A 72,089-nucleotide genomic window follows, 5' to 3' on the forward strand; every position below is an offset into this window, starting at 1 on the left:
CACAAAAACGGCAGGCGGAAAGCTGTGAGGCGTCAATTAGTACAGAATAAAGCTTTTGTGTTCTACGTGCGCTCGGTTTAAATGCGGCCTTTAACGGTGATGGTGATTTTGTGATTTTTTTTCTTTAGTGAATGTTGTTCATTAGGAAAACATTAGCGGTGTTAATTATGGTCGTGTAATTGGGGTTGTAGTGTGGGGTGGAACTGAGAGCGATACAGTCCACTGAACACACAGCACTGCTGCAGGACAAAGCCAGAGAGAGAGAGAGAGAGAGAGAGAGAGAGAGAGAGAGAGAGAGAGAGAGAGAGGGAAAGAAAAACATTAATGTCAGCGATGGAAATGTTTGAAAGAATGTGTGAGAGAAGGATAAAAGAAAGTAAAAGAGTGTGTAAAAGCTGGGGTGTTTAAACGAGGTGTCGTGTGTGTGTGAGAGGCAGAGACACACATAACCTGCTATTAGTATTAGTGAAGTAGTCAGATACTCCGCTTTCATTTGCAGAACACAGCCTTGACTAGCAAAGCTTGTTTCAACCCTGCTGATGCTCTCTCTCTCTCTCTCTCTCTCTCTCTCTCTCTCTCTCTCAGGACGACTTTTCCTCAGTCTTTCATCCTCGTACAATCTTTCCGACTCTGAGAACTCCTAATCCTCTCACAAGCTTTCTGCCTCTCCTCTGTTTATACCCTATATCTTTTCACTCGCTCACTCTCTCTTTTTCTTCTTCACCTTTTCCCTCCTCTCGCTTTCTCTCTCTCTCTCTCTCTCTCTCTCTCTCTCTCTCTCTGAGATTGTTCTTAATCTCTTCCGCTCCCCACAGTATTGGTATCTGTCTCACTCACACAAGCTTATACAGGCACTCTCTTTCTCTCTCTGCCTGTTTTTCAGTCTATACCCGTCTCTTTCTCTTCTTATCTATCAGTTTTTCTATCTGTATCTCTCTGCCTAGCTGTCTATTTCTCTGTGTTTGTTTGTCTGTCTCTCTCTATGTCACTCTCTTGATCTTTCTATCAACCCGAACCATTGATCTCTCTCTCTCTCTCTCTCTCTCTCTCTCTCTCTGGATATTAATGCTCGACATTATCACATTAAAGCAGGATGTGTTTACACTCTATAGTAATGGCTCACACTCACATCAACACAAAAAGGTATAAAAAAAAAAAATTCAGCCTACAATCACCTCTCTGCCTCAGTGCCTCTGATATCCTGCTCTCTGCAGTCATTTAACGCATGGCTTGTTTGTTTGTTTCAGTAAAAAAAAAAACACCAACGTATTACTGTAAGGCAGGGACATCGCTGGCACTGCTTCTTGTCTTTCTGCCTTTCTGTGATCTTTGCTCAGTGACAGCAATTAAAAAATTACACAAAGCCATCACAGGAGCTGAGCGTCATCTGGACACACACACAGTCTTCCCGCCGCAAACGTGCGTGTTCTTAATTAAGGCGTCTGATTGGACAAGCGCTGCCTGCGTCAGGAGCGATCTCCACATCTCCGTCCGAATATCAAATTCAAATTCAATTTAAGGGGTAAATTAAGTTGCTGCAAAAAAATACATGAGTAATAAATAGATTCCGGGGTTTAGATCACATCAAGTCTCTGGACCTTCCGCAAATATCCCTTTAATACCAGAGACATGGACAGACTCCTTTCATTAATAATATCGGGTCATTTTCTTTTATTTCAACAAATAGCCACATTTTTCATTGTACACAGACTGAAATATATCAACAACATCGCTGTAGATGATTCTGGGGATTCTTTTTTTTTTTTTTTAGTTTTATACAATATCGACGTGTAAAGAATATAAGCCCAAATAAATTCTGATCAATCACTCGATATATTAATATATTTTAGAATATATTTCTGCAATACACAGAGATAAAGCCCGATTTTTTTAAACATACCAATTATTTATAAAGTGATTCGTTGAATTTATTTCTTTATTATAAGGTTTGTGGAAATAGTAAATACTGAATGAAGAGAATGATTGTAAATATGACAGTAATTTAGGTTGCTACGTGAACACGATCTGCTCGAGTCACGTTTATTTAAAAAAAAAAAAACAGATTGTACTTTTAGACGTTTCTGTAAAGGGGAGCGTTTCTGTTTCTTGTTGTCTAATAGTTTTGGATCAAGGCTGAGCAAAATGACGATGCATCTGTTTTCTGTACTGTTTACCCTAAACAGCAGGTCGCAGGGAGCCTGGAGCTTACAGTGTATCTCAGGAGACTTGGGGCACAAGGTGGGGAGACACACTGAAGAGGCTACAATCACACACATGCTCACACACTACGGACAATTTAAAGATGCTAAGCAGCCTTCAAGGCATGTCTTTGGACTAGGAAAGGAAACAGGAGTACACAGAGGAAACAGACACAAACACACCGCACAAACACACACACACATATGTTCATTCACATACAGTACACACGCACATAAATACACACACCCACACACATATATTCATTCACATATACACACACATACATACATACACACACCCACCCACATACATACACACATATACATTCGTTCACATACACAGAGAAACACACACATACACACACACACACACACACACACTCATACATACACACACATATTCATTCACATATACATACCCACACATACACAAACACACACACATACGCACACACACACATGCATACACATACTGTACATACACACACACATCATTGAAGGGAATCCAACCCACAACTACAGAGACAAACTTGCAAATCACTATTCCACTGTCCCCCTCTGAGATGATGTTGATGATGATGATGATGATGATGATGATGATGATGATGATGATTTTTCACAAAAGAAATCTTTAGCTGTTCCTGAGATATTGCAACAACTAACTGCACTGTTACTGTTTAAGTAGCAAGTAAACAACTAAATGTTTCCTTTTTTTTCCACTTGATTTCTTTCTCATTTTGGTGTTAAATCATTTATTTTGTGTGAAGTTGCTTCAAAATTTCATACTGCACTATATATACATGTCTGTTTGACCATATCAGGAACTGTTTTATTGTAGGTTTAGATATAACCCAGCCCTGATCTGGTGAATAATAATAATAATAATAATAATAATAATAATATGTGAAGTCATGAACAAAAAATTTACATCACAAGAAATCTGTCTCTTTCTTCCTTTCTGTCATGTATAAGACTGTGGTTCTGGATCAAAGAATGTATGTTAATTAATCTCCACAATGGCCTTTTGCAGAGCCTTGATAGTTTTGCAGCCTTTTTTCTTTTTTCTTCATCTCTAGACGAACAGAAATTGCTGAATCATGACAGAAATGATTACTTGCCCAATAATATTAACTTGTCTCTATGTCCTGTAGCACTTTCTTTCTTTTTTTTAACACAAGTAATGTAGAAGTGTGATGTGTTTATTCACCTTAACTCCTAAACGCCATTATTTTTTTTTTCGCTGACAATTTAATTTGTCACTTAAATTCAATATTTAAAAAAAAGAAAAGAAATAGAAAAAAAAGACAAGCCACGAGGGCTGGCTGACCTTCGGCCGTGAGGCTGAACAGCGGTTCGATCGACGGTCTGCTTATTCCATTCACACTACATAATAGACCAATTTGGGGAGGTCATTGTTCAGACGTGTACGTGGTGAAATCTGAGGCGCTTCCTCTGAAAAGCATCAAGAACATTGAGACCCGGCAGAAGCTTCACCTCTTCACCATCACTATTAGATCCACGTGAACTAGCACAATAGAAGGGGTGAGGACAAAACGGGGGTTTTTAATAACCCTTCCATGTTAAAGCCCCTCAGGAAGAGAAGGAAAGATGCTCTGGTGTGTTCAGCCACAAGACAGGAGGAATAAAAAAAAAAAGAGAGAGAGAGAGAGAGAGAGAGAGAGAGAGAGAGAGAGAGAGAGAGAGAGAGAGAAAGAAAAACATTAATGTCAGCGATAGATTTAGATGACAAAAAGAGCTGGAGATGTTTGACTGTATGTTTGTGCTGGAGGGTCTCTCTTCTCCTCTCCTCTCTTTTTGTCAACTCTCTTCTCTTCTATCTCTCTTTTTTTCATCCACACTCTATCAAAAGCAATTCTTCTCCCCTGCAACGCACAACAAGATAAACAGTTTGCGTTAGAACCCATTATCTCTGGCTGCCAAATAACTTCCACCTGCAGGTTCCCAACCCAGCCTGGACCCCAACACTGCTGTACACTCACTTCTTCATCCCTGCTGTTATTTATTTATTTATTTACTTATTTATTTATTTATTTATTCGTTTGTTTGTACACCCTTATTTATTAACTTAGAACTTTATTATTAGTCATACTGTTCCAATATGTGTATGTGTGTGCGTGTGTGTTTTATTATTTATGCCCCTGGTTAGAGTCCACAGTCTGGTGCTGACTCAAAAAATTAAAGCACAGCACAGATAGAGCAATAAAGAAAAAGCGCTTGCATCTGCACTGGTGGAGGGTCAACGCCGCACGTGTGTGTGTGTGTGTGTGTGTGTGTGTGTGTGTGTGTGTGTGTGTGAGTGAGTGTGTGTGTGAGTGTGTGAGTGAGTGAGTGAGTGTACCTGGAGCTTCACTTAAGAAAAAGAATCAATTCTATAACAATACATATCTACTTGCATTATTCCGTCACCGCGGTTACGTTTCTATGCTTGTTGTCATGGCAATCAAGTAAAAGTAAACAAACCTGAGGAAAATTTGTCTTTCAATTTTTGGAGTAAGTGAATTTATCCAGGCTTAGCTACTTTGTATATTTTATTGAATCAAATTTACACTGATTAAGAACACACTAGATATTTTTCTTTTTTGGGAGGTTTTTTCACATTATATTAGCATGCATTAGCCTTTCACTTTGCTAATTAGGTTAATCCTTAATTTATTTTATCCGTCAGTGTAAATAATATCTTCTCACATAAAATCAGTTAAATGCTGGTGTGGTGAATGAGCAAGAAATATAAGAAACATCCTTTGTCCATAATCCGGTGTTCTGATAGCTTCATGTATTGTTTACAAGCTAATACTCTCAGAGTAACAACATCTTATTTAACACCTCTTTCATTTATTCAGTAACTACCAATTCTATTCTTCAATCTATTTTTGTTTAGCAGCACCTCATTGGAACCAGAAATATACTCATTAGCATAATTTTGCTTAGATTTGGCTAGCTGTTTATGTTTCGCAAACCTTGTAAAATGGCAAGACTCTTACAACACTAGTTAGCAGGATTAAAAGCAAACTAAGGTTAATGAGCTAGCTAGCAAACAGTTACTTGACTGAAACATCTGGCAAATACTCTCACTGTAACTACTCTCACTGTAACCCAAAATTACAATAGCATAATTGTATTTTGAATTCGTAGCAATCTAGCTCTTATGTTTACTATTATGCTGTAAAACAAGCATCACTTATGATGCTAGCTAGCTTATTTAATAGCACATCAAGGCTAATTAGCTAGCTTTAAAGAATTTTTTTATTTAAATAGTTTTTAAAAAAATGACAGAACTGAGAAGAATAACATTAGCTATATGTCATTGTGCTCTTAGCTAATGATAACCTTCATTTGGTAATTTGTTGTATGTAAACTTTCTTTTTTTGTTAGCTTAAGTAATATCAGTATTAGGCTAACTGTCGAGTTTTAGTGAATAGTTTCCTGTGTTGTTATTAATAGCATTTTCCACTGGTTTCAGTCCGGCAAGTGACGTGAAGTAATGCTAATCATGACGGACTGTGTGTTACAACATTTGCTAATAGATAACCAGGTTTAGCCAAGAGTATTAATTTTAATTAATTAAAATAATTGTGATATGGCAAGGAAGTGGGATTAAAACCATATTAAAACCGCAAGGAGGACTATCACAATCACCACACCAGCAGAGCTGCTTCACTGAAATAAATTAGATGCAGTGCGGCAACTTGCAAGTGGACACATATTGTATGAGGTTTTTTCTGATGTTGACAAAAGTGCAAACATACTGTACACACACACACACACACACACATAAATGCAGACACAAACACACACGGTTATAAAAGCTTCAGTAATGAGAAAATGCACAAGATGTCTAAGTGCAAAAAAAAAAAAAAAACAAGCTGTGCATTCATACGTAGCCGTGTCATTGGAGAAAAGCAATACAGCAATTCCCAAACAGCGGTGCAAGTTGACTGACGGTTAGCCAACATCAGCATAGCAAAGGAGAATTACACAACAGATACATCACATTACTGATTCACTGATTCACTGATTCACTCGATGACAGTCAGGCTTTAAAATATATCCCATTCAATTCAGTCCAATGAGTCATGAATCATGAATCGTGATTCCTAATTTTTCAAACATTTTCCAAACAATTGGCACAGAATCAGATTCAGAGAGCGACTCCCTGGGGGACAAGCTGCGATCAGCGAGCTACACACAGCCCTCTCAGCGAAAAAGAGAAACAGAGCGAAAGGAAAGGACAGTAGTGGATAGGAGAGGACTTTCCTGTCCTCTGTCCTCTTCTTCTCGTTGCATCTCATTTCATCTTGCATTCTCTCCATCCCTCAGTATAAAGTCTTTGAGTCTTTAGAGTGGGTGTGAGTGATTATTTTAAGGAGGGTGTGTGCAGATGTAAGTGGGTATTTATATGTAAGTGTATATATGAGTGTGAATGAAGTTGGTTTCTACCCCCAGCTGAGGGTAGCGAGCAGCAGCAGAAGAAGAAGAAGATAAAGGGAGGCTGAAAGGGACGAGGCCTGGCCTTGAACTCTGCCCGTTTCCGAACCCAAATCGGTCACGGTCGCTTTCTCTGGGAACGGAGGGATGACGTTGAACTCGTCCACTGGATCTATCTCATCTTCGGGCTCGTTCTTTTCCTCCTCGCTCTCCTCCACCTGACACCAAAAAGAGAATGAAAACAACAAATAAATGACTGTCTTGATAGAAAAAGAGACATTGACGAGGGAAAAGGGGCGTCGGGATGACATGAATGAAGCAACCTGTCCGACACCAACCTGTGTGATGTGAGGGAGCCTGAAGACAGACAGATAGAGAGAAAAAAAGAGAGAGAGAGAAAGAGTGTTACAGAGACAGGGATTAAGAAGTAGCGATAACAGGGGAGAGTGAGAGAGTGACAGATGGGCATGAATAAATTAATACTAATAAAGTCTGATTGATGCACTGCCTCCCGCAAACACCTCTGACTAATCCTTTCACGGAGCGAGCGGCAGCGAAAGAGACGAACACGTGAAGAAGAATGGGAAAGATGGAGCGAGAGAGAGATCAAGAAAAGACAGAGAGACTTCTGGTGAAGCGAGCAAGGTTTGGCTGAAAAAGGGAGGTAGAAGTGACAGTGGAAAAGGAATTGAATCCTTTTTGTCTGGAAGCCCAGATTATATCTAAGCCCCTGCACTCTGTGTGTGCGTGCACATGCTCACACACACACACAAACACACTGAGGATGTACACGTGGTCCAGTGTGTAAACACATAGACCCAAACACACAGAGGATATACACATGGTCCTGTGTGTAAACACAGAAACACAACAAAAATGCTGCAAGTGCTCAATAAACTGCCTCAGAGGATGGATATTCAGATATATACAGGAAGGAAGGAAGGAAGGAAGGATAGATAGATAGATAGATAGATAGATAGATAGATAGATAGATAGATAGATAGATGGATGGATGGATGGATGGATGGATAATCAGCCATGCTGAATGTCATATGAAGACAAACAACACAGCATTTGCCTTGACCTCTGACCTTTTATTGAATTCTGTTTAAATGACGGTGTGAGTTTTAATCCAAATCTAATAGTAATGACCTGAGTCTGACCCGTGTAGCCATGGAGATGATACAACATCCAACAACACAACACAAATTACTACACAGACTGTTACACATAACACAACTACACAAACTGTTACACATAACACAACTACACAAATTGCTAGATATAAGATAAGACAACTACACAAACTGCAATACATAACACAACTACACAAACTGCTACATATAACACAACTACACAAACTTCTACACATAACACAACTACACAAACTGCTACACATAGCACAACTACACAAATTGCTACATATAACACAACCACAAAAACTGTTACACATAACACAACTACAAAAATTGCTACACATAGCACAACTATACAAACTGCTACACATAACACAACTACACAAACTGCTACACATAACACAACTACAAAAATTGCTACACATAGCACAACTACACAAACTGCTACACATAACACAACTACACAAACTGCTATACAACACAACTACACAAATTGCTACATATAACAACTACACAAACTGCTACACAACACAACTACACAAATTGCTACATATAACAACTACACAAACTGCTACACATAACACAACTACACAATCTGCTACACATAACACAACTACACATAACACAACTACAGAAATTGCTACATATAACACAACTACACAAACTGCTACACATAACACAACTACACAAACTGCTATACAACACAACTACACAAATTGCTACATATAACAACTACACAAACTGCTACACATAACACAACTACACAATCTGCTACACATAACACAACTACACATAACACAACTACAGAAATTGCTACATATAACACAACTACACAAACTGCTACACATAACACAACTACACAAACTGCTACACAACACAACTACACAAATTGCTATATATAACAACTACACAAACTGCTACACAACACAACTACACAAATTGCTACATATAACAACTACACAAACTGCTACCCATAACACAACTACACAATCTGCTACACATAACACAACTACACATAACACAACTACACAAATTGCTACATGTAATACAACTACAAAAACTGTTACACATAACACAACTACAAAAATTTCTACCTACAAGACAACTACACAAACTGCTACACATAACACAACTACACAAGTTGCTACATATAACACAACTACATAAACTGCTACACAACACAACTACACAATCTGCTACACATAACACAACTACACATAACACAACTACACAAATTGCTACATATAACACAACTACAAAAACTGTTACACATAACACAACTACACAAATTGCTACATATAACACAACTACATAAACTGCTACACAACACAACTACACAATCTGCTACACATAACACAACTACACATAACACAACTACACAAATTGCTACATATAACACAACTACAAAAACTGTTACACATAACACAACTACACAAGTTGCTACATATAACACAACTACATAAACTGCTACAAATAGCACAACTACCAAAACTGCTACAAGTAACAAAACTACACAAACTGTTGTGAAGTAACACAACTACACAAACTGTTACACAACATAACACAACTAATCGTGAAGGTTGTCTCCTTACTCTTTGTTCCACTCTACACTGTTTCCAGTCTTTTGAACATTGACACAGTTTTATTGAAGCAAAATATAGTGACAGGATTAAAAAAAAAAAACAGTTCACTGTCTTGTCATTTTTATTTCAATAATTAGAAGCTCTTCCTGTTCTCAGATACTAAAGCACAAAGTGTAGCAGCGTGTGTTTCTGTGTTGAAAGCTTGAGCTCTGACTCACCACATTAATGGGATTTCTACTCGACCAGACTGAATGATTTTCATGTGTCTTTGAAAAATTAGAAAAGAAGACTATCATGCGCACACACGAAAAACGTTTATCTAGTGGTTTAATCAAGGTGGACCTACACATACATACCACACACACACACACACACACACACACACAGTATAAATCAGTCAGGATTGGATATTAAAATGTGTTATTGTTCCCGCAATAAAAAAAAGACCATAAAGTGTGTGGAACTTTTCTCTCTCAAGATGTAATTCTATAAATTACTGTTTCCTGAAACATCCAGCAATTTCTGCTATTCTTGCTTAAAGAGTTTTAGACAATTTAATAATCTTCAATAAAGAAAAACATTTTTTTACCTTCCTTTACCTGCTTCAAAAATCAAATAAAAAAGTAAAAAAATGTTTATTCGACTTAAATTTATCTCCAAAAAAAACATCCAAAAATATGTTCCTACAAAAATAAATCATGGAAAATGCTAAATTATTCAATATTAATAAAAAACGAATAAATTATTAATAGAAATGTATTTTATTTTTAAGAAATAAATTAAGAGTAATCTTTCTTTTTTTCATAAGTCCTTGTGTTTTAAGCTTACGAAGGAGAAACTGTGACATAAACAGAAATGAATAGCTCAGATCTCATATCTCATAGTTTGTTAAGTGCAGCCACCTAACACACTCTTTAATTCTATATTTTGGAAATAATTCTTAAAAAAAACCCATTTAACATTTCCTTAAACCATACAGAATCATACTGAGTTAGAGCTATTTCTAAACATCTTTCCAGCTTTCATAAAAAAATCATGAATTAAAACATAAATTTGTTAAATAGAAATCAATCAATATGTCCTTAAAAACTAAAAGAAATTTAAATGAGCTTCATAAATTAATATATTAATTTCCTGCTACTAAAATACACACCATGTTTTTTTTCTTTAACTTTTTTTAAAGAATCTTTTGTTTTGTTTTTTATTTTAAGTGTATGCTACAGTAGTGTATGCTATTGAGCTTAGACTTCATATATCACGTATCTTCTGGATGAAATGGTTACAGTATCTACAGACGCCTTGTGCACTCTGATTTTATGTATAATGCCAAAATAATATAAATTTTAATCACTATTATTTTAACATAAGATAAAAAACATCTATGTTTGTTGTGTCAATTTAATTATAGCCCAAATGATTTATAGCGTATTTAACAAAACAAATAACCCTTTCTAGTTTGATCCCTCAGCAGTGAACGCTAATAAAGATGCAGGTCCATGAGCTGTGTCGTGTCCACAGACAGATGTTTGGCCTCTCTACTCACACGAGTCGGTCTGTGAATTAAAACGTTAGCTTGAGACGTGAGCAAAGAGTCGAGTGAAATGGAAACAGATTGAGATTCTGAGCCAGTAACGTTTTCACCAAGCTTTCGTCGCTCTCATGAAATGTTGGCGGTCTTCCCTTATTCCGAGCCTCAATATAATCTGAGAACATAGCAAAGAGCGCAGCAGATCAATATTGATTTAATTTCTTACAAGAGTCATTAGCTTGAGGGATGGAGGGCTTGATAATTGGACGTGGCAGCGTAGGCTGTTTGAATGTTGGGTTCTACCTACAAAGATCACATCACGGCGCTGACAAAAGTAAAAATGCGTTCCGCTCCAACTGGCTGTCCCGTTTGTGGAGCTTTATATCAATTACCCTGAGTTATAAACAGCAGCTCTGTTGAGAAGTGAAAGTAAGGTAAAGCTCAAATGGATTATTTTAGCCATCTGAGTACGTTATTCGAATGTAATGTGTTCAGCGGGTTATAGGAAGGTTTAGATGAAACGTTTACTCAATGTTCCCACTTAGATCAAGTTGAATCACTAGGAGGTTTAAAAGGAGGTTCCAGAGAAAAAAAAAGTGTACTGTGGTCATTTGTAAACATGTAAACATGTGTGTGTGTGTGTATATATATATATATATATATATATATATATATATATATATATATATAGATATATATATATAGATATAGATATCTATATCTATATATCTATATCTATATATATATATCTATATCTATATCTATATATATATAGATATAGATGTCTTTGTTCAGGTGCTCATTGAAATTATTGGTTTTTTTTTAAATGTTTAAAACATTCTCAGAACAAAAAAAGACTGAAAGCTCCAGGAAACTACATTTTTCCACAAAGATAAATAAATAAATAAACAAACAAATAAATAAATAAAAGATTTAGAACTATTCAGCTCATCTATAAGCTTACAGCTATTGCTCGAGACACTGAGTCTGTCAGCTTCATTATTTGTCTTGGTGAAGCCTACTTTCACAGAATTGTTTTTTTTTACTCACCTACAATAATTTATTACAAATCATGGTATGTTGTGAAGATTACAAACTTTTGCTCAATCCAGTGAATCAGCCAAACACCAGCCAAAAATCATACACAGTAACCTGCAATGTTCTGATAGTGGAGAGTGGAAGCATGCATACTGTAACTAGAGAGAGAGAGAGAGAGAGAGAGAGAGAGAGAGAGAGAGAGAGAGAGAGAGAGAGAGAGAGAGAGAGAGAGAGAGAGAGAGAGAGAGAGAGAGAGAGAGAGAGAGAAAGAGAGTGGTCTACTTTGAAAAGTCCATCTGATCTGTACATCTGACTGTGTAGAAGTTACCCTGAAATTCATGTAGTTGTGTTGGTGCAGTAATTTGCGTGGCTGTGTTATGTGTAGCAGATTGTGTAGATGTCTTGCTGCAGTAATTGGTGTGGTTCTATTCTGTGTAACATTGTAGTTTATAGCTATTATGTGTAGTTGCTCTGTGTATTGTATTAGATTTAACAGTTTGTGTAGTTGCTCTGTTTAGAGGTTTGTGTTGTATTAGGTTTAGCATTTTGTGTAGTTGTGTTATATTTAGCATTTTATGACGTTTTGCAATGTCTAACAGTTTGTGTAGCTGTGTTATGTGTAAAAGTCTGTGTAGTTGTAATTATGTGTAACAGTTTGTGTAGTTGTGTTATGTGTAACAGTTTGTGTAGTTATGTGTAGCAGTTTGTGTAGTTTGTTATATGTAGCATTTTGTGTAGTTGCATAAGGTGTAGCAGTTTGTGTAGTTGCATAAGGTGTAGCAGTTTAGTTGAGTTATGTGTAACATTTTATGTAGTTGTGTAATGTGTAGCAGTTTGTTTAGTTGTGCTATGTGTAGCAGTTTGTGTAGCTGTGTTATGTGTAGAACTTTGTGTAGTTGTGTAACATGTAGCAGTTTGCATAGTTGTGTAGTTGTGTTATGTGTAGCAGTTTGTGTAGTTGTGTTATGTGTAGAATTTTGTGTAGTTGTGTAATGTGTAGCAGTTTGTTTAGTTGTGCTATGTGTAGAATTTTGTGTAGTTGTGTAATGTGTAGCAGTTTGTGTAGTTGTGCTATGTGTAGCAGTTTGTGTAGTTGTGTTATGTGTAGAATTTTGTGTAGTTGTGTAATGTGTAGCAGTTTGTGTAGTTGTGTTATGTGTAGAATTTTGTGTAGTTGTGTAATGTGTAGCAGTTTGTTTAGTTGTGCTATGTGTAGAATTTTGTGTAGTTGTGTAATGTGTAGCAGTTTGTTTAGTTGTGCTATGTGTAGCAGTTTGTGTAGTTGTGCTATGTGTAGCAGTTTGTGTAGTTGTGCTATGTGTAGCAGTTTGTGTAGTTGTGTTATGTTTAGAAGTTTGTGTAGTTGTGTTATATGTAGCAGTTTGTGTAGTCATGTTATGTGTGGCAGTTTGTGTAGCTGTGTTATGTTGTACTCATCACTCTAAATTGTCCCACACAATGCAGTAATATCAATCGGATTATTTAATGAAGATCACATTTATGTAGCTAAGATGGAGCTTTCACTGTAAACCATGTTAGCGTTAATTGAAGTATGCTCTTAAATCCATACTGTATAATAATGAAGCTGCTCTTGTCACACCCTCTATTGTATAAGATATTCAATTAACGCGGTCTGGTTCACACATACAGCTCTTCCTGCTGGAGGATTTCAGAGCACTGGGCTGTGACTTTGTCTTGGCTGTGCTCCTGTTCAGCCATGCGTTCAGTAAAACACCTCGTTCCAAAGCCAGAATGACTGCATTTAGAAGAGCTGGCCCACACTGGGGTTCTGAGTGTAAGCTGACAGTCACACTCTGCTGTGTGTTATTGTGTCAGCTAATAAAGTCACGCACAAGTGTTTAACAGTGTTAATTTATGTACATTGGCTTGAGTATTCAGTAGGTTTTAATATGTACAGACTGTGTTCTGTGGTACATTTTTAATTAATGAAGTCAGCAGTGTAGTGTGTTCAGGGTGTTGGATATTGTGCACAATAATTCAGTTCAGCAGTATAGATAGTAGTTCATTGTGTGGAGCATCGAGTAGCAAAATTTGCTAGTTTCACAGTCGTGTTTTCAGTAGTTTTAAAGTCGTGGATTTATGTGTCAAGAGTTTTAGATTTTTGGTATGTTTTGGAACTTTGTTTAGTAGTTTGTCGAATAGTGTATTTTAAAGTAAGGAATTCAGTAGTGTGTTTGTTTTTGAGTATGTTGTGTTTTTTCTTCATCAGTTTATTTATAGTTTATTTATTCAGTAGTGGTTTTAGTCAACCTTACATTGTACATTCAGTACATTATGTATTTTGTCCTTCAGTTTAGTTTAGTAGTTCATTAAGTAGTGTGTTCAGTAGTGTCTTCAGAAGTTTATTTTTAGACTAGTAAATTTAGTTCTGTGTTCAGTGTTATGCAGTTTAGTTTAACATTTTATTAAATAGTAAAAAAAAAAAAAAATTAGATGATTGAATTCAAGTGGTGTTGAAAGTTATTTTTTCAGTATGTTATGTATTTTGTTATGCAGTTTAGTTTATTAGCTCCATAGTGTGTTCAGCAGTACATCATTTCAGTAGTGTGTTGAAATTTACTGGTTCAGTTTGTTCAATTTTTGTATTGCAGTTTAGTTTAGTAGTTTGTTGAGTAGTGTCTTCAGTAGTACAGTCTTCAACTGTATATTTTTAGACTACTAATTCAGAAGCATGTTCTAATTTACTGTTTCAGTATGTTTTACACTGTGTTCAGCAGTTTAATTTAATAGTTAATCAAATAACATGATCAGCAATATAGTTTCTGAGGAGTGATATCAGTAATGTGTTTATTGAGTAATGTGTTCAATAGAGTCTTCAGCAATATATTAGCTGTGAATTCAGTAGTGTGGTCAGATTTACTGTTTCAGTATTTTATGTATTTTGGTGTGCAGTTTAAACTAAGAGTTCATTGAGTAGAATGTTCAGCAGTATAGTTTCAGAGTAGTGAAATCAGTAGCATGTTAACATTAGTTTTTCAGTATGTATATGTTATGTATGTTATGAATTTTGTTCAGCAGTTTATTTTAATAGTTCATCAAGATTTAGACTAGTTAAAACAGAAGCAAGTTTAGTAGTATAATTTTAGAGTAGTGAATTCAGTAGTGTTAGATTTCAGTATTTTGTTTTACAGCATAGTTTTATAGTTTGTTTAATAGTTTGTTCAGAAGCAAAGTTTTATAGATTGATTAATAATGAAGTTTTAGTTTGTTGTGAAGTGTGTTCAGACGTTTTGTAGTTTGTTGAGTAGTTTGTTCAGAAGCATAGTTTTATAGATTGATTAATAATAAAGCTTTAGTTTGTTGTGAAGTGTGTTCAGACGTTTTATAGTTTGTTCAGTAGTTTGTTCAGAAGCATAGCTTTATAGATTGTTGAGTAATATAGTTTTGTAGTTTGTTATGCAGCTTATCCAAATGTTTTATACTTTATTGAGTATTGTGTTCAGACGTTTTATAGTTTGTTGAGTAGTTTGTTTAGTACAGCAGTCTTGTTTGCTGTGTCATTGTCATTACCCACCGAGTTGAGGTCTTCAAACAAGTTGACGTTTAGCTCGTCGTGTTGAATGTGGGGGGAGGGGCGAGGGGGTGGGAGCAGTGTTCCCTCCACAGGTCGAGGACTGGCACTTCCCATGTTCTCTATGGCATTACCTGTGATGAAAGATGACACAAACACAATTTTAATTGAACTTTTTCAATCAAATGCTTGATTTCTATCCCCTATACTTCACTGTAATGCTACATTTACAGTCTCTAGTGTTCTTGCCACTAAATTGAACCAATCTGCAGGGAGATTTGGCATTTGTGTATAAAATTCAGCAGTATATATCCTGTCTCTATGCATATTTCTTGCTGCTATTATCCACAATCCACTTCTTTTTTGACAGTCAGATTTGGGTAAAGCCAATTTCCAGTATTACCCCATTAATGTAGGTTGTGTAGGTCAATAATATTCCAAAATAAGAATAAACAGATCAATATATTGTGGATTTGAATGACACTCAGCTTTATTGAAAGTTTTCTTTCTAGTCAGCATCAGTAAATTCCACCATTATGGCCATTTGCCACTAATCTCAGCTATACACTCTCATGCATTAATAAGTACGACCGTTTAAAGCAGTAACATATTTCTTAAAGTCAACTGCTGCCAAATCTTTGAAATGAATATTGCACAACACCCGACATCATTTCTGCAAACAAAATAATCACTTTGGCACTCATGTGAGAATAATGGCTTGTTTACTTTATAGAGCATACAATGACTGGATTCAAAGAAACAAATATAACCAAAAAAAAGTTCACACGCGTGTGTTAAAGAACCAAGGATCGTGTAAAAAAATTAAGAAACCAAACATGAGTGTTATAAAAAAATCAAGGTTTGAATGGAAGAAACAATACAATAATAAGGTGCTGATCTGAAACCAGTCAGGATGTGGCCTGTAATTTGTTTTCTGACATCCCTTGAACTACATTTCTGCTACACAATTAAGCACAACAGTAAATTGTTTGTTCAACTCTACACAAGTCTAAATCTTTCACATTCTGGAGTAGGCTACGCTTTCTAGCTTAGTTTTCCCCTGCCAGGTTTGCTTTAGCTTGTTAGGATGACGTTCACTTGCTAGGCTGCTCAGACTGCAGACAGCTGTGTAAGAGAGAAAAGCGGCATTAGCCGTGTGATGGTGACGCGTACACTTGCTTTGTTGATCGTTAGCCACGGAATAGAAGAAATACATTGCGCCCTTAAATATTATTAATGTATATATCATTGTTTTTATCATTAAAGGGACAGTGGTGGCTCAAGTTTTTAAGGCTCTGGGCTGTGGGTTCAAGCCACAGCACTACCAAGCTGCCACTGTTGACAGTGGCAGCTTAACCCTCTTTGCTCCACGGCGGTTGTGTCATGGCTGACCCTGTGATCTGATCGTAAAGTCTAAAGTTGGGAGAAATAATTTCGTCTTTGAAGAAATAATTTCACTGTGCTGTAATGTATATGTGACAAAATAAAGCCTTCTATTCTATTCTAGAAATGTTACAAATTCATATATTTTGATATATACAAAAAAAAGTTAAACAGAAGACAGATCAATATTTTATATTTCTATTTTATTTATATTAAAGTAATTTTTGACCTACAAGTTTAAAAGATTTCCTAAAAGTTTGCCAATTCAATGATCAAGTTCCCCCAACTGCATTTCACTTAGCAATCTGTGATTGTGAAGACTAACATATTCTTCCCCCTAGATATTACACCTTTTCAAATTCTGCTCACACAACATCATAGTGCAGATGAATGCATTTACAGGAGAGTGCTAATTGCCTTATTTTGTATACAAGAGTCAACCCACAGTCGTGACTAGTTAGTCTCCTGCTAATAAACAAAGAGAAAAACAAGGCCTTCCGTCCCAACAGTGTTGGGATTCAATCAGCCCAAACTTTGTCTGTCTGCTGTAAATATACTGAAGATTTATGTATAACACATTTTAAAAGGAAGATATTTTGGATTTTTGTGTTGCGCTATTAAACACGCTCTTGGCTACGTGAACGAGCGGCGCAGTAACACTCACGCAGGCAAGTGTTGCTGTTGAACATGTGCAGGATCCGCAGGCACTCCTGCAGCTGATTCCCACTGCCTTCACAGTTACACCACTGAGACACCTCCATACTGCTGTTACTCACGTAGTTTGGTGTCATGATCGTACCTGGCAACAAGGATAGAGATAAAGAGAGAGAGAGAAAGAGAGAAAGAGAGAGAGAGAGAGAGAGAGAGAGAGAGAGAGAGAGAGAGAGAGAGAGAGAGGTGAGATACAGAAGGTACGGAATTTGAAAAAAAAAAAATCTAAGACATTTGAAATGAAAAACAGAGGGAGAGATATGACAAGCTAATCAGTCAGGCCTCCATCTGGGAGAATCTGCAACTCGCTTGGCCCTCGGCTTTAATCGTGTTAACACATGCAGCCACATCGTCTCTCGTTTATGTGACACATCTCTGACTAATTTTATTAAAGAGCCCGATGTCCTGATAGTTCACGTCCGTGTCACACTGGGGATTCAGCACAAACCCTTGAGGCTGCCAGGACATTTTCCTAATTACTGAACCTGTGTAATGGCATCTTGTCCCGGAGGAAATGTATTCGGTAATCAGATCTATTTCAGCTCATGGCAAACATGTTCATTTCACTAGAGGAAAACTAGAGCTGGCAATAAGCAAAGATTTTACAGATATTAATAAGAGACAAACTGAAATGTTATTCACAGAAAATCATTTTGGCCTAAATGCTTTCTTTTGAGTTTCGAGACAAAGAATTACAAAAGAGTTTCACCACTGGATTTTTTCATTCATTTCATTTCAAGACATCTGGTCAATATAAAGAACACAAACAACACTAAGGATCTGGGTTGTTGATTGGAGGATTGGAGTTCAAGTTCCAGCCCTACTAATCTGCCACCCTTGGGCCATTGAGCAAGGCCCTTAACTCTCATTGCTCCAGTTGGTGCTGTATCATGGATGACCCTGTGCTTTATCCCCAATGTCCAAAGTTGGGATATGTGAAGACAGAGTAATGAATATGTGACAAAATAAAGGCTTCTATCTTCAGCAAGTGTCTTGATCAAGGTTGTGATGTATCTAGATGTAAATCTCTTTTTCTGATGACTCTTCCCTGCAGATCATGTTAGTGTAAGCAATGCTATGCAGTGGGATGGTGTACTGCCACTACCATGACACTGTTAAGTGTCATAGAGGAATTTTGCTTTTCCTTTGTAGTCAATATAAAGGCAGTTTTATCTTTTCGTCTTACAGATCTTGCCTTCCACATTCATGGGAATACAAGATGAATGTGATGCCAAGCCAACACAGGACACCATGAACACACATCCACACACAAAGACAAACTGGACTAACCGATATACCTTGTGGAAAGATTTTGGGGAGGTTAGAGGAAAACAGCAAAAATGGACGAGGATTAATCCGCAGCTCATGAAGTTGTGTGGCTCCATCGCTACGCTATTGCTGCCTTATCATGTGACCCAACAGGTTAAATGTTTTATGTTATTTTCCGTTTTTTATTGTCAGTTTAGATTTGAAAAGTAATAATCTATTAAATAGGACAAACTTGCCTTTTCTTTAACTTGTACTTTTTTTTATAGATAAACTGGCACTGAAAAGATTTTACATTTTTAAAAGAATGAATTGAACACAATTTCTGCAGCAAAAAAATAAATAGTTTTTTTTTTCCCCCATGTTTCAAAGTGCCATGAGTTCTTGGAAGAAATTCAGGGCCACTCTGTTCTGAAAAATGAAATAAAAAACTTTAATAAAATCAAGAAAAAAAAAATAAAAAATTTAGGAGTGCTTGGATTAATTTATCTCATTCCTCATGCTGTTTTAACCTGCAGCTGCATTGCATACGCAGTTTGCCCTTACTTTTACTCCTTCATCCTTTCTTTTATTTTTATGTTGTTTTGGATTTTGCAATGGTATAAAGGTGCACATAATCCAGGTGCAATTTGAATTCTTCCTACCTGTTTGTTTCTTTGATGTGAGCTTATTTAAAAAAGACTCAGGGAGGATTGTTGCATTTCAGGTTTGATTGCTTATGCTGTGTTTTTGGTCCAATTTGACTTATGTTGTTCCTTGAGGAAGGATGGAAGGCATAAAGACACGCTGCACAATTTCAGGAGCGCCGATAAATACCACTATGTGCCGTGGCATATGTTTCCTCTGCCAGGTATCACTACTGGATTTACATATGTTTATGTACATTTTTACATATCCTCTACATAATTTTTAAAACTGCTTATAAATAAAAAAGTGTACACAAATCTACCCTGTAAGAATTTTGATAATTAATATTGGAGTCAAGAAACATATTATTATGACACTATTCATATATTCATGAGAAGTTATTGAGATATTTTCCTTAAATCATTTTTCTTAATATACCATAGCTGGTGAGAACACTCAATGAGAGCTCTGAGGTTTTTGCTTTGGAGGTTTTAACTTGAATAAACATCTGCACACACACACACACATGCATACACGCACACACGCACGTCCGTGTCAAACTGCTTTACTTGGAGCACAGTGACTTGGATCATCTGTGCTCAGTTTGTGTGAATAGGCATAGACCCGGGGCTGTGATCTTCTGGTGGGCCGTCACAGGGCATTTATCATCGCATGATTGCTCACCGATAAGTCCGGCGTACGCCTTCAGGCAGACCGCTCCGCTCTCACGCAGACAGCCTGAAGGGGTGTAAGAGGAGGGCTGGCAGTTCTGCTGGAAATCAGCCAGTCTAGACCTGAGAGAGAGAGAGAGAGAGAGAGAGAGAGAGAGAGAGAGAGAGAGAGAGAGAGAGAGAGAGAGAGAGATTTGAAAAATCAAATTGAAAAATGTACACAATCAAAAATACACCCAAAAGCATCACATGCATGTTTAACTCTGAGCTGCAGCCATTTAACCATTCACCATAGCTACCACTACCACTACTTCCTGTCCTGGCCTTCCATTCATCTTCATTTACCTTGTTGTCTTTGTTATGTACCACATAAACAATGTTAGCAGGACTAGAATACATTTTCGTTCTGTTTAATACATGGAGAAACAGCACCTAAAAATTCACCCAACAATGGAAACATGATGTCTAAAATGGAAGTGAGTTTGTGTGTGTGTGTGTGTGTGTGTGTGTGTGTGTGTGAGTGAGTGAGTGAGTGTGTGTGTTTATTAGGCTATTTGTTTTTGCTTGAGTCTGTACATATGTATTGTTACCATGTTTGTGTATAATAATAATAATAATAATAATAATAATAATGAATGTAACCAAACTGAGCATCAGTATAGAAGAACATATAATGTATGTATATGTATATAAAGGAAAAATAATAGTGGGCCTAAAACAGAGCCTTGTAGGATACCATATAAAATTCACCATGTATGGTTTGCATAGGATTTATGTAAAATATACCGTTTTATAAAAAAATTAATAATAATGAATAATTATTAATATAATTAATATAAACGACAATAAAATAGAAGCAAAGTGAGTGTGTTTGTCACTATGTGTGAGACCCTGTGTGTGTTTAGGTGTACACCCACCTGCACAGGTCATCACGGAGGCAATAGCTCTCCAGGTGCAGGCAGTTTGGTTGTGTGTCTTTCTCCTCATATGAACATGATGGGACAATGGTTTTCCTCCTCCTCTCTCCACACAACGTCTCAGTGCAGGAGCAGAACAGCACACCAAAGCTGTACTCTTCAGGTACACGCTCTAGAAATCTGCGCAGCGCCCGGTGGCACTTTTGTCTGTTGCAGCGATCTGAGCCTGCTGCTCGCTTGGTGCACGCCAGCACATATTCTGCGCGAAGGGCGCCACACTTCTCGAACAGCCCACAGTCCTGAGCCGCCTTTAAACACTGGTTCTGTCCGTCTACTGGAAACGAGTACACTGAGGTAGAGAAGGAAAGACAAAGGTGTGAGATGAGGTGTGAATTAGAGCTCGATAGAGTCAGCAGGGTGGCAGACTGAGCTCCAGACACCTTCTCGGTCCAGTGCCACAGAACCCGAGGACTTGAGAATGATGGAATATAACAGTTTTGCTTTTGGCCTTCAGGGGGATTTATAAAGATGAATGGAAATCAGATCCAACTGCTCATTGTATGCTGAGTTAATATTTATGTATGCATGAGGTACACCCCACGATTTTGTACTGAATTTATCTACTACTCTCTACTTTATCTGTCTACTAGGAAGCTGATTTTAATCTTAATCTTTAAATCAAACCAAATAGAAAAAACGTAAGAAGTCATAATGTGCATGGCCAGCGAGTGGACTGATGAACATAATCGCTAGCTGACAGAAATGGTTTTCTACTTCCGAGCTGTTACTTGCATCATCCTCTCAGGTGGTGACGGCTCTCTGCAATTCTCTTTGAGTCTCCGCTCTTTGCGCTGTAATAAATCTCAGCAGGGTCCCATCAGATATGAAGTAGGTAAGCCTATTTAAAGTCATATTTTGAAAGTTCGACAGCATTTTGCCCATGTTTCATAGATTCCAACAGGGGAATTCTGAGTACCCACTCAAACCATCATGTCTTCCCAGAGTCTGGTAAAGCCTGTCATGGACTTCTACAGACCACCATATATTCATAGACTACATTGACGTCTTGGTGTAAGAACTAGACCATAGCGACGTCGTAGTCCTCTGATCGCCTGGCTGCAACAACATGGTGGGATACAACATCACTTGGCATCATGTGACTGCCATAATTAGGTGCCAGATAGATGATTAAGAATTTAATCATCAGAAAAACAGGCAGCATGATGGTACAACTGCTGGCTCACAGCTCTAGGGTTCGATCCTGAGCGCTGTTTACTGTCTATGTGGAGCTTTGCACAAGCTTTGCATGTCCTTCCTGTGTATTTAGGAGATCTCAATTCCTCCCAACATTAAGAAAATATGCCTGGAGGTGGATTAGCTAGGTTAAATGTCCCTAGGTGTGTGTGAGAGTGAGAGAGAGAGAGAGAGAGAGAGAGAGAGAGAGAGAGAGAGAGAGAGAGAGAGAGAGAGAGAGATCCTGTGATGGATAGGATATGTTTCATAGGAAAATGAATGAATGACTAAAAATACAAAGTAGTTTGCTGAACTAGCTGTAACCTGCTCCATCTTTACTTAACATTAGTATCTTATGTCATAAATCATGAATTTATTTGATCGTCTTTAGTAAAAGCTTTATCTTATGGAAGCTTGTTTCTGCCTCGTTTTAAAAAATAATAAGAGATAATTACACACAACTTTATATTTCAGAATTCTGACTTTAATTCTCAAAATTCTTACTTTATTTCTCAGAATTCTGACTTTAGATCTTAGAATTGTGACTTTATTTCTCAGAATTGTGATTTAAAATCTCCGAATTCAGACTTTTTTCCTTGCAATTCTTATATTTTTCCTCAGAATTTAGTCATTCTGATGTAATTTCTGCCAGTTACTCATTTTGATCTTGCTGTATGGTCATGCATATTATAGAGTATAGTTTTTCGCTGAATAATTTCAATTAATGAGACTTTTAGATGGACAAAGCGTGGCCCACGACTGTTATATACATAGACGACCTCGCGAACCAAGATCCACACTTTGTCCATCTACAGTACAAGTCTCATTAACATGTTTCTCTGACATCCAACATTTCTGGTGCATCCACCAATAATCATGTTGAAGTTCTGATGCCTGAATCTGTTGGTGTATAAAATATGCCAATTTTGCTTCATCTGGTTTGTTGCGTCTGTGCCACAACCAATTCCTCTGTAATATTCTTTCAATTCTGAGATATGAAGTCAGAATTCTGAGATATAAAGTCACAATTCTTTAAATGCTTTAGACCACTGATCAACAGTCATCAGCTTGAATCCCAGCTTCATTATGTGTCCACTGCTGGGCTCTTGAGCAAGGCCCTTAACTCTCAATTGCTAAGGTGTAGAAAAATGAGATATGTGTAAGTTGCTCTGGATAAGGGCATCTGCCAAAATGCCTATAAATGTGTCAGTGGAATTTTCCAAAAAATTGTGGCTATGGTAGCTCATAGCGTATAAGGCATTGGATTACTGGTCAGAAGATTGAGTTTGAAGCCCAGGATCACCAAGCTGCCATTCCTGGTCCCCGGAGCAAGGCCCTTAACCCTGAATTGCTCAGCTGTATAAACAAAATAAATGTAAGTTGTTCTGGATAAAGGCTTCTGCCAAAATGCTGTAAATAATTAGGATCAAAGCAGGAACTGTGAAGCTGTACCACTAACTGCTGCACCATCTTACTTCCTTTAGTGTTTTAGTTAAACATAGAGATAGCTGCTGAGAATGTAGACTTTTTTCATCCTAAAGCCAGAACCTAGACCTGAAACACTCATAGAGGTGGAACTACCTTGTCAGTGTCACCATTAAGAACAGTCCATCATCCGAGAAATATGTGGCCAGAGGTGATGGTGTAAGTGATGCATGGGCTCGAGGTAGAGGAGGGCTGACATGTCGCCCATAGCAATAGCCGGGCTTCCTGTCAGTAATTGTAGCCCTACAAAGTGCACTTATATGGTTGGTATATGTGACATTTGAAGAGTGTTGAAGATTTGAAGTACCTGCCACAATCGAGGCCAGTTTTGTTCCTTCGCTATTTCTCACAAGCTCCAGTTCGATGTCCTCGTACGGGGACGTCTCAATGTCATCATACCCTGCAAAAGTCACACAATCAGTACACACACACACACACACACACACACACAGAGCAAAACAAGTGGCGGAATGTTCCAGAGTAATTAAGCCTGCAGAAGCGCACCATTACCTTATCGTTACAGCTAATTAAGAGAGCTGCTGCGTTTAATCAAATTACAGGGATTATATGATGGCTCTATGATGATGCATAACACATAATAACATAACTTAACATATTGCCTAGTTATCATCTAGACTTAAGAGACTCCTGGGGGAAAATTGTGTACGAGCGAGAGAGAGGTTTCTTGCTCCGTTGCGTCTTTGAGAAAGCGCAACGAGCTAAATTCAGATGGACGAGTATTCCGTGTGTGTATGATATCATTCCGAATGCGCCGCCTTTGCCCGTCAAAACGGTAGCGCATGATTTTTCTTATCACGATCTCACATGCAGGAAAGCACAATGCAAATGAGTGTTTTTTTTTGGCAGGACGCATATCACAGCGCAATCACGCAGCTGCGTGCTGCAAGCCGCGGCCGAGAGTCGCAATTTGAAACGCAGGGCTGAACACTTGACATTTCCATTTGACAGTGGCTGAAAAGCGCTTGTTTCACGGGACTGCTCGTCTCTCTTCTGACAAACTATATCCTCACTCTCCATTCGTTTGTAGCACTATTCAGACACCGGCATATTACGTTAATAGGAAATCGTTTCGGTGATCCACGCTACATACCTCACTATTTGGTTTTAATAGATATACTAAATGATTTATTTTTCTAGCACTCTGTCATAATGCCTTCAAGGTCAACCAAGAAGATTACTGATCCAGATACAGTGCTTTCTGGAATTTGAATAATCAAGTATTTAATAGAGTTACAAAAACAGGTTTAATATTCATTCACTGCATGCAGATGGAAATATAATGTCAAATATTATAGTATTTTTCTTCCTGTTAATCTAACACTGCTAATCATGCTGTGCGATTGTTCTCGGCTCTCCCAGAGCACTGGTCTGGTTTCAGACTCACTTGATTTTATCGAAACCCTGGTGCATTTGTGTTCATCTTACATCATCACAAACAAACATGGAGAACATAGAGATCTCACCGGTCTCTTCTGTGTTCCCCTGACGCTCATGCTACACTTGTGTTGTAGAGTCTAATGATGTCAGCATCGTCTAAAACACAAGCTTACTTGCACGATATTTTACCCAAGTAGGAGCTGTGTTGCAGTTTCAATGCAGCAGAACTTGTACCACCTCCTACAGGTAGTCTCCAACAGGGTCCGGTACCTCACTACTCTTCCCGGTCCACATGACAGCTTTCACATGACTGATTTTTCATATGATCTGTGCTCTGTTTTGGACTGAATTGCCAGTGTGAAAAAAAGATTATGTGTAATTATGGAGCTGTATAAAGTAAGAGAATTTAGAGGGCTTAGAGAACATGGATAGAGCGATTTGACTCTTGGGTATGAGCAGATATACAGACAGGGAGTTAATAGTTGCAAAAACAACATATCATATTGTCATATCGTATCACATCATATAATACCAGCCCTAGATATTCCCCAACACAGCATTTCCACTCACGAACATGCTCAGTGAAGCATTCATGCATATTTATACTCCCACACACTCTTAAACATACATGTGTCTGTAATGACACACACACGCGCACACACACACACACACACACACAGGTTCCTTACCCTGTGGAAAGCGCACGGTCCAATACACTCGGAGACAGAGAGCCTCTTTACGTGATCCACGCTGGCACTTGCACTCCTGCAGGGGCCGATGGTGCAGCAGGGCGTTTTGGGCATCGGCGCAGGCCTGTCGGGCTTCGGGTCCCAGTGGTGACACAGCTTCCTCGTCCATGCAGTAGTCCAGCTGTCTATAGAGTTTTTCACACTCAGCTTGGGCCATACACTCCTGCACAGCCTGCACGCAGTCCAGCGTGCCCGGGAATAGGGGCACCACCGAGGACAACGAGCCTGAAGGACAGGACACATCACAGGACACTTTTGATCACTGCGGTTAGTCCACTTCAGAAATCAGAGCATCATATGTATTTGCTTCAAAATACCATTTCTTAGAAATTCATCCAGAAGGTAAAGTGATGTGTGAGAAAAGTACAGTGAAGGCACACTTGAACTAACAACGGTTAGTCTTGTTTGTCTTCATTTATGGTAATTTTAGACTGCTTTCTTTTTTAAATAAAAATATTTGTCTATTTAACTGAAATCATTTTAAACTTAACACAATCATTATACCACATAATTCAGTATCTCGTCACCAAATCCATGATCCGAAGCAAGTCAGTCGCGGTTCACATTAGTGAGTCTATTTAACACAAATGTACACAACCTCAGGATCTTTCTTTCTTTCTTTCTTTCTTTCTTTCTTTCTTTATTTCTACACTTTTGCAAACAACTTGTTCATATCCAGCTTGATAAATGAACTTCAATACAGCTCGACTTCAAGGATAACGACTTCAGCTGGAAACTCATCACAGACACACACAACTAACACAAATGTAGAAAGCGGTCCCGTCTCTGATGAGAACAGATTTGCATCAAGACTCTTCTCTGTTCTGGCACATAAGTGGTGGAATAAACTTCCCCTAGACATCCAGACAGCTGAGTCACTGGCTGTCTTCAAACAACAATTAAAGACCTAACGTTTCCTGTAGTACTTAAATTAGCACTTGCATTGCCTGTGTGCTGTTGCTGCTATATTACCTCCTCAAAAGAGTTTTTAGACTGACTCTATTCTTAGCCAGTGATCTGGCCAAAAATACAAGAAAGGTTTTTCTTAAACATTTGATTATAAACTGCAACACCTGCTTTTAGACATCTATGATATCTGTGGTCCTGATTTCACAGACAATATCATCAATGGCCCGATGCTAACAGAGGGAATTTGAATAGAAGGCTTTATTTTGTCACATATACATTACAGCACAGTAAAATTCTTTCTTCACATGTCACAACTTTGGAGGTTGTTGTCAGAGCACAGGGTCAGCGATGATACAGCATCCCGGAGCAGAGAGGGTTAAGGGCCTTGCTCAAGGGCCCAACAGTGGCATCTTGGTAGTGATCCCCATTCCGCCAATCAACAACCCAGAGCCTTATCCGCTTGATCCACCATAAAGTACTCATGCTCCTGAGTCTGTACAATAACACGGAAGAAAGGGGGGCACGGTGGCTTAGTGATTAGCACTTTTCCTCACACCTCCAGGGTTGGGGGTTCGATTCCCGCCTCCGCCTTGTGTGTGTGGAGTTTGCATGTTCTCCCTGTGCCTCGGGGGTTTCCTCCGGGTACTCCGGTTTCCTCCCCCGGTCCAAAGAAAATTGTCCGTAGTGTGTGATTGCGTGAGTGAATGAGAGTGTGTGTGTGCCCTGCGATGGGTTGGCACTCCGTCCAGGGTGTATCCTGCCTTGATGCCCGATGACGCCTGAGATAGGCACAGGCTCCCCGTGACCCGAGATAGTTCGGATAAGCGGTAGAAGATGAATGAATGAATGAATAATAGGTTGATTATGTCAATTAGAAATACAATTAAATGTTTGCAAAACCCAGTGCTTTGAGATCATCACAGCAAGGACAATGAAAACAAGAACCAAAACCTGCACTAGAGTCGAAAATAAGGTACAAACAGCAATGCAAGAACATGGAATAATCAAAAGCTTGTATTTCTGGTTAAGATTGTTTAAAAATAAAAAAAATAAAAACAAGTGACTTTTAGAGCATGTCGGCACAAGAGACTTAATTCATGTAAAAATAGCAGTTTTCCTGCGGTGTGCTGCTTAGTGTCCACAATCACCTGGGTACAGTGTAGACATATTTTTGCTCTTCATTTGCCTGTCAAAAGCGTTTTCTTTTCACTTCACTTAATTCACATCTAATTGACCCTTTAAGTAATTAGCTTCTATATTTTTGCATTTTCAAGTGCTGCGAAAAATCTTTTTAAAGTCAAAATAACTTCCACTTCTGCCTCAGAGAAAATTCCTTTTATTTTGTCCACGTTTTTTGTTTTTCCGTCTCTCTCTCTCTCTCTCTCTCTCTCTCTCTCTCTCTCTCTCTATCTGAGCTTTTCCTTTCAAAGATTTTAGTAGGCATTAAATGTAGTCAGCTTTGCACTTTACGTTCAAATGCATGTTCAAGCCAGTTTTATTTGTATAAAGCTTTTAGCGACGGACGTGTCACAAAGCAGCTTTACAGAAATATATATATATAAATACATTTCTTATATATACATATAAAAATTACGGATGAAACATATAATAAGCAAGTCAGAGGTGATGGCGGTGAAGAAAAGACTCAAAAGTGAACCCCTCCTCATGTGGGTGACAGCGAAGAGTGGGATCATAAATCATTTCCTTTCTATAACTGTATAATGTATAGTGCTAATTGTGTAACCATATAATTCCTTATAGTTTTAACTTGACATTATGTGCTGTTCACTGATGGAGACTTGAATGCAAGCTGTTCTTAACGATCCATGGATGAACATCCGCAGCCATCGTTATGGTTACCGTCATACCGGCCTCAGTAATCTCGTGTAGATCTTTAGGCTGTTCATGTGTGGCCATTCTGAGCAGCGAGAGAGTCTCAGGTGACAAAAAGAGAAAAAAAGAGAACTAGGTGACATTTACACACAACTTTAGTAAAAGACTGATAAATGGAGTGCATTGTAAAATGGGTCATGGGTTCAGACTGAGTTGAGATGATCTCGTTTTCCCAGCGGCCCAAAAATGGAATTTGCTCCTCTTTTGTTGTGTCCATGTTCAGCATTAAATGTCCGACTCCACAGTGGTGCTTAATATAAAACTCATATGAAAGTAGACACTCCGAGCTTTAAGTATGTGGAGTTTTTTTTTTAGAAGTATTTCTGTTTTTCTCTTCTTTTTTTTTTTTTGAAAAAAGAAGAGAAAAACACACGTCTAACACTGAAAGCCAACTCATTTTAGATCAGACTCACAGATATAAAATAATTCACTTTTCAATCAGTTATAGTTGTATATTTCTGTTCCACCGACTGAATGGAACACCAGCGTACTGGTATAAAGAGTTAAACACACAATGCCACATGTTCACTGGCAACTGATTAGTGCCATTGTGAACAAAGACAAACAACGACAAAGAGAAAGTCTGATAGACCCGAAAAACATAAATGCAGCAAAGAAGGTAAAGGTGACGATCAGACATAAACATAACATGCTAATTGACTACAATTACACACATCTGCACAGCTGGACTTATTCATAATAGTCATAATGTTATGGAAAGTAGATCAGTGCTTGTTCCAGGAAGTGGAAGCTCTGTGCTTAAGGTGTTGATCTACTTACTGGAAGCTTGGCGAGATCAAATCTCAGGGCCACCAAGCTGCCACTCTTGGGCTCCTGAGCAAGAGCCTTAATTACTCAGCTGTATAAATGAGATAAATGTAATTCACTCTGGATAAGTGCATCTGCCAAATGCCTTAAATGTTAATGTTGTATCATTTATATACACATATTAATTTTCCTTATACTTTCTTCCCTTTCTCATATGAATAGTAACTTATTATTATTATTATTATTATTATTATTATTATTATATGTCTGTGTTCATGTTCCCGTGTTTCCAGTTTCCTAGTATTTCTAGCCCTTTGTCATTTTTCCCCTAAATAAACCCTTTTTATGTTATCCCTGCATTTGGGTCTTTTTATTTGTTAAGACAACCCTGTTCTCTGGCAAATAGAGCATTTATGTGACGTGACGTTTATGTGGTGACCCATACTCAGAACTTGTTCTCTGCATTTAACCCATCCAAAGTGCACACACACAGCAGTGAACACACACACACCGTGAACACACACCCGGAGCAGTGGGCAGCCATTTATGCTGCGGTGCCCGAGGAGCAGTTGGGGGGTTCTGTGCCTTGCTCTAGGGCACCTCAGTCGTGGCCGGCCCGAGACTCGAACCCACAACCTTAGTGTTAGGAGTCAGACTCTCTAACCATTAGGTTGTATTGTGTATGATTGTGTATATGAGAAATCAAATTTAAATTTGGACAGAAAATTCTCCTTATCGTCTCAAATTCTCTTCAGTTTACACAATGTGACAATAAAGAATCGCAGCACTTTGACATGGTAAGGACGTTTTGTTGGTCCCAGGCTCTCTTTTAAAATAGAATAGAAGTCTTTATTTTGTCACGTCTACATTACAGCACAGTCAAATTCTTCACTCGGCGCATGTATCCCAACTCTGGAGATTGGGGTCAGAGCTTAGGGTCTGCCATGATACAGCACCCCTGGAGCAGAGAGGGTTAAGGGCCTTGCTCAGGGGCCCAACAGTGGCAGCTTGGCAGTGCTGGAGCTTGAACACCGATCTTTCAGTTAACAACCCAGAGCCTTAAATACCTGAGCTACTGCTGCCCCTTTTACGGTGATCGTCGTACCAGGGACAAGTGAAGACGTTTTACATTGAAGATATTTGACGTTACACCCGGATTACGGTCAAATCATTTTTCTCAACAGAAATTGTGTGATGATTAGTATAATTACACCACAGCACGGTTGAACGCTCGAATGAGAAGGTGTTGATAATATCATAGCGGAATAGATTCATGACTGTAATGTAAATTTCATTTGAATGCTCTCATTCTTATGACAGTTCATTAACAGGGACTCAACACAACCATCTAAACCTAATAATAGACTATCGATTATGGTCTAATAGAATAGAGTTCAAATCTGTTGTTATTTAATGAAGAAAGATGGATAATGGTGAAGATTTCTTTAGGAAACTCTTAGTTCAGCTCTTTATAATAGTCTCCTGACACAGAAGGCGTTTCCTGTTATCACACGTTAGATCACGGCGGCTTTATATCCATCAACATCTCTTTTTCCTCCGGGTAAAAGAAACCAGAGGAGCAAACAGAAATCCTCAGTGCTAAAGACTTCTTTATATTCAGTCAACATGTTTTTTTTTAAGGAAAATAAATTGACTTTAATTAAAATGTTTACATCCGTTTCACGTGACCGAATGGAGTAATCCCATATGATTTGTTCGTGTCTTTTCAAAACTGTGAATAAAATCAAACACCTGAGTTGAGAATGAAACCCACAACAGACCACAACAGACACATTACAACCGCACTATTTCTATCACACAAGATCCACTCCACGTGAGATTTCACAGAGTTACTGCTTTACAGTAATACCATGTGATTGGATCACGCTCACTCTCCATCAGTGATGGGGAACTCGAGTCATATGACTTGACTCGAGTCAGACTTAAGTCGCAAATTTGAGACTTGAGACTTGCTTGACAAATATTAAAAAAGACTCGACTTTACTTTGACTTGACATTCATGACTTGAGACTTACTTGTGACTTGCACATGTGTGACTTACTCCCACGTCTGCTCTCCATCATTCAGTCAACTCATTAGAAATGTGTTTTAGATTCATTCTTTTTACCAAAGGCCAAAAAATGCAATTTGAATGTGTTACATTAAGTGTCTTTGTCATGTCCGTCTCCACGTCGGTGCATAATATAAAACTCATATGAAAGTCGACACTCAGAGTTTTAAGAATTTATAGTTTTTTCAAGTTAAGTCAAGTCAAAAATTGTTTACTGTCATTTCAGCTATACAGTATATAGCTGATGAAGTACATAGTGAAATGAGACAACGTTCCTCCAGGAGCCTGGTGCTACGTAAAACAACAAAAAACTAGGACTGAACTAGGAGTGTATAGTGTGTAACTTGGTGCAAGACAATACAATACACTCCAGGACATAAAATAGTTCCCAAAAGAAGCCTTTATTTCTCTCTCCTATACATTATTAGAACACAGTGAAATTCTTTCTTTGTCTATTCCTTTTTGCAGCGCTTTAACTTTGGAGTTTAAGGTCAGAGCACAGTTTTAGCCATGATACAGCACTCATGGAGCAATGAGGGTTAAGGGCCTTGCTCAGGGGCCCAACAATGGCAGCTTGGCCCAACTGCCCAACAATGCAGTTACCCGCATGAGCCACCACTGCCGCAGTGTACAGTCTGTAATTCATCAGTATTTTTATTTTTACTTAGGTTACTAAGCTATATATATTCATCAAAACTGTAATTATTTTTCACACATACTGTATGTTTCTATCTTTAAAGTAATTGATGAGATCAAACCCATTTCTGCTCTCTGCGATGTCCCAAGTTTGTGTTCATAAGCACCTAAAATGTGAAGATGCTAAACTATAACCACTAAAATTCTGTGTAAGGTTATGAACAGAGGGGAAAAACACACGTCTTACACTGAAAGCCAACTCAGGTCTCATTCAGTGAACAAAATAGACTCGATGTTAAAACTAGAATTAATTCATTAATAGCAGAAAAAAGAAAAGAAAAGAAAAAAAAAATGAAAAATTAAATTTCTTTCTGCCGTCATAATGAAACCCCAGTGTACTGGTAAAATGGGTTAAGGTGAGTATAAGCTGTGTGTGTGTGTGTGTGTGTGTGTGTGTGTGTGGTGTCCTGATTATACACACTCAGAACTTCTACATTTCAACAAACACTACACAGCGAGCCGAGACAGACAGGGTTCATAGTGAGTTAGCACAGCTTTCAGGGTCAGAGGTTAATCGCCACAGGTTCAAAAGTTAAAGCAGACGGATCACAACAGCAAACACAGCCGTGATGAACTCTATCTGTCACAGTGACACTGATATGATTTAGACTTTGTCTTTCGTGTCAGGTCAAATTACGTCAAGCGAGAGATGTTTGGCTTACATGTCCTGCTCAGAAAAGAACTTTAATGTTGTTATAATATCAATGACACGTATTTATGATGGGAAACAGTCTGAGCGAAGACAAAAAACATCCATCTGCAAGATTCAGAAAGTGCAATAACAAGGAAAGAGAGAAAGAAACGACGCTAAATCACGACGGGTCACAGCAGGGTCTTGTGTTCGGCTGCCATCACTTCTGCATTTCTGTTTAAACTGTTTAAAATTAAATAAATACATAATCGGGGAAAAAAGTGAAGGAATTGCTTCATGCTCATTTCATGAAACCCAGTCAATGTGTGAGAGAAATAGTATCTCCCATTCTCTTCCTCTTTTTCCTTCCTTCTTCTGCTCCCTCTCTCTCTCTTACTCTCTCTCTCATAAATTTATATTTCTCTCTACTATCCTGCATGAATCTCTGTTTAAGTTTCATACTTAAAAACTTATATCTCTCTCTCTTCATCCTCCTTTTCTGTTTCATTCTCTTTTCTCTCTCTCTTTCTCTATCTCTCCCTCCCACCCTCTGTTTCATTCCTTCAATCTGACATCTCTCTCTCTCTCTCTCCCTTCTCTTTTTCTGTTCATATGCTCTCTTTGATATTCTATTAATTTTTATTTCTCCTCCTAATGCATTCTTCTCATTCTTCTATTCTTTCTCTGTTGCATTCACTCTATCCTCCATCTTTTTCCTTCTCTTTCATTCAATCTCTCCTCCATCTCTCTCTTTCTCTAGTTCATTTCCTCAAGCTTCCATGTTTATCTCTCTTCCTCACCTCTTTCTATATGTATTATTCTCTATATTCTCCATCGCTCCCACTTTGTCTCTCTTTGTCACTCTTCTCTTACTGTTTAATCTCTCTCTCTCTCTCTCTCTCTCTCTCTCTCTCTCTTTCTCTCTTCATGCCCATACCCCTTCCCACCATCCTTCTCTCACTATCCCTACCTCTCACCCACATACCTTCTCTCTATCTTTCTTTTCTTGCCCTCTTTCTTACCTTATCTCTGTCTTTTTCTTTCTGTTTCTCTATTCTTTGCACCCACTCTCTTCTGTCTCCTTTCCCAGTTTGTAAAGGTTTATGGTTTAAATTTGTTGCTAAGACAAAGTGGATCCAGAGTCTATCTGAGGAACACTGGAATGGAGGCAGGGATGTAGGCAGGGATCGAGGCAGGAATCCACCCCGGAGTGGACTCGCCTTTGTCTCTTGTCGTTTGTCCCGACGAGCTCTTCTTCTGATTTATATTCACCGCACAGCGTTTTATTACATTTCATTTTAACGTCTTATGCATCCAGCGTAATGAAAATTTTCTAATAATAAGTATAATTGCTCTGATTAATGTCTTTTCTTTTACCTCCCATCATTTCTCTTTTCCCATCCTTCTCTATTTTTCTGCCTTTCTGTCTCCCTGCTGTTTTCTCTCTCTCTGTCTTGCCAGAACAGCAGAGTGTCCTAATTGCTGTAAGGCCTCGTGTTAAACTATGTGCTGATTGAGTATTTGCGGCTGTGAGCCGTAGACTAAACTGCAGTGAAGGCTTTGACCTCAGCTTCTAAAAGAGAAAAAAACACCAAACGTCTAATCACTTCTACTTAAAAAAAAACACACGTCTAATCACTTCTTCTACACACAACATCAAACGCCTAATCGTTTCTTCTATATAAAACACTGCATATCTAATAACTTCTTTTATCTAAGCAGTGTCTAAACCTACCTACTAAAATCTAATCACTTCTTCTACTTCCCAATCGTCTAATCACCTTTTGTATTTAAAACCCCAACACGTCTAATCTCTTTCTTTACTAAAGAGACCACGTCTAATCACTTCTTCTACTTAATAAAACACACATCTTATCACTTCATGTACTAAAAGTACCAAATGTCTAATCATTTATTGGATTGCATACACCACACATCTAATCATTAATTTTAACATCACACATCTAATCACTTCCTTTACTAAAGACATGTCTTCACTTCTTCTACTTAAAAAAACACACATCTTGTCACGTCATATACTCACTACACCTAATGCTTAATCACTTTTTTCTGTGTAAAACACCTCAAACCAAATCACTTCTTCTACTAACAGCACAAAATGTCTAACCATTTTTGTATTAAAAACGTCACACGTCTAATCACAGCTTCTACTAACAAAGCCAGATGTCTAATCACTTATTTTACTAAAGACATCACATGTCTAATCACCTCTTATTCTAAAAGCACCACACATCTTAAAATAATAAAATACCATTATGTTCTTTTACTCTACATGTCCAGTCACAGATGATGCACAAAACATGTTAAAAAAAATGTCCAATCACTGTTTATGCAAAATAAATACACCACTAATCTAATCTTGGTTTGTGCACCAAAAAAAAAAAAAACAACCTTGAAGACGACATGTCCAATGACCTACTGTAACAAAACACATAATTATAGATTCTGCTAAAAACACCACATGTCCAATCACTGCTACAAAATACACCTCACATCCAATCACAGATTCTACTAAAAAACACCATGTCCAATCATAAATTCGATTAAAGACCACATGTCCAGATTTGTCTAAAAACAACACACATTCAGTCATGACATCAAACCTACCAGGTGCCTACTCAAGGTTTATAAAAAATACATGTCTAAAAAATGAAAAACAGCACATGCTCAGTCACAGCTGGAACGAAAAACATCACAGATCTTCTATGGATAATGATATATGTCGAAAACGCCATGCATTCAATTATGGCTTCTAGTAAATCACCACACATCTAGTCACAGCTTCTAATAAATCCACCACGTCTCATCAAAGTTTAGACAAAATCAACACATGTCCAATCGCAGTTATTAAAACTAAACATCTAATCATGAAACCTCACATGCAAAAATCACGGCTTCTACCTAATACACCACGTCTCGTTGTAGTTTTACAAAATCAACACATGTCTAATCATGGCTTCTACAAAAACACCTCACATCTAATCACAGCTTCTAGTAAATACATCACATGTCTAATCACAGTTTATACACAATCAACATATGTCTAATCACAGCTTCTAAGATTCCTACTAAAAATACACATCTAATCATGGCTTTTACTGAAACGCCACATGTCTAATCACAGTTTATAAACACTCAACACATGTCTAATCACAGCTTCTAACTGAAATGCCTATCAAAGATTCAAATCTGATCATGGCTTTAACTGTAACATCACATGTCTAATCTTGCCTTCTATTGAAAACACCACGTCTAATCACAGCTTTTAACTAAAATTCCTACTAAAAATACAAATCTGATCATGGCTTTAACTGTAACATCACATGTCTAATCTTGCCTTCTATGTCCAATCACAGCTTTTATCTAAGATTCCTACTAAAAATATACATCTAATCATGGCTTTTACTGAAACACTACATGTCTAATCAGAGTTTATATATGAAATTAACACATCTAATCATGTCCTGTACTAAAAACACCACATGTCTAATCTCAGTTTATATATGAAATTAACACATCTAATCATGTCCTGTACTAAAAACACCACATGTCTAATCTCAGTTTATACAAAAAAATATACCTACTAAAATTACACATCTACAAAAAACCCCACATACGTCCAATTACACCACACATCCAATCATGACCTTGTATAAACACACCACACACCCGATCACAAATTACACACGAAACACCATACGTCTAATCTATTTGATTTAGACAAGTGCCTAGTTTTTATTTAGCCGTCATCTCATGTGCGTTCTTCACACTGGATGGTTTGTGCAATGATTTACATAATAAAAAGTAAATGGATTTCTATGCTAATGGGGTAAACAAACAATATACAAACACACAACAAACACACGACTGATATGAACGATGATGAAGATGATGAGGAGGAGGAGGATGATGATGATGATGATGATGATGAAGCACTAACATACACGAAATCAACAGAAACCACCACAGACTTGTGACATACACTGCAGCTCTGATGACTGAAAGAAAGAGCAGGAGTTAGAAGATAGAGGGAAGAAAATAAAAAAGAAATGTGTGTGTGTGCGTGTGTGTGTGTGTGTGTGTGTGTGTGTGTGTGTGTGCATGTGGGGAGGGGAATAAACACAGAATGACAGACAGCGGAAGCAGCAAGCAAGGAAACGGTCTCAGTATGGAGGCCGATTGCAATCAGACACATGCTGGCCTAGGTATTATGGTATGTGTGTATATGTGTGTGCGTGTACTGAAAATACATTGGGTACACAAGAGTGGCACGACACACTTACACACACAGACACCTTGTAGAACTTGTGCTTAGTTGCAACACACACACGCACAGAGAAAGTGTGGGGGTGCAGAGACAGAAACAGCAACCGTCATTACGAAAAATTGCACAGCAATATAGAAAAGTAACGGGAGGGTTTGTGTGCAGACAGGCATGTGTGTGTGTGTGTGTGTGTGTGTGTGTGTGTGTGTGTGTGTGTCCTGCAGTGTTAACTGATCAATACCGCCAGCCTGATGAGAAAAGAATGTAAATGAGGATTTTATGAATCATATAATGAAAAAAATAGGGAAGAAAACAAAGAAAAAAGAAAGTGAGAGGTAAACAGGAAACAAGTAAACAAGAACTAAACACCACTTTTATCTTCGTTTTTTTTTTTAGATTACCTCAATTTCTTAAAGGAGAATATCAAACTAGGGAGATTAGACTCTAAAGGAAAAAAAAAAGCTTTCTGGCTGCAAAATTTCAGAAAGGGAAATAAAGACAAATAACATTTTCATCTGCTAATCAAATCCCCTAACAGTGACTTCAAACGAGTAATTGGTACCAGACTAAATCTAAAATCTAAATAAGCATCTTAATTTAAAAGGAAAAAGCTATCAAGACTGAATGAATAGTTATTGATTTGAATTCATACAAAATGAAACCTACGTTCTTAGTTTAACGTCCACGGTCATCGTTATGGGTTCAGTGGATAAGTGCTGAATTATAATCGTTGACGTGGTCTCAGTGCTTATAAGGCGACTAGCGACTGGAAGCTTGTGAGTTCAAATCCCAGGGCCACCAATCTGCCCCTGCTGGGCCCTTGAGCAAGGCCCTAAACCCTGAGCAAGGCCCTAAACCCTGAACTACTATGGTAAAAAGCCACAAATAAAAATGTCTTCACTTCCTCAAAAAGGTTCTGCTTGAAATAGTACCCTAGTACCGTTTATAGTTCCCCCTGAGAGACAAACCATTGGAGCAACTTTTCATTTGTTAGAACTTTTTTCTCCAGCTGTGAGACAAAAAAAAAATCTTTAAGGATTCTTTAAAAGTTTTCTGAATAATTACTGCTTTTTAGCTTCCTAAAAGTTCTTTTCGGATCCGTTTCCGATCAGAAATCACTCGATCGTAGAGTTCGTAGAGGTTTGAGTCAAATGAGGTTTGACTCATGGCAGTTAATATGAGTCAAATGAAAATAATCATACTGAACCTCTTGAAAACATAAAAACCTTTTAAACAAAAAACTTTTAATCAAATTTTACCTTTATTTTCACCGACATGGTGCAGAAATGTTTCGTTTTTTTAGACTCATAAAGACCCAAATATGTAGAAAATACTATTCATTTCAGCACTAATCTATTTCCCCCATGTTTTTTTTCTTCTTGTTGCTTTTTCAAACTAATTAAAACCCAGTTTACAGAAAAAGATGACTGACTCAACCCTCCTTTCTGCTGTGAAGTGCTTGTGAATTACAAGGCTGATAAAATCCGTTAATGAGCATAAAACATTAAAACACAATACCTACAGAATCCTCACTCCCACCCGTTTAGTCGTTCAGCAAAGGGGAAAGAAAAGCGTTAAGGAATACAAGCTGATGTCTAATTATGTTGTGTTTTTGGCTCCATTTCCCTGCATATGTATATCCTTGAGTAAGTTTATTTACCTCTCTGCTTTTTTTTTTTTTCTTTTAATTTCTTGCCTAATTTCCTTTCTAGTTTTATGTATTTTTCTTCTTGTGTCTGTTAAGACGTTTGTCTACGCTCGTAAAATAATCTACAGCCCAAACACGTGTAATTAATCCTACAGTCTTTGAAAAATATCCCTCAAGTCTTCTTAAAGCTTTTTAGCTTCATTAAAGGGTTTCTACTCGGAAAACACTTGTTGTAGGATTCTCATAAAACCATGAAGGTTTCCCTTAGAGTCTCTAACTAAAGAACTCTTAGGTTGCCAAAATGTTTTTCTTCAACATTCGTAGAAAAAGGCTTTTGTCTAATTTAAGGGTTCTAGCTCTTTAATAATGGTTCTATTAAAATCAGTTTTTAATACTAAAACACTTGCAGGTTTCTACAGAAAAAGATCGCTTTAGGCTCTAAAACTTTTTTCTCCAGAGTTAAAATGTAAAATTCTTACATTCTTACAAAAAAGCGGGTCCTCGGGGTGGCCTTATGTTTAAAAAGTTCTAACTTTTTAGAGTTTCCTTAAAGTCACAAAACAAAAAACTGTTTAGTTTGCTCATACTTTTTTCTTCAATGTTGAACTGCATTCTCAGGATTATAGAAAATAGATGGATGGATAGATGGATAGATAGATAGATAGATAGATAGATAGATAGATAGATAGATAGACGGACGGACGGACGGACGGACGGACGGACGGACGGACGGACGGACGGACGGACAGATAGATACATGGAAGGATAGATAGATAGATAGATGGACGGACGGATGGATGTATAGATAGATAGATAGATAGATAGATAGATAGATAGATAGATAGATAGATAGATAGATAGATAGATAGATAGATAGATAGATAGATAGATAGATAGATGGATGGATGGATGGATGGATGGATGGATGGATGGATTATGCAGCACAAGAAGGAAACGAGAAGGAAAAGTCATGTAATTTGCTATTGTCAGAAAAACTCTGTCACGCCATACAAGGAAGAAGCCTTTATTTTTGTCACATTTACATTACAGCACAGTGAAATTCTATCTTAACATATCCCAAATTTTATCAGACATATTACAGCACCCCTGGAGCACTGAGGGCTAGGGGCCTTGATCAAGGGCCCAACAGTGGCAGCTTGGCAGTGCTGAGGCTTGAAGATTCAGATCCTCAGATTAACACCCCAAAGCAACCCAAAGGCAACAACCCACTTGGGCCACCACTGTCCCTCCGATAGATAGATAGATAGATAGATAGATAGATAGATAGATAGATAGATAGATAGATAGATAGATGGATAGATAGATGGATGGATGGATGGATGGATGGATGGATGGATGGATGAATGGATGAATGGATGGATGTGTGGATTATGCATCACAAGAAGGAACTAAGACATGATGATGATGATGATGATGATGATGATGATGATGATGATGATTGACTTGAAATCCCTTCAAGTGAGCCGCTTATAAAACATGTCGATCGTGCTGTTGAAGATTGAGCTGAGTTCTCTGCAGAGAACATGAAGGATAAGTTTTCTCCGAGCTCTAAAGGAGTCAGAGAGTGCCTGAGGGCTGCTGTTCTTTAAATCAGACAGTCAGAGGTTTTAGTGAAATGTGGGTCAGAGCGCCGTCCTGCTCACTATCGGTGACACGTCACATCAGAGCGTAGCGGCTGTATTAAAGCGGGCAGGCGGAGGAGGCTGAGAGTGATTGGCAGCTTGGAGGAAAAACGGAGCCGAGATTGAGGGAGGAAGTTCTCTCCGCAGCACATTAACGGGGACGCTAATTTCGAACGCTTAGCCAACACCATCCGTTTAATGATAATGAGCTCCAATATTATGCTGAAATCAGAAACGGGTGAGGTGAGAGGTCTGGGATATATATACATATATAACATATACACACTTACACAATCTCTCTCACATACACACTTTCATTCCAAAGTCTTTACATAGCTCTTTCTGCTTCACACACACACATTCTAGCATACACATACATTCTCTTTCACTCTGTCTCTCTATATCGGTCTCTCTCACTCACACACACTAACATTCCAGCATAAACATGCATTCTCTCTCTCTCTCTCTCTCTCTCTCTCTCTCTCTCTCTCTCACACACACACAAACTCACATTCTAACATACACATATATTCTCTCTTTCTCTCTCTGTCTCTCTCTCACACGCTCACACACACATACACACTTTTTCTGTCACTCACAGATTCTGTCACTTGGCTCGAGTCTTGAAGCCGAGGCTCAGGCCCAACACCATCTGCCATTTTCACGACTGCGTTCCAAATCCTTGTTATCAACAAAACACACAAGCGACCCTGAAGGGCCTCGAAACTTCCCTGTCCTTCACCGTATGTCAAGATCAGGTGACTGGCAAAACAATCAACTTCGTTAATCCCCCGAGCCCCTGCGGCCCAGCCCGTCTTTTCTCCCTGTCTTAGTGTGTGTGTGTGTGTGTCTGTGTATGTGTTTACTTGCCCCAGGTCTATTCTTTTACAATTCTTCAAAATGGCTCAAACACAGGTATTGTTTATGAATAACCCGAAGTCCTTTGCTTCAGAATTCTATTATTTTTTAGTATTTATTTTTTTACGATGTTTTCACACAGGCTTCCACACTTTCCTGTGGTAAATGTTTCATATTCAGAACCAGGTATGTCATTAATTCAAAAGTTTTTTTTTTCCAATCCTTCAACACTGACTTGCATTCACAGTTAAACAGCCGTGAATATAATTCAGCGTAACATCTGGTAGCCTGTTCAGTAAGCCATGAATTTCACATGAGGATAGATAACCTCTTTCCATCATTTCCATAGGCTAAAGAAGAAATGAGGTGAAAGGATCCACTTTATACACGTTTCTTACTATTTGCACTAATAGTAATTTTGTAAATTTGTAATTTATGTCTTGTGTCTTTTTTTCCCCTCATGTCTCTGTCAGGCTCCACTACAAGACTGAGGAACTCTTTGCTAAACTTGGCCATTAAACTGTTACAGTATATACTCACCACTATTACTGTATATCTCTCAGGTATGGCAGGGTGAAAACATAAAATGAGTAGTGGCTTTAATCGTTGCTATTGGACATTTAAAAAAAATAGAAATAATAAAAAAAATTACTTAATTTTCGCATCTCACCCCAATTCACCCCAATATTCGCACAGAACTTGCTTGTATCTGCAACACCTACTCACAGCTGTACCTTATAAACAAGGCTACTGCATAACATTAACTAACATGGGTTAACATTTTAATATGTACAGTCTGTTGCTTATTTATCTATCTATCTATCTATCTATCTATCTATCTATCTATCTATCTATCTATCCATCTATCTATCTATCTGTCTGTCTGTCTGTCTGTCTATCTGGGGGCTCAAGTGGGTTGTTGCCTTTGGGTTGCTTTGGGGTGTTAATCTGAGGATCTGAATCTTCAAGCCTCAGCACTGCCAAGCTGCCACTGTTGGGCCCTTGAGCAAGGCCCCTAGCCCTCAGTGCTCCAGGGGTGCTGTAATATGTCTGATAAAATTTGGGATATGTTAAGATAGAATTTCACTGTGCTGTAATGTAAATGTGACAAAAATAAAGGCTTCTTCCTTGTATGGTGTGACAGAGTTTTTCTGACAATAGCAAATTTAACTCTTTAATCCTTCCACACATTATTTCTTGTTCTAATTCTTACATGACTTTTCCCTCTTAAACATGTTGCCACCTTGAAACATGTTGCCACCTTCAGCTTCTGTTCGCACGTGAGCCCCCTGATTAGAGATATGCCAGGAATTGCGTTAATTCTCGTCTCAGGAGATTGTCTGAGTCTAGCTGTGATTTCGACTCTGACTTGTGATCACACTTTCTACTTAATAATAATTCCACTAAACTTAACAGGGGGCACATTGGGGCTGATTGGATAGCACTTCACTATTAGCTCACACCTCCAGAGATGGAGGTTTGAATTTCTGCCTACAGTACGTGCTCTGTGTATGTGTGTGTGTGTGTGTGTGTGGTTTGCATGTTCCCCCTGTGCTGTTGATGTTTCTTACTGGATCAGATGTCCGTTGTGGTCTGATCTCTAAATTGTCCTTAGTGTGTATGTGTGTGTGTATGTGTGTGTGTTTTGATAGAGAAACTGAAGTGATTTATGTTGAATGTTGTGTAATGTGTAAGGATTAATCTCCCTCATGGAGCACAGGATATTCATGTGATTGCATGAATCAAGGAACTCTGACAACAACTTGTACTTGTTATCCATTTATAGTTGCATTTATTTAGAGTCCTTGTTACAGGTCCCTGTGAATGAGCTGTTGCTATAGAAACGATGACTCATTAAAACGAGAACGTTAACACGAACCTTCGTTTTTGATTATCACAGCTGCTATTATCGAAAATTCATCAACAGCTTTTCAGATCAATCCGAATTGAGTATTCGACAGCATATAGCATACGGTCGGATCAGGAAACTGTTAGCACCTTAAAAGCTTGAACATTCTGCTTTTAATAAAGTGCCAAAATCAAAGACTACCATGAATCCCAAATAATAAAAAATAAAATCCAGCATGCGTAACATCTGCTGTACTGTAATGTACTGTAATGTACTGTACTGAGCACAACATACACACACATCATCTGTATGGACTGCATAGACCCTCACAAAACACACACACTGACACAACATACTGTTTACATGCTGCTTACAATCCAGCAAACTGTTTACATGCTGTTTTGCACACCTTGTCTGCTGTTTTTTGCACAAACTGTCCCAACATTTCAGCCGTTTTTGCACATACTGTACAATATCTCAGCCATTTCGCACATACTATATTAACACATACAGTATTAACACTGGTCGGTCGGCGCTGTTTCTGTGACTGTTTCTGTGACTGTTTACTATTTATTGTCTTTTGTGTACTGCATTTTTTGTACTTTTTGTATTGTCTTGTAACTTGTGTCTGCACTGTCATTGTCCTGCACTGTCTTGTCCTGCACTGTCTGGTCCTGCACTGTCTTTAGTCCTGCACTGTCTTTTGTCCTGCACTGTCTTGTCTGTCTTGTTTGTCTTGTCCTGCACTGTTTGCACCAGGTTGCACAGTTGCACTTTATGTGGCTAAGACTACTTACAAGTCTTTAGCCCTGTCTTTGTTTCTATGTAGCACCTTGATCCTGGAGAAACGTTGTCTCATTTCACTGTGTACTGCAACAGCTATATATGGTTGAAATGACAATAAAAGCTTCTTGACTTGACTTGACTTGATCTGCTGGCTTTATCACTAAACCATGAATTTCACATGAAAGTGGATAAAGGTTTTTTCCATCGCTGTTAAGCTGAAGAATAAATGAGGTGAGAAGAAATATCAGAAGAGAATGAGAGACAGGATCCGCTTCGGCTGAGTTTTTTATTCACTGTTGATTGAAACAATCTGCTGTTCTGATGATTTGTCCATTTATTCTGCTATTCATATGAATAAGGTTTATATATTATAAGCAGCTCATTTTTGCCATGATTGCTATAACAATAATAGTTGATAAAAATATCAGTGAATAATTTATTGCACATCTTCACAAAAAAAAAAAAATAGCTGTGATTTTGGATTTTTATTTATTTATTTATTTATTTATTTATTTATTTATTTATTTATTGTGTGTTTATTGTGAATATTTTATTTGATAGAGTGTGTTGATGGTCTTTTATTTTTCCTCATTTTGTAAACCTGCAAAACATTAGAGGTTTGAGAGGGGGAAAAAATGTAAAACTTAAATAATCTCTATCTGTGAAAATGGTGTGCTGCCTAAAACATTATCACTTTATTGATGAAAATCGAGTGTGAAAATCGAGTGATGTTATTAAATCACATTCCCGCTTGATTAACAGATGCTTTGCTTTTCCATCGTGAGGTAATTCAGTTACACTGACTTGGTTGTGTATATTAAAAACAAAGGTGTCATTACCTGTCTTTTTTATATGGCATGTCCAGTCTGTCCTTGGGCACGTATCCATCTGAGACAGCGCTACAGTTCTGGCTTTACACAAGTGGCCAATTACTCCGGGTTTATACTTGGCACATGAGATTGTGGAAAAAGACACGCAAAGCACCGAGCGACATAAAACTCATGAGCGGCGTACGGACACAACCAGCAGATCTGTACGTCCTTATGTGTTTGAGATATACAGTAGCACTGATAATATAGCGTGATAATTTAAACACCGCTACTTTGACCCTAAATGTAGTCAATCATCCTGGGAGGTTTGTATATACTCATAGCCTGCAGTGTAGCATTACACAAGCTGTGTGTCTAAATGATCACACGTTCCTGACTTCGAGCAGCTTTGTTCGGTGTTTTAGACAGATGCGATAAGTGGTTTGTAAACACCGCAAGGCACACCGTTGTCTCTAAAGGACGTCAGGAACAGCCGTAGCTTCGTCTTGAAGCTGAATCACTTTAGTCATAGCTTCTTGACTCTTGCTTCTTGATTCATTGAGATTTTAAGATTTTATTTGTCCCATACACAGTTATTTAGAGTATGCAACTTGAAGTGAAATGAAAACTCCTTAATTAATAGAAATAATAAGAAATAAAACATGGTAAAATAATGTGATGTGTCAGTTCAGAATGTGAAAACATTATAGAATCAAAAGAGATCCATTTAATGTGAAGGCAAGTTACTTGTAATAACAGTAAAGTGCAGAATTTTATTGAACTAGAGTCTTTATAGAATCCGAAGAGATTTGTAATTCCAACACATAATGTTGTATCAGAGAGACAGGGGTCGTGGCCTAAACCGTGTAGATGGAGTCGGTGGGATTTCGATTATAACCTAGTTAGAGCTTCATTTGTGTATTTTAATAAAGATTTATTCTTAAGTTATTAAACTGTTTGTGTATAAATGGTGAAACTAGTTTTTAAAATGTTGATAATGTGTAAGATTATCAACAGAGGGAAAACACACATCTCACACTGAATTCCAACAGACTCCTGACTCAAATCCAGATCAGACTCAAATCCAGAAAATCATCCATTTGTTTACACAATACTAACTGAAAACGTCCCATAAATTGACTTCCATTCCATTATTGACTTGAAGTTTGTAAGTAAACCAAAGAATCAAATGTCAAACCGAAATTGTCTTATTGCCATGAATGGAATGAAAAACTTTAGATTTCTTTATTATTATTGTGACACACAATCTGTGAATCCTGAACAGCCGCTAAACACTATGAGAAACTGTTTGTTTAGTCTGTCGTAGGATTGATTCTCCACACCTGCTAACATCTGTCACCTAGTGTCAAATCTCAGATAGAGGCCTCCTGCCTCTTCTATCACTAAAACACACATTCACACTTACATACACACCTGGGTTCACACACACACACACACACACACACACACACACACACACACTTGTCTTACTATTCTTATTAACTCTAAAATTTACTTTACTTAAAGTTTTGTAATCTCATTTTTTTTTAAATAAAGGTTTTCTTCATGTTCACATTAAATCAGAACTCAAACTCAAAAAATATATAGTGAGTTAGAGTGCGAGGATCTGCAATAAATGGTGTCTGTACGACTTTCTAAATTTGCACACCCAGAATGAAGCAATAGCACTCTCCTTGTATAAAATTTACAGTGTTTCTGTTTATATCCTAATCAACAACCAGCTTCTACACATGAAAGGCTCAATTTTAAAACCTGGAGGATGTTTAACAAATGTAACTCATAAACCTGGTTGTGTTTAATCTTTAACCTTGCGATGTGTATTACATGAACAGCCAAATCATTTCAAACAAATCTTTGGCATGTATCAGTCCAGTTCTGACTTTACTGACTCTTTAGTTATAGAAAATACATGTATTTAATCTAATCTACATTTGCAAATGTGCTGATTGTAAGTTTGTCTGTAAACCCCATAAACCCTGATAAAATCAGTTCATCCCACACAGGCTCATTTGGCTTATCTGTCCATCAAGGTTCAAATTTCAGCCTTTAAACGAAATATATCACTTCTACAGAACATGAAACAGTAAATCAATAAAATGGTAAATAAAAACACAATGAACTGCAAGATGACAAGTAGAACACGTGTTTAATGTGACATATAAAAGCCTGCTGCATATGAATTATATAAATTATGAAATATTTACAATCAAGGAAGCGTTTACACCAAACCTTGAATATCTCAACAACCAGTGTATTTTATATGAACTTCAGAAATGTCAGAAATATAATAAATATAATAAATAAGTTTCTTAACCATCATTAATAAGTTAACCATCGGTGTGTCAATACGAGGGATAATAAATCTTCACAATAAAATTCGGTAGTTGGCTTGTAAATAGACACAATTTGAAAAAAACCTAAGCCTTACTTATAAAACCCAGTTGCCTGCAAATACAGTCAAGGCACTTAATCGTAAAAATTGTATTATGCGTATTTTATTTTAATGAGGACCTTATTACTGCATATGTTGCTATGTTTGATTCGAAACAAATCTATGAACCGGTTCACTATCCACACTATATAACCAAAGTTTGTGGATCGTTGACCATCACACTTATATGCTTTCTGCCTGTTGTCTGAAGCAAACAACTGTCTACAATGTCATTGTTTTAACATTACAATTTGTTCCAGCATGACAATGCTCCTGTGCACAAAGCAAGCTCTAAGAACACACGATGTGTTAAGACCTTGAGTGTCCTGCACAGAGCCCTCAGGCTGATTCAACCCCATGAACACCTTTAGATGAACTGGAACACCAACTGCACCTCAGACCTCCTCACCCAACATCAGTGTCTGATCTCACTAATGCTCTTGTAGCTGAATAAACAAAAATCCAATCTATAATAAATAATAATAATAATAATAATAATAATAATAATAATAATAATAATACAATTAATAACAACAACAATAATAATAATAATAGTAATTATTAAATGTACTCTTATTATTATTATTATTATTATTATTATTATTATTATTATAGCTATATTATTATTATCATCATCAATCATCATCATCATCATCATCATCATCATCATCATCATTATTATTATTATTATTATATTGCACCACAAATCTGACCGAATTAGTGATCCAAAGATTCGAATCATTTTACTGTACCGAACTGAATGATTCGAATCACTAACAAGGTACTCGTTTTGCACATGTTCCGACAGAAAGAGAGAGAGGGAGATTATCAATTCGATTGGTGTCACGTGACTCGCGCATGGCCCTCCCGATCCCACGGTGGAGTGGGCAAAGTGCGCGCGCATCAAATGTGCAATTATTTAAAGCGCCTCGTAAATAAACGCTGTCGCTCAGCGCGCGCATTACAGCGTGTCTCAGCTGCAGCGGGGTGCGACGCGAAAAACACCACTCCGGATGATGGATTCGTGCAGGCACACGCACACACGCGCGCGCGCATACACACGCACACACGCATGCACGCACACACACGCACACACACACAGGTAACCAGGATAAGTCTCCTGTGCCAAACCAACTAAAAAACAAACTGTTCCGGATCCTTAAAGTTCTTCATGCAAAAGATACATACTAAAGCTACTAAATATGTATGTTTAAGAGTCGCGACCAAGTGACACGAACCTTTATTCGGAGAATATCCAAAGTGTTCAAGAAATCCCACAATGCACTGCAAAAGGTCCATAAGACCTGCTTTAGACTAAACAAAATACACAGTTTGGGTGTGCTGGTGTGGTGTGTGTGTGTTTATATCCTGGTGTGGATCATATGCACAAGGATAAGAATGTATGACACTTCTGACCTTGTGGGGTCGTTTGTCTAGTCCCCATGTAAATAATTGCCTTTTTGAGTAAAATGTAGATTTTTAGATTTTATTAGAGAGAGAGAGAGAGAGAGAGAGAGAGAGAGAGAGAGAGAGAGTGTGTGTGTGTGTGTGAGAGAGAGAGAGAGAGTGTGTGTGTGTGTGTGTGTGTGTGAGAGAGAGAGAGAGAGAGAGAGAGAGAGAGAGTGTGTGTGTGTGTGTGTGAGAGAGAGAGAGAGAGAGAGAGAGAGAGAGAGAAAGAAAGAGTGTGTGTGTGTGTGTGTGAGAGAGAGAGAGAGAGAGAGAGAGAGAGAGAGAGAGAGAGAGAAATCTTCACAGGCTAACTCGCTGTATATTGTCAGTGACAGAGGTCTCCTATCATATCTGTAATATGTCGGGGGAATCATATTTTAAGACGTGGATCATCTCTCAATAAATCGTGTCTGTCTGCATCCTGCTTGGGATTAAATCAGGCAAATAACCAGCCTAGACACGGCCGTATCAACAGTCTGAGGCAAATGACTTCTTACAGCATCACATATATTACATTCTATCTATAAATATGTGTGTATATATCTATATATAGACTATTCATTAAAAGCCTACACAGCAACTGTCTAATGACAGGAGCAATAAATGACGCGCAAAATAAGAGGCTTGGGGAAAAAACACCGGCTACTTTTATACAACATAATTAAGGCACATAATTAAACCCAAAAAATCTCTGGTGTGCCTCTGAAGATCTAAATGTACCTCGGACAACAAAATACACTGATACATCACCTTGTCACAGCGCACTGATTGCGTAAAGAGTCAAATAACAAAGGTTCAGTTTCTTAACCAGTAACGACTCCTCCTGAACTTTACTTATTTACACTTTTAATAAAGCCCCAAAAACAAGAAAATAAATATACAGGGAGATCTACATTGCTGAATGTGTGTAACATGGCATGGAACCATGGAATATGACACTTTGTGAGTTCATTCAAAGCTTTGCTGTGGGTTTGGATACTGGATACTGGATGGCGGGGACGTTACATGCAATGCAAAGTAAATGATGAGAGCGGGATTACAAGTAAATTAATAGATGCAGATCGGGATAAAACGTAAATCACACGATGCAGTTTGGGATTAAATGATGAAATGCACTGACCGTCTAGATGTGCGAGACCTCCAACATCTGCAAGAATGAAAAGTAACAGACTGTCTGTGTGATTTTCGACCTGCTCTCTGGATACATTGCAACTCTGCTTATGTATATATATATATATATATATATATATATATATATATATATATATATATATATATATATATATGCGCACCATATATGGTAATGGTATGGTAAATGCATGAACGCGCGCTCGCACGCTCATTTACAGGCACGAGAAAACAAATGCACCGGAGCCCCACGCGCGCGCCGAGTCCTTACCTCTGATGAAAAGCAGGTTCAGGAGGATTCCCAGTCGAAACATTTCCTTCACGGATGGAGACACGGGTGCTGTTGTTGGTATATCCGGAGCTCGCAACACGTGTGGAGACACGCACGGACTTAACTACCTTTACAGGTTGTAGACTTTTTTTATTTTATTTTTTATTAAATGCGCGCGTGCTTTCCTTCAGCCCGACACACAGCCGACTATGACACACAGCAAGTCCATCCACGCGCACGCAGTTTTACACGCACAGACACGCTCACAAAATGCTATCAAACTTCCCGAACGTCATCCGTTGCCGTCTGTGTCGTTCAATAACGCATTGCAAATCGGTTGGAGTAATAATGTCTATGTAACGGTGCTTATACTTGCAAAAGAAGAAAAAAAACGGTAAAGTTCAAAAAACGTTAAACGCGTGCGTTGCGCACGCACGCACCCACACACACGCACACAAAAAGAAATACCCGACTCCAACCCGTTAAATATCTCAGAGGTAATTCATTAGCGCTGTGGAGATTATGATCCACATGCACAAGGAGATGTAAATACACACAGAGAGCGTCGTCACAGCTGGACGGAGTAAAGGGTCTCCGTTAAGTCTTGGTTAAGTCCAGCAGCGTTTCCGGTTGCGCTCGCGCCAGCAGTCCGCTATAACCGAGCGCTCAAACTCGTGAGGGGGAATTTGACGAGCGGCGGCTGTCTCCTGATTGGCTCGGGAAACGTCCACGCGCCTGGACACGCCCCACGTGCGTGATTCCAAACACAGCAGGGAAGACCACATAACCAGACTAGACCCAAACACCGGATTAACAGGAGACTAAAGGAGTCTGGTGATGCTCACTATCAAAACTGTGTTAATGGCGTAAAATAGGCATTATTAAGTGCTTTGTTTGTGTGGGTTTGTAAACCTTTGTAAAATAATAAATTCCCATCGTAGAGAAGGTTCCTCATCATGTAAAGACCATTTTGTGCTAGTTGAGTTGATTCAAGTCATCAGCTGAGCAGCATGTGTGTGTGTGTGTGTGTGTGTGTGTGTGTGTGTGTGAGAGAGAGAGAGAGAGAGAGAGAGAGAGAGAGAGAGAGAGAGCGAAGAAGAGAGAGAGAGAAGAGAAAGAGAGAGCGAAGAAAGAAAGAGAGAGAGAGAGAAGAGAGGAAGAGAGAGAGAGGAAGAGAGAGAGAGATTGTGCAGGGAAATTACCACAACAACCTACACCACAGCTGGAGTCACTTTCCCCACAGTCTAACAAAGGAACCTTCAAGTGTTCTTTGATTATTTTTTTGTTTGTTTGTTTGTTTTGTTTGACAGTTTGGTCCTTAGATCTTGATAGAAACACACTCTCAACACTGAACCTTTAAAGGTTCATGCAAAGAACAGATTATTTATAGGTTATTAATAGGTTCTTTTTTAATTTTAATATTTATTTTTAAGGATGTCGTTATAAGAATATATCATCCAGGGTCAAATTTTAGTCCTTTCACAGGTCCAAACCCTGGTTGTATGTTCTGTTCACCGTGCGCTACACACTTCCCCTGCTCTCATACAGCTGACAACTTATCATCTAATTAAAAAGCCATTTCTGAGTTAACGCACATGTTTATGCCAGGACTGAGGGACAGGGAAACTCCAGGACGGGGAACCATTGGAACAAAAATTCCCACAACAAAACTACATAAAATCTGTTAAACATATGTTTATTAAATAATTCTTCAGTACAGAAACAACAACGCTTCTTCATTAAACAGTTCTTCAAGAAACCAAGAACGGTTCTTTTGCTTTAACACATTTATGTAACCTACGTGGTGTCACGTCTGCAAACGTTTTCAAGTCGATCGATGTAACCCGTGTGAAATCTTAAGAGCATCGGTTTTACTTGCTTAAAGTTGTGGCTTATGTGATCAGATTCTTCTGCTTATTAACTGATGAGTTAAATCCGGTGTGTTGGAGCAAGAATTTCTGATATAACTCATCAGTTAATGAGCAGTGTGTGTGTGTGTGTGTGTGTGTGTGTGTGTGTGAGTGTGTGTGAGTAGGGAAATCATACTGTGCTACAACACAGCTGGAGTCTTTTTCAATTTATTAAGTTCTTTTACTGTCCAACGTGCAATTCTCTAATTAACTTGAAGAAAAATGAGCTGCAGAAGCCGAACACATCGTCTGTGTCTGTAGTGTGTCGTCACTGCTGAGTCTCAGGTGTAACAGAGATGTTGGCTGTGTGTCTACAGCTGAAAGAGGCGACTGATGCACTGGGTTTACTGTCATATAATGTGTGGGGCGATGGACACTTTTCCCATGATGCACTTCACAACCAAAGGCTCAGAGCAGGCGTCAGAAAACAGACAGAGCAAACACTACTGAAATGTACAATACAACACGGTGTAGGATGGAAACTGAGCACTAAGTGTACACTGACTGAACACTGTCTAGCACTGAGCACAGACCAACACTGATACTGCACTGAACACTGTCTAGCACTGAACACAGACCAACACTGATACTGCCCTGCACTGAGCACAGACCAACACTGATACTGCCCTGGACTGAGCACAGACCAACACTGATACTGCCCTGCACTGAGCACAGACCAACACTGATACTGCCCTGCACTGAACACTATCTAGCACTGAGCACAGACCAACAATGATACTGCCCTGCACTGAACACAGACCAACACTGATACTGCCCTGGACTGAGCACAGACCAACACTGATACTGCCCTGCACTGAACACTATCTAGCACTGAGCACAGACCAACAATGATACTGCCCTGCACTGAACACAGACCAACACTGATACTGCCCTGCACTGAGCACAGACCAACACTGATACTGCCCTGCACTGAGCACAGACCAACACTGATACTGCCCTGCACTGAGCACAGACCAACACTGATACTGCACTGAACACTGTCTAGCACTGAACACAGACCAACACTGATACTGCCCTGCACTGAGCACAGACCAACACTGATACTGCCCTGCACTGAGCACAGACCAACACTGATACTGCCCTGCACTGAGCACAGACCAACACTGATACTGCACTGAACACTGTCTAGCACTGAACACAGACCAACACTGATACTGCCCTGCACTGAGCACAGACCAACACTGATACTGCCCTGCACTGAGCACAGACCAACACTGATACTGCCCTGCACTGAGCACAGACCAACACTGATACTGCACTGAACACTGTCTAGCACTGAACACAGACCAACACTGATACTGCCCTGCACTGAGCACAGACCAACACTGATACTGCCCTGCACTGAACACAGACCAACACTGATACTGCCCTGCACTGAACACTATCTAGCACTGAGCACAGACCAACACTGAACACTGTCTAGCACTGAACACAGACCAACACTGATACTGCACTGAACACTGTCTAGCACTGAACACAGAACAACACTGATACTGCCCTGCACTGAACACTGTCTAGCACTGAGCACAGACCAACACTGAACACTGTCTAGCACTGAACACAGACCAACACTGATACTGCACTGAACACTGTCTAGCACTGAACACAGAAGAACACTGATACTGCACTGAACACTGTCTAGCACTGAGCACAGACCAACACTGAACACTGTCTAGCACTGAACACAGACCAACACTGATACTGCCCTGCACTGAACACTGTCTAGCACTGAGCACAGACCAACACTGAACACTGTCTAGCACTGAATACAGACCAACACTGATACTGCCCTGCACTGAACACTGTCTAGCACTGAACACAGACCAACACTGAACATTGTCTAACACTGAACACAGACCAACACTGATACTGCCCTGCACTGAGCACAGACCAACACTGATACTGCCCTGCACTGAGCACAGACCAACACTGATACTGCCCTGCACTGAACACAGACCAACACTGATACTGCCCTGCACTGAGCACAGACCAACACTGAATACTGTCTAGCACTGAACACAGACCAACACTGATACTGCCCTGCACTGAACACTGTCTAGCACTGAGCACAGACCAACAGTGAACACTGTCTAGCACTGAATACAGACCAACACTGATACTGCCCTGCACTGAACACTGTCTAGCACTGAACACAGACCAACACTGAACACTGTCTAGCACTGAACACAGACCAACACTGATACTGCCCTGCACTGAGCACAGACCAACACTGATACTGCCCTGCACTGAACACAGACCAACACTGATACTGCCCTGCACTGAGCACAGACCAACACTGATACTGCCCTGCACTGAACACTATCTAGCACTGAGCACAGACCAACACTGATACTGCCCTGCACTGAACACTATCTAGCACTGAGCACAGACCAACACTGATACTGCCCTGCACTGAACACTATCTAGCACTGAGCACAGACCAACACTGATACTGCCCTGCACTGAACACAGACCAACACTGATACTGCCCTGCACTGAACCAGCACTGAACACAGACCACTGCTGAACCAACGCTGAACCCTGTTCAGCACTGAACACTGCCCTGCACTAAACACTGCCCTGCACTGAATACAGACCAACACTGAACACTGACCAGCACTGAATGCAGACCAACATTGAACATAGTCCAGCACTGAACACAGACCAACACTGAACACTGTCTAGCACTGAACACAGACCAACACTGTACATTGTCCAGCACTGAACATGGACTAACACTGAACATAGTCCAGCACTGAACACAGACCAACAATGTACATTGTCCAGCACTGAACACGGACCAACATTGAACATAGTACAGCACTGAACACTGTCTAGCACAGACAAACACTGTACATTGTCCAGCATTGAACAAGGGCTAACACTGAACATAGTGCAGCACTGAACACTGCCCTGCACTAAACACTGTCTAGCACTGAACACAGACTACCACTGTACATTGTCCAGCATTGAACAAGGACTAACACTGAACATAGTGCAGCACTGAACATTGCCCTGCACTAAACACTGTCTAGCACTGAACACAGACTAACACTATAGATTGTCCAGCACTGAACATGGACCAACACTTAGTATAGTCCAGCACTGAGCACAGTCCAGCACTGAACACTGTTCAGCACTTGAACACGGTCCAGCACAGAACACTCTCTAACACTCAGCACCGAAAACTGAATGCTGTTTGACAAAACATTTTCTTGCACTTAACACCATCCAGCACCACATACTGTACATGGAATTAATAGAAATATAGAACAAATGGCAACCACACTCCTAATTCTATTCTATTTCTAATCCTAATTTACTTCTTATCCAAATTCTATTTGATTTAATATAAAAATTTGTAGGAAAGTTGACAAATTATACTTTTCTAACTAACAGAATTTGTAATTTTGTAACGTTTTATGTTTTAAAAATTTGACACAATGACATCATTTGACATTGTGTTAAATGTGTAAAATTTAGATTTCTTCAATAAATAAATAAATAAATTTGTTACTTTCTTATTGTGTATTTTATCTATACAGGTTTATGAGTCATCAGAGACAAAGGAGTGCCCTAAAGGACAGGAAGCATGGGGTGACTCCAAGTGCCAAAGGGGTCTCAAGGAAACATAAATTGTCCAGGAAAATAAGAACAATCCGGGACAGACATCTAATGCATTTATCTGTCAGAGACTTTAATGTTCTAAGGGTCTTAGAGGAGTGAAAAGAAAGTGTCTAATATCTATGCAGATGATTTTTTAATAAAATGTAGAACCTTTTGATGCGAAAAAGACATATGTATAAAAGGTAGTCTAAATCTATTTATAAATTACTAGTACTGCAGCCAATAGTTTTCTCTCACATGTTTTTTCTGATTTTAATCTGGTCTGTCAGACACTTTTGACTTAGAGGAGCAATAAGGAGACATTTCTATTAAATTTGATCCAATGTTATGAGAAAAGGATATTGCTCTGTGATACTGTGTGTGTGTGTGTGTGTGTGTGTGTGTGTGTGTGTGTGTGTGTGTGTGTGTGTGTGTGTGTGTGTGTGTGAATCCAGGCAAAGTGACATGAGATGTGAGTTGGTCAGCTATAGGGATGTCCCTAATTTTTCGCTGAAGTGTGCGAAATCGTGTAGGTTATTTCCTGGTCTTAGACTGTGTCATGTAACACAAGCAGTTCTGTGATCAACAGCATGCCATGTGACTTACAAAACAACCAGACAAGCATAAAAAACAACTTTCTTGTCTTTTTATCAGGATCACATATACACACTGCTATTAAAGTGTGGAGCATGAGGGCGGAGATTCTGGTTATAATGTTGGCTCACAGCATATTATTTTTCCACTTGTTTACATAGAGGTCCACTTTAGGAAATTCCACTTTGGAGATGAGCCCGGAAGGATGGATGATGGATGCGCGCTGCAATATTAAAGCTCAAAGTTCAGCTGACAGGGTAAAAACGGAGATGGCAAGGCTTTAAATCTTCTCCGTGTGGAGGTGTAGGGTTCAAAGTCTTAACAAAGAGCTACAGCACTTACAACAGGAGCCATTATGTTAACACAACAACATGCATACATTAAACTGATTGACACCAGAAGGCAGGAGCCTGGTCATCTGTGCCTTGTGTGTGTGTGTGTGTGTGTGTGTGTGTGTGTGTGTGTGTGTGTGTGTGTGTGTGTGGTGGGGGGTTGAGTCTAGGCACTAGGTGTCATTCACCTAATCAGCTGAAGTGCTATTGAGCTTCTGTCCTCCATCTGGCTGAACATTTTCAAACACCAGAGTCAAATCCTCCCCAAACTCATCCACTTATCTCTTTATACATCCTTCATTTTTTTATACTCACTCACACACTGCTGCATAGGTTTCTAATAGAAGTCCAAAATGCTTTCTGTGATTATAAACACACATTTGTATGTTTGCTTTAAATTACATTGTTGAGCTTCAGAATTGTTATCAGATTTGTATAATAGTGGAGATACTACAGAGATACTACAGACAGAGATGCTGTAGGCTGTAGGCTTTAATGGCAACATTGCAGTTTAATAATAGCTGAAGATGCAGTTTACAATTTATTATTATTACATTTATTATTATTCTATAGGAATTATCTCTGGGGCAAAAAAAAAAAAAATCAGACACTGAATAAACATCATCTGATCTACAATATTCTCGCTAAACTGTAATTGTAATAAATCTATAAATCTATATAGATTTATAAATCTATAAATCTAATTATAATTCATTCTTTGCCAAACTGTCCCTTTAGTGCATTCACTGTACGTCAGCAACTGAGTTGCATCTAAGAGCAACTGTCCAATCAGTTTTCTTCCAACAGATCCTATATTTATTCTTTTAAGCAACAATTATTGTAAACAATGTAAAATGGACCCCAAAAACACTTTTCATGAATGTGTTTCTGTTGAGTCTTTTACCTCGAAGAAAGAAAATTCTACAGTGAGAATTTGGTGTTAAAGGTTACGCAAATTACAGAGCGTTTTTCTCACAATGTGTACATCAAATAGACCAATCCACCAATAGGAAAGTTTTATTATCCATCTCTGTCACTGGGTTGTGCATCTGGATGAATGCAATTTTGCTTAAAAGCAGATGGTGAGTTTGTTGTCTGGACTCTGAGGTTTTTTTTTTGTCTGTGCAGAACACAACACTCACATGTTCCAGGATGATGGCTGTAGGGTACATAAGCAATCTGGAACACTTTAACAGACCTCAATTTTATCGAAACTTATTTGGAACAGCAGGTGGAATACCAAAATAGCCTTGAAAATACCTTCTAACTCCAGCTGAATTGCACACCCTGTCAGTGAAAAGCCAGATTCTTGGACAAAAAAAAGTCTTATACAGTATGTCATTTCTTACCCAATGCAAGGTTATGCCCTCATCCACAGTAATAACAGCTCAGAACCTGTCGGGGAAAATGGCAGTAATGTCCTCCAAATATAACAACACACTAATCACACTTAGACAATTTCTTATCTTTTTGTCTACTCTGGGGTCTTTGGGTTGATTACAGTATGTTTTCTCAGACAGGTGAATGTTTTATAGTGTCCATCTATCCATCTAAACCAGCCTGATTACTAATTATTCATCCACCCATGCATTCATCTATTCATCTGAACCAGCCTGATTACTACTCAGTCATGCATCCATCTATCCTTCCATCCATTCATCCATTCATCTATCGGTCTGAACCAGCCTGGTTACTATTTATTCATCCGTCCGTCCGTCCATCTGTCCGTCCATCCATCCATCCATCCATTCATTTATTCACCTGAACCAGCCTGATTACTACTCATCTATCCATTTATCCATCCATCCATCTAAACCAGACTGATTATTACTCAGCCATCTATCTATCTATCCATCCATCCATCCATCCATCCATTTATCCATTTGTCGATTTCTGCCAACCTGATAACTATTAATCCATCTATTCATTCATTTTTACCAGTCTGCTTTCCTACCACTCATCCATCCATATGTACGGGCCTGATTGCTACTTATACACCCATTTATTCATCTACACAGAGATGCATTCTTCCTAGATGAGGATTGTCCCCTTTTTGAGTCTGGTTTCTTCCTCATATCGTCTCAGGGAGTTTGTACATTTAAATTTATCCCTAAATTTTCCCAAATGTATATACAAATACATATATCCATTGAAAACAAATATAATTTTATACATAAAAAACATACATCTCTAGTTGACTGAATGTTATTAATCCATCCATCACTATTAACCTGCATACAATCCATGTACACATATATACATACATATGTCTCTTCAAGCCTAATTATTAAATCTATCTATCGGTGAGAAAGTATTTTGTCTGCGTTAGGAGATTATTGTTTAGTGTTTGAGACTCTAACGCCTGCTGTTATAGTTTATTGTTTAATCCCAGGCCTCCTAAGAGCCTCTATAGATCCCTCAAGCGAGATCCTGAACCTTGAACCGTTCAAAGCTGTGTGTGGATTAGCTTCTGATTCACTTGTAAATTCTCTTAATGATGAGCTGAGATGAAGTGAGAGGCTGCTTTCCTTAATGGCCTCTCTGGTCTACTGTCATTTTGTTGATGCTGTCATTATATTAACAAACAACGAATAACAGTATTCTAATAGTATTAAAAAACTCAATTACCGGCCCTGTTGTTTTCTTCCTCACTTTTTTATGTCACTGTCAATCATTAAGTTTTTATTTCAGCGGATGTTAATCCATCCTAATGAGGCTCTGTTCTTTCTCCCTCTTTCCTCATTCGGTCTCTCTTCTCTCATCACAACCTCCCTCTCTCTCTTTGTCTCTCTCTCTCTCTCTCTCTCTCTCTCTCTCTCTCTCTCTCTCTCGCTTTCCATCATTGCTTTACGATGGCCATGACCTTTTTCAGTGACACTCCACTATCAGCCTCTTATCTCACCCCAAGCGCAACGAAGCAGCCCTTCATGAGGTCACTTCATAGAAGTGGACATTAGAGATAATGTACTTCCTAGTGACTCAGGTGTCCTGTGAACACTTTCACAAGCACACACACACAAACACACACACACACACACAGATCTACGTCAATGCAATAATCTAGCTTTCAGTGTGTGCCATAGAGACGTGGCCGTCGTAACAGATGAATATGTGCGTAGGTGGAAAGATTTGTGACAAGACGGAGGCAGGAAGGAAAACAAAAGTAGGGATATAATTTTTTTTACTCTCTCTCTCTCACTTTCTCTCTCTCTCTCTCTCTCTCTCTTCTGCCGTTATCACAAACTCACACACACAATTTCTCAATCCCACTTGCGCTGTATGCTTGTTAGTTCCACTCGAAATGGCAAATGACAAACAATCAGAGGCAGTGGAGCAGTGGCTTAGCAGCCCACAGAACCAGCAAAACAAAAACAAACAAGGCAATTACTGTAATTCACACTACACCGGTCCTCTATGTTACACACACACTCACACACACACACACACACACACACACACACACACACTCACTCACACTTCATATTATACATGCATGCAGACCCCACAGTGTGTTAAACACACATTTAGCTCACAGATATTCCATGTTAACACACGTGTGCACACGTGGGACACTTATTGTTAAACACTATCATTTCCTTTCTTATCATTTCCCAGTATTTTTCTAAGGGAGAACAATTAATCGTGAATCGTTCTAAATAAAGCCGGGAGTTCTTGTTACGTGTATTGTTTTATTGTTCATTTGGAAATGAGAAGAAAAAACTGTATTCTTAAAGTTTCTGAGCAAAAAAGGAGGAACATTTCTTTAAAACGTTTCTACTGAACAAAACCAAACCGTGAAATATGGAAGAATCCTGTAACAAGACATCAATCCAAAACATAAAGCAAAGAAATATTCTGGAAAAGAAAAAAAAAATTTTATTTTTAGATTTGTGTTAGGAGGAAGAAAGGAAGTGTATTATCAGTGTTTGTAACAATCACTTACTACATTTTGTTTCACACAGACTGGAAATATTCCCAGATATTTCCCTTTTTAATCGTTTCAGTAAATAAGAATTTCAGTAAAACCTTAGTGCTTCACGGGTTGAGAGAGAGAGAGAGAGAGAGAGAGAGAGAGAGATAGAGAGAGAGAGAGCGAGAGAGAGAGAGAGATTGTATGTCCCAAACCATGTTTAATTAAAAGCTTAAATACAAAACATAATAAAAGCACATTCATTGTGTGCTGATTGATTGATGATGAATTGCCTACAATGTATAAAAATGACTATAAATCTTAAAAAAAAAAAAGCAATATAAAAAACTCAAAGGATTTTCATTCATTCATTTTCTACCGCTTATCCGAACTACCTCGGGTCACGGGGAGCCTGTGCCTATCTCAGGCGTCATCGGGCATCAAGGCAGGATACACCCTGGATGGAGTGCCAACCCATCACAGGGCACACACACACACACTCTCATTCACTCATACACACACACACTACGGACAATTTTCCAGAGATGCCAATCAACCTACCATGCATGTCTTTGGACCGGGGGAGGAAACCGGAGTACCCGGAGGAAACCCCCGAGGCACGGGAAGAACATGCAAACTCCACACACACAAGGTGGAGGTGGGAATCGAACCCCCAACCCTGGAGGTGTGAGGCGAACGTGCTAACCACTAAGCCACCGTGCCCCCTCAAAGGAATTTTAATAAACCTAAATCTAAAACTTGACAGCTAATTAATACTATTGCAATATGACTATTTTGCCCATATTAACAGACACAATTTATCATCTGAACACAAACAGACGTTTTTCCTCAACGACTGGATGTCAAAATATTTTTTTCTACTCGTAATTCCAGAGTTTGTTTTAAATAACTTTAAAGCCTACAGCACAAGCTTATTTCCGACCTTCACAGGAACACGATCCTAAGTATTAGGTTTGAAATAAAGAAGCAGTATGAGATCTTTTATTAATATTACAATTGTGACATGAAATTATTCTCATGCATCTTTACAAAGCAAAGAAAGATTCCATGAGAATCAAGCCAAAGCGAGTTTCATTTTTATTATTATTTTCTGCTTTACTTTCTGAAACAAAGGCACTGCAGTTGAAATGAGTGGTATTTGTTTTATGGGTGTTTTTTTTTTTCTTCTTTTAATCGGTTGCTCAGTGTGGCTCTGATAACCTGAGGCTGAAAGGGGAAGTTGGCAGATGTGTTTAGTTTACTGTCTCTGTGACTGCTTGCTTTTGCCCAAGAGCCAAACATACACTTACACACGCGCGCGTGTGCACATTTACTTAGAAGGGAACATCAGATCCATACGCAGCCACATCGCTCGTTAATGGCAGTGTTGTACCTGCAACTAAATGGTTTTCGAAATGAAAGTAAAGAACATAAAAAAGCACTGGGAGCCCGAGAAAATACAAATGATTTAATCTCTACAGAAACACTAACAGAGAGAGAGAGAGAGAGAGAGAGAGAGAGAGAGAGAGAGAAAGGGAGGGAGGGGTTGAGGAAAGACAAACAAAGGCCCTTTGAAAAAGTGGTTAGTACCAATATTGACCAGAAAACACACGTGCCTAACTTGGCCTCGGCAATGACAGCGATACAAAGAGCCATCGACACGTTTTATCAGCAAGCTGAATTAGCGGCGTCTGTTCAGCTGATTGTTAATGTTTACAACAAGCTGTGACACCTACACACACCTACACACGATCACAGGTAACTGCATGTACAGTAGATTAGTGTATACACACACACACACACACACACACACACACACCAAACACACACACACCACACACGTCACACACACACACACGTCACACACACACACACACACACACGTCACACACACACACACACACCACACATGTCACACACACACACACACACACACCAAACACACACACACCAAACACACACACACCAAACACACACACACACACACACCACACACAATCACAGATAACTGCATGTACAGTAGATTAGTGTACACACACACACACACACACACACACACACACCAAACACACACACACCACACACGTCACACACACACACGTCACACACACACACACACACGTCACACACACACCACACATGTCACACACACACACACACCAAACACACACACACACACCAAACACACACACACATCACACACACCAAACACACACACACATCACACACACACACGCTACACACACGCCACACACACACACACACACACACATATATACACACACACCACACACACATATACACACACACACCACACACACACCAAACACACACACACATCACACACACACGCCACACACACACACACACACACACACCACACACATACACACACACACACACACCACACACACAGAGACATGCCTGCTTTCATAAACAGAACATATTCAATCAGACAAAAGAACGTATATGAATAAAATTAAATATCAAGAACATCACATTTGTACGAATACACACCTGGAAATGCCCAAACACTGATCTAAATGATCTGCTTTTAACGTCTCTTTTGTTTGAAACATCTGCATTTTATTCCTAGATTTTTTTTGTTGGATTATAATTATAGTGTGACTTTCTCAAACGTTGCTTACTGGGGAAAAAAATCCCTTACAACCCTTATAGTAATCGAACAGGATTCAGAAGCACACAGAAGATTGGAATAGAGCGGGACAGGGCATGCTGGGATAGGAAAATATTCAATGATGCACTGTCATGATAGAACCTGAAGTGAAGCAGAACTACAATACTGTCACCATACTCACTATTTATTGTTTTCTTATAAATGATCATCCTCAAAATGAGAGGTTTTATTATGTATCTTATAGCACAGACATTTATGCTGTGAATAAATTACCAGCAATCGAATTTTCATGAACACCTGGTCAATTACACGACACAAAATAAAAAAGATTAGAAAGCTGTGAAAGATAACAATATCTGCTTGGGTGACTGTCCTTTTTTCCCCACTGATGCAAAAGCATGAGACAAGCTGTTATTTAAAGCCAATCATGGTGGTTTACGGAGCAAACATGCAAATATGGTTAAACCAGGGTTGAGGAATGTACAGTGTGAGACGTCAGAGGATCTCTGGTCTGGTCTTCATCAGCAATCATTTGAAGGTTAGGGTTAAGGTTAGCAGGAAGGAATTAGTGTTCAAGCTGGAATTAGGGTCCATGCTGAACTCCACTATGAACCGAGTTCCTCAGGAGCTCTTGGTTGCACAACTATAAACTTTTGTAAAACAGACACTAATTGCATTGTCATTATCTACTGTTCAGTGTCACCCAAATGAGGATGAGGTTCCTTCCTGAGTCTGGTTCCTCTCAGGGTTTCTTCCTCATATCATCTCAGGGAGTTTTTCCTCGCCACCATCGCCTCAGGCTTGCTCATTATGGATAGAAAAGAGATAAATAGTAACGTCATTCTAAACTTTAAATGTATTTTTTTTTCTATTTCTATGCTTCTTTAAAGCTGCTTTAAGACAATGTGAATTCTTAAAAGCGCTATTTAAATAAACTGAATTGAACTGAATGATGAAGAACCAGTGTGAAACATCAAACAACTTAATCCAGGATTCTGTTTATTTGGTGTTTACAACCGACCAGGGGATATTTCATGTGTGAAAAGTCCTAAGAGGTCTTTTTCCGTTTGTCATGTAGTTGATCAGGCATTTAACCCAACTTCATTTTTACCACCTGACTCTATCCACCCAGTCGTTTTTGTTAAGCGGAAAAGAGAAAGCGGGGTTTAGATCGATAATAACCCAGAGTTAAACGCAGTGTGAAAATCTGTAATGAAAAATTAATCCGTGTTGGTACGGTGAAAGTTTCGTTACTTTTTTAAATATAAATTATGGAAAGAGCCTCCAGTGTAATACTGCTGCCATGGGAACATCTTCAGTTTAGAGGACATTTTACACTTTCCTGTATCTTGGTAACGTGTTAAGCTGTGTCTATATGTCTTATTAACTCCAAGGCTGGATAGAGAGGCTGGTGAGGGAACGAATGCTTATAGCTGCTATAATATAAACGATAACAGGAGATAGCTCCAGTTTTGGACATTCAACCACATTTACATTTACTAAACAAAAAATAATTAAAAAGCAGTATGATGTAAAGTTCTTTGATTATTATTAAAAAAATAATGATAATCTTTGGCACATCATGGTACAAGACACAGCTTTGCATTGGTAACGGTGGTAACAACACATTAGACTACTACTCCATTGTTAATTATTTTCTTGTGACAGTATTGATTACACATTTCAAAGGTTTCCAGTGAGCTATGGCTTCATTAATCACAAATCTGATTGCGTTCGTGTGTTCTTTGTCAAAATCTCAGATTCTCTCATAATTGAATCATGTAGCTTTATTTTATTATATCCTCATACCCGAGTCTCACACACACACACTCTCACACACACACACACTCACACCTGCATCACAGTTCAGTTACAGCCTCCAGTGTGTGCTTTTTGTTCTAAATCAGACTAGTGCATAATGTTAATGAGTCTATTTTCAATCAGTGAGCATCATAATCTGGATGCACAGCAGAAATCACAGGTCTATTACAAAGAAGCTGGGAAGGGCGACTTCTCTAGCACGTACAGCTGGAAGGAAGCCTGCAGCTATGCTAGCTGGCCACTTACTTTTTTATCGTATAACTGAGTAGCTATGAACAGAGGGGGAAAAAAGCTCATTGTTTCCCAGTACAGGCAGTTAAATTGCCATCCTGTTTTCTCTCCCCTGCAGACATCACGTTAGCAGCTCATGAATGAAAAAAAAAGAATTACGAGACAGAAAACGAGGAACCGAGGGACCCTTTTTTTCTCTGCATTAGACAATTAATTTATTTCACCTTCACCGTCATCAAACAAGCAACTGTCAAACCAGGGAGTTAGCGCAAAGCTGTCTGTCATTCACACATTGCTCTGAAAGTGTTTTTGGAAAAAAAAAAAAGAAAGTCTGCTGAAAAGTTAGCTGTGGGTGACAGATGAAGATGGGAGATTTAAGACTGGACAGATTGCAGGAGCCTGTGGCGAGCCTTCTAGTGGAAATTTAGATCCTCGTCGTCTCAAGATGAGGTTGTGTATTTGTGTGTGTGTGTGTGTGTGTTTGTGTGTGTGTGTGTTTTAGGGCTCACAGATGTGCAAATGTGCCAACCCTACGGCAGCGGAACTCCTGTCACCGTGCAGCTGACTCCTCACAGGAATGTGACCGATGTTAATACAGAAATGAGAAGGTCATGAATTAATCAGACGCGACACAGAGAATAAACCATCGACTGACTCGTGTGTGAGGCAGTGTTTAACGGACGCTCTTAAAGGTACGAGTACCATATGCAGGAACCATTTTAACCCTGTTTTAAACTTTGTGACTAGAAGAAGCATTTATTTGATCACATACACATTACTGTATATTGAAATCCTTCTATTAGCATATTCCAGCTTGTTAGGAAGGCAGAGCACAGGGTAAGCTATGATACCGCACCCTTGAGTAGAGACAGTTTAGGATTTTGCTCAAGTGCCCAGTTGTGTCATCATAGCAGTTCTTTGGGTTTGAACCCCAAACCGTTTGATCAGTAAACCGAGCTTTAACTGTTACTGATTAGTGCTTGTTTCACTGTACAAGATGATCTCAATAAAAATTAGTCAGAATTCTTTAACAGACAGTGACTCTTATTCATCAGTCTTTGAGTAAAGTGGTGTGTAAATGACTGAATAAGCCAAAACGAACTAAAAATCCATGCCAGATTTACAAGTTCCATAAAATGCTCACGTTCTTCATATTCGTATCTATGTATGTTTGTTGATAAATATCAATCACTCAGAAATTACAGCTGATTTGTGGTTGATGACTCCAAATTGACATAAAAAGGGTAACGTCACAAAGTGGAAAGAGCAAAATGGCCAAAAGAGGGATTTCATTAATGCAGAAATGATGGTACTTTTGACTCAAGTCTATGAGAATAAAATATTCCATAGCATTTGTAGCTGCCTAATGAGATTTGTATTATCCTATAGTGTCCTCCTATTGGTCTCTTTTACATGAGGATCTGATCAAAGCTCACAGTAAAAATGTGACATAGACAGAACTTTATCAGCTGTCTTTGGCCACTCATCTCATGAGCAAAGAATTTGTTTACGATGTGTGATTTTGTCTGTGAAAGCGAAATCTGGCTGAAGATAGAGAGGTTAGAGAAGATAGAGTCCTCAGACAGTCCATATTTCCATTCTAACCCTGTGTTGGGTGAGTAGAGGGACAGCAACACTCAGAAACAGATAAACACAGCCCTAAAGAATATTCTCTGGATGATTTGTTAACCAATTTTTTTTTGTGTGTGTGATAAAATCATTCTTTTTCACAAGTTGTGTGTGAAAGTTTGAGAAAACCTTCAAATAAATGTTGTTGGGCTTTCGGCTGATCTCTGTTCGGGGTCGCCACAGCACATTACATGGTCCACATGTTAGATTTGGTGCAGGTTTTAAGCCAGATGCCCATCCTGACGCAACCCTTTCATTTTTTCTAGGCTTGGGACTGGCACTAAGAGTTAACGCTTCCGTGGTTAGCTCCATGTCCAGGAATCAAACCCGGGCTGCGGCAATGACAGCACAGGATCCTGCCGCTGGGCCATCAAGAGGCATTAAATAAATAAATAAATACAAGAAAATTATTTTGCAAAAATTGTCTATACCAGGGTTGTCCAATCTTATACATAGAGGGCTGGCATGTGTGGTGCATGTTTTCATTCCAACCATCCAGAAATCAAATCTGAGTCTACTGAAAACCAAGATCAGCCGATTAAACAGGTGGAGTCAGATGTGACGCCTGCTTGATTGGAATAAAAACAGGGTAAGATCAGACACCCCTTTTGCTGTAACATACTTTAGCTACATTAAGGAAGCATGTAGTATGCCACCCAAACATAGTGAAAATATTTTTCTTTCCTTTATTTATTTATTTGTTTGTTTGTTTGTTTGTTTGTTTGTTTGTTTGTTTATTGTCTAGGCAATCGTCTTGCAAGGTCCACATTCTGTAAGGAACTGATTTTACAAGCAAGCTCAAAAAAATAGTCATTTAATTTTAGTAATTTCCTTTCATTTCCTTCATCTTTTACTTGCATATTCTAAACATTAAACATTTAGAGACATTTGTAGTGTCCATAAATTATAAATATAGAATTTTTAAGCACTACAGAAAATAAAATTTACTTGAATTGAATTTAAACAGCTTTACGCCTAATCAATTCAGGTTATAATCAGATACTGTTCAGTAGAAGTCATTACTGAACTACATATATACTGTAGTATAACATGTCCAAATCTACCAGGTGAACGATTTTCCCAACATCCTTCCATTTGTCTGTCGATTATTGTTAAAAACTGGTATTTTCTCTGTGGCTCAGGTTAAAAAAAAAAAAAAGAAAAGAAAAGCTGAAATATCCATCAATCAAAAGTTTTTGTTTGAAAAAAACTACCAGAAAGCCTTAAACAAAGTTCATAACTCCTGTTAGCTCAACTCAGTGGTCTAAGCAAGATCACTCAGGATTTTAAGCTTTTGGATTTTTGTCTCTATTTATATAAAAATGCAGTGAGTCTATGGTTCAGGTGGTCAGGGGCTCCGTTCTCACAATCTGAAACGAATAAAGAATAAAAGTTGAAAGGAACCTGAGTTAAAGACGTGCCACGAGGGCATCATGATGACCTGGAAGTCAAAAACAGCAAAAGAAAAATGCAGAAGCAAGAAACTATCACTAAAACAAACACTAATTGGTTGGGTTTAGATTTTTTGTAAGTTTGCTTGGGTACAGTTTTTTTTATTTTTTGTTTTTTTTTTTGTAGGTCAGATAAAAAAGTTAGAGGTTATTCTTTCTGATAATAATAATAGGTGTTCGGTTCAAATTTGTGTTCATAATCATTCAAGTTTTCTTTAAAAAAAAGTTTTCTTCTAGGGTTCTGTAGGTGGATGTACAGTAGCCTTAAAAGTAGCTTTATAAATACGTCATGATCGGTAGAACTAAAACTAATGCTGCATGAAAATGGTGTCTGTCTCGCAAATTAGAGCCACTTCAAGGCTCGAGATTCAACATTTTCAGTCAGTAACACATTTGCACTCCTACTTATTGTGATCAAGTCAAAAAGCTTTTTATAGTCACTTGAACATGAGGTGCACGTGTGTGAACAGTATAATTGTTCATTAGCGTGACGGTGCAGTGAGCAGTATATAGTTTTTGTAAGGAATAAAGTGCAATAGTAAAATGTTGTGGATTTAAACAAAAAATATAGCAAATTTAGAAAGGAATAAAGCTACTGACTTGCTGTTGTCTCGCTTTAGCGTGGTTGGAAAGCTTGGGGAAAAGAGGTAACTAGAGGCAGGGGTTGAGATTACGAATTGCCCCTTTTTTTAGAGCTTAACCCTTGTATGGTGTTCGTATTTTTGTTACTCAGCCAGTGTTGGTGGGGTTTTTTTTGGGTTTTTAATTCAACACTATCAAAAATTTTATGTTAAAATACTCTACAGATGTTTACTTCATCCCAATTACAAGCAATATAAACAGCATATATAGTTAATATTTGCCCTTTACCTTTATTACATAATTGCTATTCGTTTTTTGTTGTTTTTTCAATAAAATGTAATAAAAAAAGCAATATAAACAGCATATATAGTTAATATTTGCCCTTTACCTATATTACATAATTGCTACTCGTTTTTTGTTGTTTTTTAATAAAAATGTAATTAAAAAAAAGAAAATCAAATTTAATCAAGTTATGAGTGGGAAAAAATAAACAAATTTACAAGGAAGCAAAGATTTTTCAAAACTATTGATGTTTATGAATATGGGTCCCACAGACCCGAACATCATACAAGGGTTAAATCATAATTTCTATTTTCTGAGACTCTTATCACCCAACATCACGTCTTTATACAAAAGCACATTCAGGTATTACTTGCACATTCCACCAAAAGGAGTCCTGTAAGGTTCATTTTCAGTTACATTACAGCTCATTGAGCTGAAGGATGAGGCTACTAAATGAGCTCAGGTGCTAGACGGAACCATTTGATCTACGAGTGTATTTTTATTGGAAGGAGTTAATGGCGTCCTGATTTTTACTGTGTTCCAGAAATTAAAATTGCCCTTTTGTAGCTTTAATGTGATAGTGTTTGTGAATCGAGGAAAAAAATCTAATCACAAAAATTCATTTTGTACTTCAGAAAACAATTTAAAAAAATTGATGTCATAACTGTTGAAGTGGACTTCACTCTGACTTCCTGTTTCAGTAGGAAATACGTCATCATATTCAATCAATCGGAAGCTGTTCAGAAGTGTAGCATGTGCTGTATCACAGCTCTCAGGTTCAATACTGTTATTAAGTGCAGGAACGACTCAGGCACTAAGGTCATGTTTCTCTTGAGAGCTCTGGGGCGGCCATGAAGGCACACTTTCATCCAGGATTAATCCTGAGATTTCAGGTACAATTCTGAGCTCAAATCAGTGTAAAGGTTTGTATGCTCTCTCATTCTCTGACAGGGTTTCTCCTACATGTTCTCAAAATTGCTGTGATGTGTGTGTGTACATGCATAGTGCCAGTGGATGGACCATTATCACATCCTGCAAAGCAACAAGTTGATTTCCTGTTCTTGTTTTTAGTCTTATGTGTATTTGAATAATGAGTGTTCTCCAGGTTGTGGGATCCCCAATTGCTCAAATTTGGCCTTTGGATCAGTTTTTGACTTTAGACTGGAATGAGCCTCATTTGCAAGTCAGTTCACAAAAAGCATCTGTCAGATAAATAAATGTGATGTTCAGCACTATTTGGCCACGCTTAATTAATCCTGCTGATTGTCTATTTATCCCTGCCTCCATGTTTCTAACATTTCCATTATTGTCTGTGTATTTACTTCCTGTCCACTGATGCCTTACACCCAGCGAGGGCTGGCTAATACAGTCAGGAGAATCGATAGGCAGAGCCGTACAAGTGGGAAATGCATAACCACACAGTCAAGGTCACTACCAGACGCTTTAATATGCTTATCAGCGCGCCTGCTATGCGTGTGTGATTGAGTGTTATGTGTTTGCCATAGTGACCTTCTCTGCATTAAGAGGTGTTGATGAGCATGCAGTCCGTCATAAACAAACAGCACCTACACATAGAGTTCCATCATTCAACACTGCCAGAGATGAAAATGAGTACGAGAGAGAGAGAGAGAGAGAGAGAGAGAGAGAGAGAGAGAGAGAGAGCGAAAGCGGAAGAGAGTGAGACTAGAATAAAAGATCATACATTAAAAGGTGAGAACAGCATTTTATCAAGAACAGAAAGACAAATCAGAAAACTGCTCGAATATTCTTAAAACTTTTCATATGCAACAGAATGACAGAGAGAGTGTTTACAAAAGGAAGCAGGGCAGAGATAGGATGCCGAGAGATGGAACCCGGAATGAACTCAGCAGGCTAAGTGCTGTCCTTTCTTTTCCTCTCTCAAAAGTGAAAAGGCCTTTGTAACTGCTGCTCTGCTAAAAGCTTTTTAAATAACTCTCATGCAAGAACGAGGGATGTGGCTCACAATGCGATCTGAGCCAACGGGCACGGCTCTCAGCACGTCACAGTGCACTGCTGCAGCCATATGCCGCACTGAAGACATCAGCAGCAGCCCTGAAGTTTTTACTGTGTTGGTTAAACGTTCATTAACAAAGCTCGTTTCCCCCCCAGTGCCTTAATCAGAGAGAAAAGACTATGAGCTAGAGAACATACTCAGTTTGTTTAAATCACCTTTATGGTGTGAACACATTTACTCTTACAGACGGCTCGTTCTCAATGCCCCCAGAGCTGAAAACAACTGTCCTGCTCGATCCGGACCCTCTGAATCTAACAATTACAAAGTAAACAAAGGAATTAGAGACGTAAAAGTGTTTCTCTGAAGGCTGTTAACTGGCTCTTGCATCAAGAGATCTGGCAATAAGAAGACAACATATTCTCAAGTTTAAACACACGTCTGCACTGTAACTTTGTTGTTCTACACTTATAGCACATTATTGATTGAACCTTTATTGATTTGTACCTAATGGCATGCTTTTAAAAACTGCTCTGTTGAAGCTATGCATTTTATGTTGCTTTCACACCTATTTGATTGCAATTTCAAACCAGAGTAAAATATTATACATTTGGAAACACACACAGAAAACACAGAAAAAAACTTTACCTAAGTGTGTAAGGCTGGAAACATTCATTCATTCATTCATTCATTTTCTACCGCTTATCCGAACTACCTCGGGTCACGGGGATCCTGTGCCTATCTCAGGCGTCATCGGGCATCAAGGCAGGATACACCCTGGACGGAGTGCCAACCCATCGCAGGGCACACACACACACTCTCATTCACTCACACACTCACACACTACAGACAATTTTCCAGAGATGCCAATCAACCTACCATGCATGTCTTTGGACCGGGGGAGGAAACCGGAGTACCCGGAGGAAACCCCCGAGGCACGAGGAGAACATGCAAACTCCACACACACAAGGCGGAGGCGGGAATCGAACCCCCAACCCTGGAGGTGTGAGGCGAACGTCCTAACCACTAAGCCACCGTGCCCCCCAGCTGGAAACAGATTTAT

The 72,089-nt window shown here is 38.7% G+C and overlaps 1 protein-coding gene across 1 annotated transcript; it reads right to left on the reverse strand.

The window, feature by feature from the left end:
- Positions 1–1,747: 1,747 nt before the first annotated feature.
- On the reverse strand, positions 1,748–50,687 carry gfra3 (GDNF family receptor alpha 3). Its single transcript, XM_060887050.1, has 9 exons — positions 50,048–50,687; positions 25,842–26,126; positions 24,062–24,154; positions 21,037–21,385; positions 20,133–20,242; positions 17,509–17,643; positions 15,465–15,595; positions 6,657–6,862; positions 1,748–4,081 (listed from the first exon to the last, which is right to left on the reverse strand). Exons 1-9 carry the CDS (start codon positions 50,088–50,090, stop codon positions 4,048–4,050), a joined length of 1,386 nt encoding a protein of 461 aa, XP_060743033.1. The 5' UTR covers positions 50,091–50,687; the 3' UTR covers positions 1,748–4,047.
- Between the last annotated feature and the right edge of the window lie 21,402 nt (positions 50,688–72,089).

The sequence above is a fragment of the Tachysurus vachellii genome, chromosome 14 (assembly GCF_030014155.1).
Source record: "Tachysurus vachellii isolate PV-2020 chromosome 14, HZAU_Pvac_v1, whole genome shotgun sequence".
Lineage (NCBI taxonomy): Eukaryota > Metazoa > Chordata > Actinopteri > Siluriformes > Bagridae > Tachysurus > Tachysurus vachellii.

Coding starts and splice junctions, on each gene's coding strand:
- gfra3 (XM_060887050.1), bottom strand. CDS start 50,090: ATGTTTCGACTGGGAATCCTCCTGAACCTGCTTTTCATCAGAG. Junction 17,644..20,132: donor GGCGTACGCCGGACTTATCG/GTGAGCAATCAT, acceptor CCTTGTTGCCAG/GTACGATCATGACACCAAAC. Junction 6,863..15,464: donor TGTTTGAAGACCTCAACTCG/GTGGGTAATGAC, acceptor TTTTGGTGTCAG/GTGGAGGAGAGCGAGGAGGA.